The sequence below is a fragment of the Triticum aestivum genome, chromosome 2A, assembly GCF_018294505.1.
Source record: "Triticum aestivum cultivar Chinese Spring chromosome 2A, IWGSC CS RefSeq v2.1, whole genome shotgun sequence".
Taxonomy (NCBI): Eukaryota; Viridiplantae; Streptophyta; class Magnoliopsida; order Poales; family Poaceae; genus Triticum; species Triticum aestivum.
In genome coordinates this window covers 640,588,655-640,660,547 of record NC_057797.1, presented here as the reverse complement: position 1 = coordinate 640,660,547, position 71,893 = coordinate 640,588,655, and the positions used below count along the sequence as shown (strand labels likewise).

Below are 71,893 nucleotides of genomic sequence, written 5' to 3'. Positions count from 1 at the left end.
GCCTGGGCGAGCTGCGGGCGACCTTCGAGAGCGGCAGGACCCGGCCCCTGTCGTGGCGGCAGTCCCAGCTGCGTGGCCTCCTCCGGCTCCTCGCCGACAAGGAGGAGGAGGCGTTCCGCGCGCTCCACGACGACCTCGGCAAGCACCGCGCCGAGGCCTACAGAGACGAGGTTCTTCCCCCTTCGTCTCATCTCATCTGCACCGTCGCACGTCGTCGTCGTCGTACGCCGCGCTCGCAGCCGTCCATACATACAATCTGAACTATGCCGGTGGTTTTGGGGGTGTTTAGGTAGGCGTGCTCACCAAGTCGGCCAACGCCGCGCTGCGGGAGATCGGGAAATGGGCGGCGCCGGAGAAGGCAAGCTCGACTCACTATTGGTCACTCTACAATGCATACTGTTCGTTTGCAGTCGCACACCAGCTGCTTTGGAACCTAACTCCGCTGTGTCATGGATGGGGGCGCAGGTCTGGGTGCCGCTGGTGGCGTTCCCGGCGAGCGCGCAGGTGGTGCCGGAGCCGCTCGGGGTCGTCCTCATCTTCTCCTGCTGGAACTTCCCCCTGGGTAAGCACTACTCCTATATTTGATTGACAACCAATCTCTCATTTTAACTAGTACCAGTACGTTGTACTTTTTGCCAATTTAGCTACTGTACTCCTTCGTTTCTCTTCTCACGAGTTGTAGCACGATTAATCTTGCACTCAAGAACTAGGGTGGTACAGTACGATACAGTGACTTCCCACTCGTGAGACCGCGAGAAAAATGGCTCAACTCCTATCGGCAGTAAAAAGAAATGGTCCATTCAATCATAGTATTACTGAATTTCACATTTCCACTGAGTGATATCCCTGAATTTCACATTTCCGCTCATGCCTCATGGGTCCGCTGAAGTTTGACAGTTTCGCTCACTGGTCCACTTAATTTCCCTCCATATAGCAGACACATGCGTTGCGTACCAGCTAGGCTATGGAACTATACGTCCATCGGTGCATGAATTAGCACGTCGCTGTTGTGATAGCTGCACATACAGAAGTGAACCACCTCATCAGTCTCTCTGCCCTAGGGAGTCCAGTACTCCAATACCACTTCAATAGGGACAGTTCATCAAAATGGGTCGATTTCTTTTCGCGAATACGCAAAGCTTGCGTATCATTTCATCGATAGATAGGAGAAAACAAGAGTAACATAGATAAGAGAGGCGGAAGTGGGAGAGGATACAACACAGCATACACTCGCCTAGCTCGAACTCCTTACCTGATTTGCCATGTAGCACACGTTAGCTGAATTATAAAGCAGATTTACGGCCACTACTTGCCTTCTCGGCGGTCCGATAATCATCCGATGGCTGAAAGAATATGAATTCATTTTATCACAATAAAAAGATGAGGAATCGTCCGTCGGCTGTGTTTACTACGTCGGCAATCCCTTCAAGATTACGTAAGCCATGTCCCCTAAAAAAAGAGTACGCAAGCCATGTCAATATTGATATTCTCTCTTGTTTGATGGCGACTTTTTTATTGAGGGTTCAATGGCGATTTCATTTTCTCTCTCTCTCTCTCTTTGCGGGTGAATGGTGATTTCTTCAAACACCCAGGCTAAAGATGACGCAGTTCGCAGAAAATATTGTAGTAAATCTAGCATTGTACTAAAAATAGTGGTTATTTTCGAGTGACATGGTAATATGTCGCCGATGTTCATCAGTCTAAACAAAACACTTGTGTCCTGTCGTGAGTGCCATGTAGTACGACAGAGGGGTAACCATCTCACCAGCCGAGAGTGAAGGGACCAACGGAGGAGGCAAAGGACTTTTCTTGGATCGCATATGGACCAGGGAGAACCACCTTATTCTATTTCTCCCCCAATCCGCGGCCTCCGTCCAAGCGCCTTCAATTTCTTCCATGTGCCTTCCCTCGTCCGTTTGCGCGTCGGTGAAGCCCCGGCCCTGATTGAGCCATGCCCTTTTAATGAAGAGTCATACGCTACGCTAGAGTCGCTAGTTCAGCGCACATGCCGTGCGACAGCGCTTGCAGTTCGAGAGGTTTCACTACGTACGTACTGTTATCGCATGGATCTACCTCCGTCAGCGACGTACATAAGCTTGTGTGGTGTCGTGGTATGCCCTAGATCCCGGGAGGTAATAAGCTGCTGGTCCACTGCCTATGGAACGGACGCAACGCACCACGCTGTCGTAACTTTATCCTGTAGCACATCTCAAATTACACCCTGTCCGGTTACGCCAAAGATCGCATTGACGACCTGGCAGGCATGGACACTGGTACCACCTCCGCTGCTGGGGCAAAAAACTTAAAACTTCACCTCGCTGGTCTCACCAGTAATGGTTAAAACCGGCCGTCCTAGAGTTACCATGCTTGCTCAAAGTTGGTCAATGGAAATGGATCGATAGGGTACCTGCTAACGTACAGTACGTACTGAACGAGGAAACCAGTCTAATTCTCTGTGTCACTACATCGTCAATGCATGCATGATGCATGGTCAGTGTGTATGTACGTGCGCAGGTCTGTCTCTGGAGCCGCTGATCGGGGCCATAGCGGCCGGGAACGCCGTGGCGCTGAAGCCGTCGGAGCTGGCGCCGGCCACGGCCAGGTTCCTGGAGGAGAACATAGGCGAGTACCTGGACGCCACGGCGGTGAAGGTCATCCAGGGCGGCCCCGCGGTGGGGGAGCAGCTCATGGAGCACAGATGGGACAAGGTCCTCTTCACCGGTACAGTAAACCAACTGAATGACAAGCGCTGCTAATTCCACTGATGGTGCAAATCAGGTGCAACCCTTGGCATTGGCAGGGTGCCCGCGCGTGGCGCGCGTGGTGATGGCGGCGGCGGCGAAGCACCTGACGCCCGTGGCGCTGGAGCTGGGCGGGAAGTGCCCCTGCATCTTCGACGCCGTCGCCGGCAGGAGGAACCTCCAGACCTCGGTGAACCGCGTGATCTTCGCCAAGTGGTCGTCCTGCGCCGGCCAGGCCTGCATCGCCATCGACTACGTGCTCGTCGAGGAGCGATTCGCGCCCACCCTGGTACCCACGCACGCACGGTTTTGTCTGATGGCTATGTAATTCTCGATCAGATCATCCTAACCACACGTCGCGTGCTCGTTTCTCTTGGCTGATGATGAAGATCAAGGTGCTCAAGTCGACGCTGAAGAGGTTCATCGCCGACTCGGACCAGATGGCGCGGATCGTCAACGGGCGGCATTTCCAGCGGCTGAGTAACCTCCTCAAGGACCCGGCGGTGGCGGCATCCGTCCTGCACGGCGGCGGCTTGGACGCCAAGAACCTGTAAGTGCACCCTGAACCCATCTGCATATTAATTAGTTTTCCTCGTCTCCGTCCTCATCAAAGAAGACTTCATCAGGTCCATCGAGCCGACAATACTGCTGAACCCGCCGCTGGACTCCGCGATCATGACCGAGGAGATCTTCGGCCCTCTGCTCCCCATCATCACGGTACCAATTACTACTGCTAACCCAACACCAAAACCAAGGGCGAAGAAGATGAATGAAAATGGTGTCTCCCTGTGGTACAGGTGAAGAAGATCGAGGACAGCATCGCGTTCGTGAGGGCGCGGCCGAAGCCGCTGGCCGTGTACGCCTTCACCGACAGCGCGCCGCTGAAGCGCCGGATCGTGGAGGAGACGTCGTCGGGGAGCGTCACCTTCAACGACGCCGTCGTACAGGTACGCCGCGCCGCCCGTACCAACTAGAGCTACATTTTCTTCTGACCGGTAGTACGTGGTTTAACCATGGCGCCTCGATGGATTTGCATGCGTGCAGTTCGGGGTGGACACGCTGCCGTTCGGCGGCGTGGGGCAGAGCGGGTTCGGGCAGTACCACGGCAAGTACTCCTTCGAGATGTTCAGCCACAAGAAGGCGGTGCTGCGGCGGGGATTCCTGGTGGAGGCCATGCTGAGGTACCCGCCGTGGGACGAGCAGAAGATCGCCATGATGCGCCACCTCTTCCGCTACGACTACGTCCGCTTCATCTTCACCTTCCTCGGCCTGCGGAGATGAATACGGCCATGCCCAGGAAATTAATTAATTATTATTTGATGAGCGAGTGGATGAACAAGTACATGAATAATAAACATACCACGTTAGTTTGTACTACTAGGATTGCGTAGCAGGTTTGCACTTGGTACTTGCTAGTGTGCCAATAATAGAAGAAGAATGTTCTTTTTGCATCCAGTCTGCCCCCCAAGGTCCCTTTTTTGTGTATTTGTTTTAGACGTCCAGAGTGCTTCACGTATACAGTGTTTTGCGGCGAGTTTGTGAGCGAGATAAGGTATTGCTGCGTTCCGGGTGCAGACATTCAAAATAGTATTACATCGCAAATTACCACACTTGATACAATGAAGCACCCAAAGTTTTTTATCATAAATAAATAAATGATGGACCCAAAGTTCTTTTTTTAGGAGAAGGACCCAAAGTTCTAGCTTACGTTATTGCCTAAACAAAAAAAATTAATTAAACATAAGACCTTTTAGAGATTATAATGCGGACTACATACGGGGTAAACGAATGAATCTACACTCTAAAATATGTCTATATACGTCCGCATGTAGCTCATATTGAAATCTTTAAAAGGGCTTATATTTAGAAATGGAGGGACTATGAAACAAAATACGTCGGTTCTCTATCTCAGATAGTATTTTCTGAAATTTTTCAAAAGAAGTTATGTTTGGAGGGTAGGAAACGGCGAGTCAATTGATATATGGAGAGACCCGTGGATACCTACCAGTCCGGAGAGAAGGGTTTTGTCAACGAGAGGTAATACTGTCGGATATGGGGTTCCGGCAAACCCTTAAGGTTCGAACACTGGGGCGCGCGCGAAGTCTTTTCCTCCCACCGATCTATGCTCTAGCTCGCTAAGATCTCGCGGACGAACTCGCAACACAGAAAGACACAAGATTTATACTGGTTCGGGCCACCATTGTGGTGTAATACCCTACTCCAGTGTGGTGGTGGTGGATTGCCTCTTGGGCTGATGATGAACAATACAATGGAAAGAACAGCCTCCTGAGGGTGAGGTGTTCTCGTGCTTGGCTAACTTGTGTGTGTGGGGATGATCTTGCTGACCCGTCCCTGCCTATGGTGGTGGCTAGTCCTATTTATAGAGGCCCTGGTCCTCTTTCCAAATATTGAGCGGGAAGGGAGCCAACAACGGCGGGCAAATTTGAAGGGGGGCAGCTAGTACAAGCTATCCTGACAAAGGTGGTCTCCGCCTGCGAAAGGCTCTGGTGGTGACGCCGTCTTGGGCTCCACAATGACCTCCGTCTTGCCGTCCTTCTGGTCTTGGTCTTGTTGCACAGATATGGCAACCTTTGCCTGATGCCTCGGTACTCCTCGCCTGCGCTGGCCTCCTTAGCATCAAAGAGGAAACAAGGACGCTGCGCGCGCTGGCGCCCGCCTGGTGTCGATCGTCATGGCTCACGTCACGAGAGCCTCATGAGGTTTGCCTCGCCTTGTTATCTCCGCCCCTCGTGAGCCTGCCCGACCAGGCCACTCCAGAGGAGGTCTTGTGTCGTCCGCCTCGCGAGGCTTGGCCCCTCGCGAGGGTCTTGGATGCCTTGTAGATGAAGATGGGCCATACGGCCTGCTGGCTTAGTCACGCCGCAGGCCGCAGGCAGGCAAGTCTGGGGACCCCCATTCCCAGAACACCGACAGTAGCCCCCGGGCCCAAGGTACGCTCGGGCTTGGCTTCACGGCGAAGCCAAGGGTCAAGTACGGAGCACCGCGGGCCCCCAAAAGCCTGCGTCCTCGGTTGTCGCGTGGCGGTTGATTGGACGTGGGCGTCTCCGTTTCCCCACACTGCCTCGGCAACTGCACGACTTGACAAGTCTCTGAGACATGCAAGGAGAACCATCATTACCTGCGATCGTGGGAGGCGCCGGTTGGCCTTCTCTTGCTATAAATGGGGAGGGGGCGGAGTCCCCGTCGCCCATCTCTTCCTCGCTTGCTTGTTTCTTCTTCACTCCATTGCTTGCAGTGTCACCAATGGCGCCACGAAAGAAGTTCTCCGCCGCCGAGAAGGAAAAGGCCCCTCGCGAGGGACCCGGCTCCCCGGGGCCCAAGCGCGGGCGCGGCCGTTCGCGCAAGCGCACCGCGTCCCCTGCCGCGGCCCACCGTCGGAGCAGCGCCGCGACACGCGGAGGGGTCATCCCAGCCATGGCGATCCAGTTGACGAGGGGAGGCGTGCTCTGGTGGCCCCCCCCCCCCCGGTCCGTGCTTCCACACGATGGAAGTGTCGCCGGAGTTTGTCATCTGGTCGGAGAACCCGACCGGCAACTGGCTCCCACTTCCGCGCTTCTTCGCCGACGAGCTGCCGGCCTCCGGTCCAGGCAGACTCTGGCTGCAGGCGAGTGGTTGCTGTAGCAAGGCTTCTTGGGTTGCAGTCGCGACTTCCGTCGCAGGCAACATAGCTCTGGCCCGCGGCTGGCAGACGTTCGCCCGCGCGCGTGGCTTGGGCAGGCAGTGCGCCCTCCACTTTAAGTACGATGGTGGATCGACCCTCTACGTGAGGGTGTTTGGGGAAGATGGTCGCCGCGCCGGGTGCTGCCCCGAGGAGAACGATGGTGAGGAGGTGCTCGGTCTCGGGGACGGCCGCGATGAGGATGAGGGCGAGCCTGCCCTCGGGGGCGGCCATGTCTTGTCCAGCTACGGCGGCTCTTCCTCTGGTGACAGTTCCAGTAGCAGTGGCTACAACCAGCCGCCGCGCCCGCTTTGAAGGTGGCAGTGGGTCATCTCGTCGTCACGCCTCCGTGAAGCGCGAAGAAGGATCCGGCTAGGCTCGGGGTGCCGCTAGGGGTCTGCCTCCGCGGATTGCTGCAATGCCACTTTTCTTTTACTCTTTTTCCCGCATCAAGAATGAAACCAGTATGGGCCCAGGGGGGCGTGTATCAAACTATAGTTCCTCGGTTGTTGCACTATGCGTGTTGTTCCCGTGTTGTGTCGTTATTTCGTGCGAAGATAACTTAACCTGGTATATTCAGGACGCCCTCTTCCTCACGAGGCGCTCATTTCCTCGTGTACATCTTGCCTTGGCGGCCTGCATTCGCTCGGGAACTGCAAAAACTCGTTAGGAAGTGCGCTAAAAGATTTGTCGATCACCCTGGCCCTGACCTGGCGCTTTGTGTTGCGGTACCCGAGGGGCACGGACTAGGAGAATCACACCAGCTTTTGGGCTCGAACGAGGGTGGCTCGCGAGAAGGCAGAGAAGGGAAAAGAAAATGCTCGTGAGGGCACCTGCCTAGCCCCCTCGCGAGGCATGCGAGAGAGAGAGAACGCGAGCGAACCCAAGCCGGAAAAATCCAGTGAGAGGTGAGGGGGTCAGATCAGCAAGGAATGCCAAAAGCAAACTTCGATTAAGGAAAAGCAAGCCAACTATGGAAAGCAAATGAAAAGACGCGTCCGGCACCTAATCTAGTCTTCAAGTCTTCTCATCAGCACGGAGCTAAGTGCTGCCACTAGGCGTGGGCGGGAGCCCCAGGACCTGAGGCCAGCGCTCCTGAGACTCTGGGGTATGTACAGCCCCAACTCATTATTACGTGAGAGTGTCACAGGCGGCGATTCTTCACATGCACTGGGCCTTCTTCACAGGCTCCGGGCCTTGCTTCACGGGTAGAACTTCCGGAGGTGCTAGATGTTCCAGGCGTTTTGGATTGGTACCCCGTCTTGTGTTTCCAGGCGCACGGCGCCAGGCCTGGAGATGTGGACGACCTTGAACGGGCCCTCCCATATTGGTGAAAGCTTATGCAGCCCTTCCCTGGAGAGGACCCGCCTCAGGACTAGGTCGCCCGTCTCGAGTGTCCTAGAGCAGATGTTGCGGCAGTGGTATCGCCGCAATGCTTGCTGGTACTTCGCCGCCCGTAGCGCAGCTTCGCGGTGACGTTCCTTCCCCAGCACGAGGTCCATCCCCCGCGTGGCGTCCTTCTGTATTTCGTCGAACGCCAGGACCCATGCGGAGCGATGCTTGACCTTGTGAGGAAGGACCGCTTCAGCTCCGTAGATGAGGAAGAATGGAGTCTCTCCCGTTGGCTTGGTGGCGGTGGTTTGGATGGACCATAGTACGGACTGGAGCTCGTCGTGCCAGCCCCTGCCGCAGGCCTCCAGCTTCTTCTTGAAGGTCCTGGTTTTGAGGCCCCTCAGGACCTCCGCGTTAGCATGTTCGGCATGTCCATTACTCCTGGGGTGGGCCACCAAAGCGTAGCAGATTTGCGTTCCAAGGTTAGCATAGTAGGTTTTGAAGAGGTAGTAAACTGTGAACCGTTATCTGCGATGATGCGGTTGGGGACCCCGAAGTGGATTACGAGGCCCTTGATCAACTTGACAGCAGAGCCAGCTGGGATGGTACGGACGGCTTCCACTTCCGCCCACTTGGTGAACTTGTCAATGACGACGTAGAGGTAGCGGTAGCCCCCTGGCGCCCAAGGGAACGGGCCTAGGATATCCAGCCCCCAAACCGCAAATGGCCATGTGAGTGGGATGGTTTGAAGACCCTAAGATGGCTGATGGATTTGCTTGGCGTGGAACTGGCAAGCTTTGCAGGATTTCACCAGCTCGGCTGCATCGTTGAGTGATGTAGGCCAGTAGAATCCACTGCGGAACACCTTGCCGATGAGGGTCCGTGATGATGAGTGGTGCCCGCAGTCCCTGCCGTGTATGTCAATCAGCAACTCCCTTCCTTGATCGTTGGATATGCAGCGCAGCGTGACATCGTTCGGTCGTTTCCTGTATAACTCGCCGTCTTGGATACAGTATGCTGTGGCTTGCCGGGCCACGCGCTCCACCTCCTCTTCCTTCTCCGGCAACGTCCCGTGCGTTAAGTACTCCTTGAATTCCTTGGTCCGGCATTCCTCCTGGGGCTCGAGTGCCAAGAGCAGCCGAGCTCCTGAGGTCGGGCCACAGGCTGGGGCTCCTGTGGCCTGAGGCTGGGGGAGCTCCTCCCGAGGTTGAGTCGTGCTTGAAAGAGGTGGCGCAGCTGATGGCTTGAAGAGCCGCTCCTCAAAGACGCCTGGCTCCTGTGGTTGCCGCTTGGATGCTCTCCTGGCGATGTCGTCGGCCTCCTTGTTGGTGCCTCGGGGTACGTGCTGCAGCTCTAGGCCCGAGAACTGTTTATCCATCTTGCGCACCTCCGCGAGGTAGGCCTCCATATGCTCGTCCTTCGGCTCGTACACCTTGTTGGAGAAGTTGACGAGGAGTTGTGAGTCGCCTCTGACGGTGAGGCGCTTCACCCCTAGAGTCGCCGCAGCCTTCAGGCCAGCTATGAGGCCTTCGTATTCTGCGATATTGTTGGAGACCTTCTCGCCGTGCTGAAAGCAGAGTTGCACGGCGTAGTAGAGCTTGTCCTGGATGGGCGAGACGAGCATTGCTCCAGCCCCCGCGCCCTGGTGCGCGAAGGCGCCATCGAAGTACATGACCCAGCCGTCCGGAGCATCACTTCCTGAGGAGGTGGACCGGGCTTCTCCTTCCTCAAGTGTCGGGCATCCGTCCATTCTGCCACAAAGTCAGCGAGTGCGGCCCCCTTGATGACCCTAGTAGTGCTGAACTCCAACTGGAATGCTTGCAACTCGATGTTCCACTCAGCGACCCTTCCGACCGAGTTAGGGCTCCTAAGCACCCTCTCCAATGGGTAGGCTGAGATGACCTTGATGGGGTGGCCCTGGAAGTAGTGTCGCAGTTTGCGTGAGGCCACCAGGAGTGCGAGCAGGAGTTTCTAGGGCATGGGATAGCGTGCCCTTGCATCCCATAGTACGGTGCTGACAAAGTACACTGGGTGTTTGATGAGGGGCGGCACACTGTCGAGGCTCGGTCCTGCGGAGATCGGGGCATATCCTGAGGTGGGAGGATCCCTGAGACCTGATTGTCCTCGGGGGCGTCTGCGATGCCGCCCTGCTGAGCTTGACCTTCCATCGCTGATGCCTTTGTTGTGCCTTCCTGGCCCCGCGCCACTTCAGCCCTGGCTTGGCGCGGTGCGCCCTTGGTTTGGCGCTCCTCCCGAACCGCCACCAACGCCGCGCTGGCGGAGTACGGGGTGGCATCAAGGTAGAGTACCAGAGGCTCGATGGGCCGTGGTGCCACCATCACCGGGGGGCTAGTAAGGTATTTCTTGAGGTCTTGGAAGGCCCGTTCGGCCTCCGGGTTCCACTCGAAGTGGCCCTTCTTCTTCATGAGCTTGAAGAAAGGTAAGGCGCGCTCTCCTAATTTGGAGATGAAACGCCCTAAAGGCGGTCACCCGCCCTGCTAGCTTCTGCATCTCTTTGAGGGTCTGTGGTGGGCTCATGTCCTCGATGGCCTTGATCTTCTCTGGGTTAGCCTCGATCCCTCTGTGGGATACGAGGAATCCCAGCAGCTTGCCGGAGGGGACGCCGAACACGCACTTCTCCGGGTTGAGCCTCAAGTTCACTTGGCGCAGGCTCTCGAAGGTCTCCTCCAAGTCTTGAATCAATGTCCTTGCCTCGCGAGACTTGACCACTATGTCATCGACGTAGGCCTCTGCGTTTCTCCTGAGCTGCCGCCCCAGAGCAATGTGCATCAACCGTTGAAAGGTCACGCCCGCGTTGCGCAACCCGAAGGGCATGCAGGTGTAGCAGTACACCCCACATGATGTTAGGAAGGCCGTCTTCTCCACATCTTCCACCGCCATCTTGACTTGATGATACCCTGAGAACGCATCTAGGAAGCACAGCAGGTCACACTCGACGGTGGAGTCGACAATCTGGTCGATGCGCGGGAGTGGGAACGGATCTTGGGGGCAGGCTTTGTTAAGATTGGTGAAGTCGATGCACATCCGTTCCTTCCCGCCTTTTTTCGGCACTACGACAGGGTTCGCCAGCCATTCGGGGTATTGGACCTCCCGGATGGCACCTGCCGCTTCCAGCTTACGTGTCTCTTGTACGATGAAGGCCTGCTTCTCAGTGGACTGCCATCTTGCTCGCTGCTTCACGGGGCGGATGTTGGGGCACACCCTTAGATGATGCTGGATCACCTCCCTCGGGACCCCTACTAGCTGATTGGGCTCCCACGTGAATATCTTCTTGTTCGCGCGCAAGAACCTCACCAGGGCTTCTTCTTTTTCCGGGTCAAGGCCGGCTCCTATGGTGAAGGTGGCTCCTGAAGACCCGTCCTCGCTAACCGGTACCTGCTTGGTTTCCGCCTTGTCTTGGGTGAATAGTTGCTTCTTCTTGGTGGGCGCGGCCTCCCTGGCCGCGGGGGCACTAGCGTCGGTGGCTTGTGCTGCTGCCGCGGTCTTGAAGGCGAGCCTGAGCGTCGTCACGGCCTCCTTAGTGTCTCCCTTGATGGTGAGGACGCCCTTGCTCCCTGGCATCTTCATGAGGTTGTAAATCGGGTGAGTCGCCACCATGAACTGAGCGAGAGCCGGGTACCCGAGGATGGCGTTATATGGGAGACCGACGCGAGCGATGTCAAAGTCCACCAGCTCAGTGCGATAGTTGTCGCATGTGCCGAAGGTGACAGGGAGGCGGATCCGCCCCGGGGAGTGGGCAGCTCCACCACCCACTCCTAAGAAGGGCTTGCTGAGGCCGAGCCGCTCGAGTGGCACGTGGAGAAGGCTGAAGGCTTCTACGGAGAGCAAGTTCAGGCCAGCACCGCCGTCGATGAGGGTCTTGGTGACAGCCACGTTGCAGATGGTGGGCGTGCAGAGCATCGGGAGCATTCCGGAGCCGACAGTGGAGTCGGAGTGGTCTTCTGAGCCGAAGGTGAGGTCGGCCTCTGGCGCAGCCCAACCCGGCGGAGCCCCCGGGTGCCTGGAGGTGGCCCCGATATGACGGAGGAACGACTTGGCGTGGCGGTCTGACGGTGGTGCTTGAGAGCCGCCCAGCAGGGCCGCGACTGCATGGTGCATCGGCACCGCATAGCGAGCAGTGAAGAGGTCGCGGAGCTCCTCCCAAGGTGCCACCGTGGATTCGGGAAGGTTGAGCAGCCAGGCACGCGGCTCGCCGGCGAGGGCCATGGGAAGCCAGTTGGCCATGACCTTGTCGTCACCCCCGGCTTCGAGGACGGCCTCCTCGTACATCAGCAGGAAAGCTGGCGGGTCCACCGCGCCATCATAGCGCGGCGGCATCTCCGACCTGAATTTGGGCGGCCACTGCACCCGCCGCAGGGCGGGGGCCAGGGCTCGGAGCCCCTGGCCCCGTCATCAACACTGACCGTCGGAGTCGGCGACAGGGCGCCTGCCATGTGGGCGAAGCGCGGTGGCGACGGAGCGCAGATCGACGGAGGGGAAGCTATGGCGCACCCCTACCTGGTACGCCAAATGTCAGATGTGGGGTTCCGGCAAACCCTTAAGGTTCGAACACTGGGGCACGCGCAAAGTCTTTTCCTCCCACCGATCTACGCCCTAGCTCGCTAAGATCTCGCGGACGAACTCGACGAATTCACAACACAGAAAGACATAAGATTTATACTGGTTTGGGCCACCATTGTGGTGTAATACCCTACTCCAGTGTGGTGGTTGTGGATTGCCTCTTGGGCTGATGATGAACAATACAATGGGAAGAACAGCTTCCTGAGGGTGAGGTGTTCTCGTGCTTGGCTAACTTGTGTGTGTGGGGATGATCTTGCTGATCCATCCCTGCCTATGGTGGTGGCTAGTCCTATTTATAGAGGCTCTGGTCCTCTTCCCAAATATTGAGCGGGAAGGGAGCCAACAACGGCAGCAAATTTGAAGGGGGACAGCTAGTACAAGCTATCCTGATAAAGGTGGTCTCCGTCTGCGAAAGGCTCTGGTGGTGACGCCGTCTTGGGCTCCACAATGACCTCCGTCTTGACGTCCTTCTGGTCTTGGTCTTGTTGCACCGATATGGCAACATTTGCATGATGCCTCGATACTCCTCGCCTGCGCTGGCCTCCTTAGCACCAAAGAGGAAACAAAGACGTTGCGCGTGCTGGCGCCCGCCTGGTGTCGATCGTCATGGCTCACGTCACGAGAGCCTCGTGAGGTTTGCCTTTCCTTGTTATCTCCGCCCCTCGTGAGCCTGCTCGACCAGGCCACTCCAGAGGAGGTCTTGTGTCATCCGCCTCGCGAGGCTTGGCCCCTCGCGAGGGTCTTGGATGCCTTGTTGATGAAGATGGGTCATACGGCCTGCTGGCTTAGCCACACCGCGGGCCACAGACAGGCAAGTTTGGGGACCCCTGTTCCCAGAACGCCGACAAATACCGTGATTACCAAAGTGGCTGAGCTGATTGACCCTTATTTAGGACAATGGGATGAAGACCTTGTGTGGTCTGTTTTCTCACATGTGGATGCAACCAGAATCCTAAAGTTTCATTTTAGTCTGAATAGCTTTGATAATTTTGTTGCATGGCATTATAACCGAAACGGGATGTTCTCGATGAAATCGGCGTATCACGTGGAATGGAGACACCAGTTCGGGAATTCATACCAAACTATGGCGTCATCATCTAGAGGATCGAACCCAATCTGGAAGAAGGTCTAGGCACTTTCAGTTTCCGGTAAGGTCAAAACTTTTGTGTGAAAAGTGTTACATGGAATCATTCCCGTTAAATCAACTCTGACGAATCGTCATACTGAGACGGACGACCAGTGTCGAATTTGTCATGATCATCCGGAAGACCTGAAACACTTGCTATTTGAATGCGCACCAGCAAAAATGATGTGGTACACACTAAAACTAGAACAAGCGGTATCAGATGCATGTATTGTAGACAGGTCAGACTCGACTGTCTTGGAGGAGTTGTTGGATTCATCAACTGAGTCGTTACCCTCATCTATCTCAGGTAGGGATTGCGGAGGTTGTGGCGATCGCAACATGGTACATCTGGTGGATCAGATGGACAGACACACACAAGGAGAGGACACCCCCAGCAACGAATTGGAAGTTATCTATTCTGTCCCCATGCACAAAGTTCACCAAAACAGCTCAGAGTAATAACACAAGAGAAGTAGTTAAATGGATGAAACCAGATTCATGTCAAGTTAAATTAAATGTAGATGCCTCGTTTCATTTTGAAGAGGGAGAAGGGGCGACGGACGCGGTTATCCGTGACAAGATAGGCAATTTCCTTGCAGGTGCATGTTTTTATGTTCCACGCCCGTTATCGGCCACGATGATGGAAGCACTGGCAATGAAAAAAGGCCTTGAACTGGTGGCATCTTTGGGATATCACCAAGTTCGTTGCTGAATCTGATTGTTTGGAGGTGATTGAAGCTTCCATAGGAGGACAAACATGGTGGAATAAAGAAGCTGCAGTTTATGCGGATTGTATTGATCTGGTGACGGAAATAAGAACAGTCCAGTACTCTCACTGTCTCCGAGAGGCCAATGGTGTTGCACATGAGATAGCAGAACATAGTTATGAAAATCATTTATCTTGTACTCCCTCTGTAAACTTTTATAAGAGCATTTAGATCACTAAAGTAGTGATCTAAACGCTCTTATATTTGTTTACAGAGGGAGTAATTGGGTAGATGATCACCCTTATTTTCTTACTGAATATCTCATGAACGACGTAACTGTGCTTATTTGATTAATAAAGTAAGCCATGATGGCATTCCCTAAAAAAAAGGCCCTCCTTAGCACCAGACACATCCTTCAGGCGCCCACTGCATGTAACAACAATAATAATTGCATAAAGGCACGATAAGCCTTGTAGGAGCTTCGTTAACTGGCTCGCGCGCACTGCAAAAATGGCACCAGTCTACTTGTTTGTTGATGATACAAGAAATTTTACAACAATCATGATATTTTGCTTTGCTTCCACTTGAGCTAACTTTATGTACATGTAAGAAAGCTATGTATCAGCAACTGCTATATGTACAACACTACAGCGGCCTGAAGCCTCCCTGCATTTTGTTTCAGGAATGTTTGCCACGAACCCACCGCTAGTGAGAAGCACAAAAAGTTCCTTAGCGTGCAAACCACGAGCAACCTGCGTATTTGTTTTAAGAAAATAAGCATGAAAAATAAATCCCAGGGCAGCCACTAAAAGCAGCAAAAATGAAAAACATATTTCTAGGGCAATCTGTACAATGCACATACAAACAGTAAATAAGCCTGCAATTCAGATAATTTAAACTGAAACAGGAAATTCATGCAGATTGCAATCACTAAAACAGCATATAAAACATTAATACTTGGTTACTGGTGAAGATGCAATATAATTTTAGTTCCAACAGGGAATGTAGTTAAGATATTACCATGTTATTGGATGACGCGCAGCCAACGAGCCTAAGCCTTCTGACATTACACCTCTGCGTATACTACATTGAGCATCAAAAAGCAGAAGCGGGCTCCGGTGTATGTATAACATTCTGCGGCAGCTCCTCAGCGGGGTCACAAAGATGGAAGATTGGCTTAGAAATGTCCTCACTCCTATCCTTTTATAGTAGACATACTTGCCTTTTCCTTTTCCATTTTCTTCTTCTCAGCTTCCACAGTTCGAGCATTTTCATCACGTGATTTCTTGAACATATTCACGAAAATAACCAAAATCGACGTAACTGAGAACAGAAAAGCAAGAAAGCATCAAGGAAAGATCAAAAAGTAAATACTTTTGTGCTAAAACAACTAAGTTCATATCAATACAAAAACAGAAGCATGTTGACTCAATTCATAATGGAACTAAAAGAACAGAGAATGCCACTTGATAGACCATTCCCTAGAAACAGCAATTCGATTCGAAGAAATGCACTGTCTGGACAACAAAATGTTTGGACCTATGAGAGGAACTTCCTCAAGGGATTAGGGGCAATACTTTGAAGTTATTTTTCCTTCTGCTAGTGCGATCAGCGAATTGTCATAGTGAAATTGATAAATATATTACTCAAAGATGTAACTTCACTGACCACCTTCGGCGTATGATGAGCTACATATGTGGACATAATTAAGAGAACAATGCCTAATAAAGCTGTAAAATATTATAAAGGCCACACAAAACCTTGCTCAAAAGGGCAGCGAGCTGGATCTTCACCAAAATACTGAGCTAGGGAATCAGCATTCCTTCCCTGCAAAACAAATGTCATCAAGGTCTTACACAAACATAAGGCGTTTACAAGAATAACTTTTATGGCAGGGGCTCACCACTTCTGAATACAAGGAAATGAGGGACCTAACTACAGCTTCTGCCGAGTCGAGAAAGGATTTCAATGCCTGCAAAAGCAACTGATCTCAGTTCACTCATAAAAGAATCATTACTGATATAGCACAACTAATCTCATCAGATCTGCTTGCTTTAGAGTTGAGGAGTCCCCGAAGGTCACAACTCCTACCCAGTCCAGAGTTCGGACTGTGCGCGGTGTTATTGCTGAGCTTGATGCATAAAAGTGAATGTCGATGATTCCCTGAATTGCGTATCACTTCTGTTCAGTAGCTAGCAGAACATTTTGTAAGCCAGCACATTCTTTGACTTTATGTTCTGAGCAATTTGTTCAAGACATGGAGCCTTGCAGCACTTCTTTTCAACTTGAGAGGTGGTGCATATTTATTCCATTATAGAAGCGGTTAGTGAATGGATGATGCAGAAAAATATGCACTCTGTGGTCCTACTATACATAAAGTTCAGAGAAACACTGAAACATGTACACATTGAATGTCTGGGGATAGCTAATTCAATAATTTTATAATAATAACATGGTTTAAGTTGTGTCATTTCTTGTCCTGAGCAAGTAAAATATAAGCTCCTTAAACCAGTGGGCTAAATGTAAACAGAACAAATATGCTCAACATCCAACAACTCTGAAAAATAGACAAAAGGGAATTATTTCTTACCTTGCGGAAGCCAACAGATATTGCTCCATCGTTCACTGAAGCAGCTAATTCCTGCTCGACCTTCTCAAGACCTTTGTTTATTGCTTGCATTTCTTCAGCAAGCAACTTCAATTGGATCTGGGGTGATTAACAAATGCAATTGTGGAGCAACATATTTGATGAGTAGCTCGATGGTCATCCAAAATTGCTATTAACAGATAACTACAGTACCTTCGAAGCTGCTTCCAGATGAATCAAGTCTTTGTCAAAATCAAGAAGCTCAGGCAACTTTTCAGCAAGAAGCTAGCATGTAATAGAGAAAGATAAGGTAAACTGCACAAGCTTGCAAAAGCAACTGGCAAAAGGACAGACCCAGTGCTAGAAGCTCCCACACCAGGTGGGGCCTGGGAAAGGATTTTATACAAGGCAAGCCATACCCCTGCATAGTACAATGCAGAGAGGCCGCGTTGAACCCAGGAGCAACTGCCAGACTATTAAAAATATGCATAGGTACATGCAATTAGAAACTGAGTCAAAATAGCTAATCTTCCATTAAGCTGCAGAATACTAGATAAACAATTGCCCACGTGCACAGCACCATAATTTGGGATACCGGAACGAGGCTGATTCCTGGACAGTGACCAGTAACAGCCTGCCGTTTGGAGTTTACATGAAAACCATGACTATGCAGAGAACTGGCAGAAATTTACAATCCAACTAGCAACTCCTGTGGAAGCCATCGATAACATTTACACCAATGACCCCTCACTTCCCAAGGGATTGTGATTTATATAGGTTATATCATCAAAAGGCAGCTCAAGATTAAGATCCAGGATAGGTATTGAGGTGCCTGCAGCTGGCCAGTTCCAGTTCTACGCTCAGACCAAGCATCAGATGAGACCGCTCTTGAGAAAAACTAATCCAATCAGATACGATCCCAATTAAGATCAGATTGTTCATGCTCCTAGAACTTACAATCGACCAGTAAATTTACCGACACTGAATCCAGCCATCAGGGTGAAACACAACAACCTGGTGACAGGCTAATAATGGGTGTTCGGAGCACCCTATTATTGTTTGTTTGATCTGTATTAGTAATTGATACACCCAGAGCTGATCCGTGAAAGAAAATCTTGAGCAGACTGAGCTAATATGCAACAAACAGACATCTCCCACAGAGTCATGACTGCAATTGCCGTGAAAACATCATGTATTTCAATAGTTGAGGCTGATATTCAAACGGTTTTAGAGTTCAGGGTTGAAAAATGAACCTCTGCTTGAGTTTAGGTTGGAAAGTGGACTTTATTCCTATATAAAATATTCAAACTACGACAAGATGCATGATTCCCAACTTTAAAGGCTCAGGTAAATTACTGTTACTAAGCTACTAGCACAACAAGATTGCATAGGAGTATAGAAAAAAACATGTATCGTAAGTCCATAAGAAGTGGCATAGTTTTCTGCAGTAAGATATTAAACCCTAACCAGCATTGTATTATTGTGTGGTATGGCCAGTGGTGAAGATGGACTGAGAGGAATCTTAGCATGCAAACCAGTGTGCATAGCATAACACTTTATGCCGAGTGCATACCTTGCATAAATAGTGCATTAGTGTCATCTTATTGTTCCTAGCTCGAGTATCCGATAGTTTAAGAAGACTATCTAATCTGAAGCCAACAGCAGAACCTGTTCAGCACATCACCGTATCAGACGATGCTATTAAACAAAAGGCATTCCATGCAAATTTTCTACACTGATTTGGTACCTCGAGCTGTTCCTTGATTCAATGCATTCCCTAATGTGAGAATGGTCTGCATTATCTGCCGTAACTTCAGAGACTCTTTCACCTGCACAAAATAAACATTAAGCCAGTCTACGTGTAAGTTAAAATTTTACTCAAGAAAGAGATGATACAACATTGTACCTCTTTTGTTGCATCATTTATGGTGGTTAAGTTAGTTCTTAACTCATCAGCCTGACAAAGAGCAAGACATCACATTACAACTGCAAGTTATGGAGAAAGTGAGATAATCCAAGTAAATTAACTGATGGACGAAGACAACGGACCTGTGTTGAGAATGCAATTCTGAAAGCAAAAACTCTTAGTTTGGACTCGACGCGAGGAACTTTCATTAGCTCCAGGAAAAACTACAGCAAAGTTGAAAGCTTCAATCAATATATTCAAAGTGGCACACTATATGCAACCAAAATATTAAACCAACCTGTTCACATTTTCCAAGCATTTCTTTGTTGCCGTTATAGTTCTGAGCTCATAGAGGAAAAGGATAGTGAATTAAGACAAAACAGCATCAGATACTAAATGATAAGGAATATGTTACAGATCATGAAATGCAAAAAACAAAAGATAGTAGTAAGCAGAAGCACCTTCAACATCTCGATTTCTTCGTTTGTAGGGCAAAACTTAATGAGATTCTCCACTTGGTCATTATCAAGAACAGACGTATCCAAAGCCAAGATCGCGCTCTGCAAGATACAACCATTTCAGAGAAAATTACATAGGAACACTAAAAAGTATCAGGCTAATAGACATTTGTTAACAGCACCATTTGAGCAGATTAATAATGTCAGTGTGATAAATTAATTAGAAGATAAAAAACGTGGATCGAGAAAGCAACACAACTCAGCAGTAACTTGCATGTATGATAACCATATACAGTGGTTTTACATTACCAAAAGAGAGTCTGAAAGGCATTTAAGTTTCCCAGTGCCATGTAGGCTTACGCAGCCTAATGTTAGACCACTGTATGAGTGTAAATTAAACAAGAAAAACCTAGGACTTATAGTAATAATTTTGTGATGGCAGAAACTTTCATGCATAGTGTATGGAAGATGTTAGCAAGATTCATGTACATCGCCGAATCTATTAATGTATGATAGCATACAAGTTTACACTTAAGCAAATACCAAAAAAAATGCAGATGAAGGTTGTCAACAAAGGTATTAGCTCCATCAAAAGTTGTAAAAGAATAGAAACAGGAAAAGGAAAAGTAATATGAATACAAGCTTCAGATATTCAGGATAGTACTCCCACAGCTCAACAATGTAGTGCATATAGAATTTTTTTCAAAAGTCAAACTTAAAAAACTTTGACCAAGTTTATAGAGAAAATTATCTATATCTATAATACCAAACATATACAAGATGACAATATATCTCATGATGAATATAATAATATGCATTGCATATTCTAAATGTACATAATTTTCTCTACAAACTTGGTCAAACCGTCAAAGTTTGTAAATTTTGGCTTCCGAAAAAATCCATATGCACTCTACATTATGGAACGGGGGGAGTATAAATAATTACATCATCAACACAGCACAAAATTCTCTGAGATGTCACTATTCCACGGGAGAAATCATGTGCATCTTTTTTTGGTCAAAGAGTAGAGAGGGTAAGTAATAACCCACAAAGGATACTCACAATCATATCAGGAAGAGGCATTTTGATTTTGGTAAGCATGATCTCACAATTATTTGCTCTTCTCATATCAACCTGTAATGAAACTAGCAGAACAATTAGTCCATGGCCTAATGGAATCAACAAAATTTCTCTAACTCCTCATGCTAGAACATAATGCTGTTGATTGCAAATAACTTAAGATGTCAAGAAAACAGAAGTTTGGTGTGGAATGATAAATGGAACAAGAATGCGAGAGAGAAAACTATTCAAAAGTCCCTTCAAAAGGACACCTATTGCAGAAGGAAGTACCATACATATGAAAACCATAATTTCATACTTTAAATGGAAAATACATCAAAATAAGTTAGTGTCAATCAGTTGAGCACTTGCAAGGAAATAAAATATAGATTCACTTAAGAAAGAGCAGTAATCATGCATATCGTATTACCACGAAACAGTTTTAATCAAGAATGGTTTGAAAAACCTGAGATTCAGGGCTTGATAATTCAACATACCACGAAAAAAAATCAAATAACAAGTTTAAGGTAACAAGTATGAAAGGATTAATGTGCTTAAGGTAGAAGCACAAGAATGAAAGTTCAAAAAATTCAAGTTCCCTAAAGAAAATAAGTGCATTAAGAGTGTAAGTTTCCATACCAGGTGAACAATTTCTGGCTTGCTAATAGCTGAGCCACGCTTCGTTCCTCCTTTTTCACTTGCATTGGTTGCAACAGCAGTGGAGAACAAGGTCTCTAATTCGGACATATCAATATCAGGAGCCCTGCAAAATAGTGCTCGACAGCATGAATAAATACAGTCTCAATACAGAGATTTCCCACATGTTAAACAAGGACATAGAATGCCAGACCCATGTATTTTCTTTAGGGAAGCTACCAGCCTCATGTGGGCCTACTACTCAACCTCTTCCCAAAAAGGGGGGAAGCTACCAGCTTCCTATTTATTTGGATTGTTTTTGCGACTGTAGCATGATATATACTCCCTCCATTCACAAATATAAGATGTTCTAACTTTTTTCTGAATCAGATGTAGACACATACTAGTAAATGTGTGCGTGCAATGCACGTTGATATTAGGTAATATATTAATTACACATAAATATTAGGTAGGATATTATTTGCGTATTAATTATGTGATTAGCATTGGCATTAATATTTGGTATGATATTAACTGCACACTAAACATGTTGAGCGCTCACCATTGGAGCAGCCTGAGTCGTTGGATTGACCTGATTTGACGGACGGGATCTGTTGGATCTGCCCCTTTGGGTCTTTTTATATTGGTATAGATATAGATATAGATGAAATATCCAAAACATCTATTTGTGAATGGAGGGAGTAGTTCATAAACAACGGATGTTGAATTTTATGCCTAGTGGTTTCAATGATGTAAAATCATCAACGGCTGAATTAAATGCAAAAATATTGGCAGCATAACAGTTACCTAGCCTGATTCCCTTGATTTTGGGCATCCGCCCAGAGACTTCCTTGCATTGCCCGTGTAACTTTCACCCAGTGCAAAGGCTTTAATGAAGCTTTCTTTGGGGGGTTACTTTGAAGCGCCAATCCCATGCCACGACCTTTTGCTGATCCGGTTGCTGCTCTTCCCCTTCCCAATACTGGAGGTGGTGCTGGTGCATTTGAGATTTTTGAGCTTGGTGGTGGAGGGGGTACAGTTCCAGGTGGTTTTGGAGCTTGAGGTGGTGGGGGTGGGGGTGCAGGAGCTTTCTTTCCTGACATTCCGGGTGGAGGTGGGGGTGGGGGTGCAGGAGCTTTCTTTCCTGACATTACGGGTGGAGGTGGGGGTGGCGGTGCAGGAGCTTTCTTTCCTGACATTAAGGGTGGAGGTGGTGGTGTTGGAGGAGCTCCTTTAATAGCGCCTGCTGGCAATGGTGGAGGTGGGGGTGGGCATGGTGCACCAGGTGGAGGTGGAGGTGGTGGAGGAGGTGGCCCTTTCACCAGAGTGGCAGTAGTTGTAGATGTTCTGTCAGAAGTGGCAGGGGGGCGGGGTGGAGGTGGAGGCGGCGGAGGGCATTTCTTAGCTATTCCTTGAGCTTGGGGGAGAGGTGGTGGAGGTGGTGGGACTGAATGACGTTGAACATTTTGCCGAGGCTGCAGGGTCGGTGCAGATAGAGGAGCTCCTGTCCGAGAATTTGGCAGGGGTGGCGGAGGTGGAGGCTGTGGAGAAGATACATTACTAATCCGAGGTGGTGGTGGTGGTGGTGGCGGCGGCGGTGAGAAAACAGGTTTGCTGCCACTTGGCGGCGGCGGCGGCGGTGGTGGTGGTGGCGGTGGTGAGAAAACAGGTTTGCTGCCACTTGGTGGTGGTGGTGGTGGTGGTGGCGGCGGCGGCGCCGAGATAATAGGTTTGCTTCCATTTGCTGCTGCTGGTGGTGACACCTGTGCCGAGATAGCATGTTTGTCTCCATTTTCTGCTGATAGTGGTGGCGGCTGCCAGCTAGGTAACTCGTGCTGTAATTCTCCTGACAGCAGACTTTGTTCAGTTGAAAGGCCACAAGATCTACCATGTGGAGGAGGGGGAGATGAAGTGTTCGCTGAGGAAGTAGCTGCACAAATTGTGATAGTTATGAATCAGAGTTTAATTAAGATGATGGGAAAAAGGGAGAGAATGTAGAGCATGAAAACACCAGGTCCAGCAACAGAAGTTTTCTTCGAAGGGCGTATTCCCTAAATAATTGAACATGGCAATAAAGTTCAACAAGAAAAATGACTTGTGTAAATAGATGTACCAATAGATTCAGAATCTTCAGTGGTAAGAGCACGATCAATGTTCTCTGAGTCAGATGAGTTCCCACCATGTTGAACCTTCTCATAATCTACTGAATAACCGGAATCAGAAGCCGCAGAATATTTTTCTTCATCAGAATCCAGTGGAGACATTGGTGGCATCTGGAGGCCAACTTTAGCTTGGAACTTCGAAAGCTCTTTCATGTCGCTGAGTATTAGCTTTTGAAATTTATCTTGCAGAGAGTTTGCTGAGAATTCTTTGAGCAACCAAAAAGCAGCATTGTCACCGCTTTCCATCCATTCAACATCATTGAAGAGTTCTTGAACAGCTGAAAAGGCTTCAATTGGTAAACCACCTTTCATATCACCATTCAATGTTACTGTTGGAGCCCTTGGAGGAGAAATGCCCCCAATTTCACAAAACAGTACCTGCACTTCCAAATCTGCATCAGTAATTGATTTCTTGCCTGAAAAATTCAAATGAGTACGTGCATTGCTCTTACCTCTGCTCTAAAATTCTTCGGGTACCGATCTTTTGAACCCCAGAGTATATCAACATCATCACTATTCAGCATCAGTACATTTGAACGGATAAAAGCAGTATTGAACATTATCCGGAACATCATAACTTCCTTTCCTGGATCAAGATCAAGATGTACGCACTCCAGAACAACATCTCCCTGGACTGGACACTGGATATCAATTTTTATCACATCACAGTCCTCCTGCATGAAAACAATGCAGATTGATGCAAAATAAAAATAAATTAAGAAAGCAAACAAGAACTTCATGTGATTCTAATTATCACCTACCTGTCGATAGTGGCGCAAGGACTTCTTCTTAGGCATTGAAAAAATCATGTCAGTCATGCTAGCATTCTTGCCAAGAAGATTTCGACCGAAAATTCGGATCAATGGCCTACATCCATTATCAGAATCAAAATTTGGAATAGCTCGAAGGATCAGACAATCCAAAGAGAGCGCCCGCTCCATAGGAGGCCACTCTGGAGAGATATTTCTTCTGGCTACATACTGCATATATCGAAGCTGAGACGGCATTGGGTTGAGTGCAGAAAATAGCTGTAGGAACCCTTTAGGGGCCTCACGGTGAACAATGTCCAGAGTTCTATGTTCTGCACTGTGCAACTTCTTGAAAATAAGAAAACAAGATAGCAGAAATGCCAATGATGGCCAGCCCCCTCTCTCACAATGGAGTAGTACGATATTTTGGCTGTTCCCAGTAGATAGCCAGTGTTCACAGACACGAAGAAAATGCTGTATAAGAGATAGAGGAAGCACTGGACAGCCTTCAAAATGACGTGGGTAGTCAATTACTGGAATATCATATTCATGTAGGATATCAGCAAGCTGGCTTCTCTTATCCCCATCTCTGAAGTTAATCGCCAGAAATTGAGATTCTGCATGCTCTTCATGCAACTCTGTAAGAATTCCATTCAAATAGACTGGGTACATTCCATGCGGCAAAACTTCAGTGCAGAAGCATGAATCAAAAACTGCAATATGGCATAAGATACCAAATTAATTGGAATACAAAATAATGAATCAATAAAACAAATGAGGTGATCAATATAAAAAAAAAGAGTAACAACACTTCAGAAGCTTACCATAGATCCTGTCAATGAACTCCAGTAGTCCATCGGGAGGCCTCTTGTAGAAGAATCTACTAAGCAGTGACATTTCATGTGAATGAGGAGTTGTTGTCAAATGTGCTCAAGATTCTGAGAATTGCTCACTTCAGCTTCAAAAAACAATAGATCTCACAATGGCAAAGGGTAATCTGCAAACTTCAACACCTCTGTAAATAATAGAACAAAACGAATTAGACTTAGCACTTCAAACGCCTATGTTTGCTAAGCATGACACTTTAACAGATGATCCATCTCATGGGTCCAGGTCTCATTACCAGACATTAGAGCAACACCTACAAGCAAACTACACTTAAGCAACAATTCAGCCTGCTCGAGTCGGATAGAACTTCTCTACGATGACAGAATAAAAGACTATATGTATGAGCCAAACCATGAATTGGACACTTCAAATGCAAATTATAACAGTCCCAGAATCGCCCCCCCCCCCCGATGCACCCCGCGCCGGTCACACTATTATAATCAGAGAAAGTACACACGATAGTCTCAGCGGTCCTCGTACTGAGGTATTGGAGCTAACAATCCCGCCAGCGACAGTAAGACTGTGAGAGACATAGATGCATCGTTCGGACGTGCGATATTTGGGCAAAAGCGCAAGATGTGGACGTGTTATACTAACCAATAAAACTGGAAACCTAATGAGAACTCAAAACAAGAAGGAATAGAAACATGTTGCTAAATTAAAACTGCGAAATGAACGAGACCGAGGACCTTAGCAGCCGCTGCGTCTACCACATCCAAGGGCGGATCTAGATGGTGTGCACGGGGACACCCAAAATTTGTGGAGGTCAGTAGACGTTGAACTCATCCCTGGATGGCAAAAGACGCATATGTCAAAAACAAGTAGCCAACACCGGGGACGGGGTGGAACCAGCAGGGATGCGGTATCCCAATAAGGTAGAATGCAAACAGCGCCGGCGTTGAGCGTGAGCGGCAGAGAGGATGAGTGAGGGGTGAGGGACTGAGGCGCCCGCGGTGATGGTAAGCTACTTACGGCGGCAGCTATAAGGCACAGCAGCGGTAGACTGTAACTAGTGGCAGATCTAGGATTTTAAAATAGGATGGTCCACCTTAAAAGAATTGGCACATCCTAGTCCAACATAGCTCTTCTTTGCAACGTGTTTCCAGAAAAGAAAAACAATGTTTACTGTCCTCTTTCATTCTTCAACAATTATACAAGAAATAATACGTCTTATCAGTCCAAATATTCTAACAATCATAATTGGACAACAGCAAATGAATCAATCAATATAAGGTTTGAATCATAAATAAATTGCGAAATTGGGAAGATTGGAGAATGGGGCAACAGCCGTACCTGTGTACTGTGTTGAATCGTGGGAGGGCTGGCTGCTGCAGGGTGCAGGCTGTGCCGCTGGAGGGAAGCTTTGTTGCACGCCGCCAGCCGCCAGCCGCCGGGCAGGACTGCTGCGGTCTGCGGACTGGGGGGCTGGGAGCAGTGGACTGCGGGGGCTCAGCAGCAGGGTGCGTGGGAGGGCGCGACGAGGCACGAAACCACGGAGGCAGGCGGGAGGCCGAGGCGGCGACGACGAGTGGCCGGCGAGGCACAGAGGTAGGCGGGGGGCGGCTGCCGGCGAGTTCAGATCGGGAATTGGGGGCTGAGTGCTTGCGGACCGGCACGACTGGCAGCTTGCTGGGCTTTGGTTAGGTCATGGACTCGGGAGCGGTGGAGAGGAAACGTTTGGAGGAGATGGATTTGAGTTTTTACTTGATCGAGAAAAAGATATCTGATCCAGAAAGAAACAGACTAGTAATGGGGTCCTTTCAAAATCCTGATTTTGTGACTATTTGTATCTCGATTGGAAAAAAATTAGAGACCCTTAAAAAACTTCTTATTTTATCATGTGACTGTGTTGTCTATTTTTATTATCATTGTCAAGAACAATGGCGAGCGAATGTATAGTGCCTCGCTCTCTAGCTGACCACTAGTGTGTTGCTCGATGTGTGCTATGTGTCACGCGGGAAAATGAGACAATGCTGGAAGTGATTTGAGTTGGCAGGTTGAGACCGATCACGGTCTACCCCTTTTAAATGTTCAATCTGACAATGTCAAATGAGAAGTATCGAGCGGGCCCTCACTATCTGATCTATTTGTTATCACAGTGTACCACGTCATCACAAATCCATCCATCCGTTCGATTGACCACGTGTCACCAGATTTGCGGCTCATGAGTTCAACCTCCTAAACTCCATCCCCGTGTTGGCTCCACCTTCCTCGGCTCCTGACCTTCCAAAAACGCTAGAACCAACGCGGCTGCCAGATCATGTGCCTTCCCTTTCCCCTTCCACTTCTGCTTCGTCTTGGTTCGTCTAAAAATTGTCATGGCTGCAAGATGCCTCCTCCCCCGCTCGCCAGTCCACGTCAAATCAGATGTCGCTAGTACATGTATATGCGCTTAGCCGCTGAGTGGTTGTTTATCCCTTCGGCATCTCGATTCCTTCCTCGTACCGCCGCTCGGCCGATTCGGGAGGGAGAGACGGGAAGGATATGGCATGTGGTGGCTGCGAGGGAGAGAGAACGCAGGGGAGCATGGTGGAATGCGGTGATGTTGTAGACATGACAGTCTTGAGATTACATATGGCGGCGGCTAAACTTTACGTACGTTGTCGTGGTGGCTGTGTAACTAGGAGAATTTGTTGTGCCCATGAGGGATGTTGGTCTCCATGCTCTCAACTCTACCAAGACACATCCCAACACCCCTGGCTTCTCCTCACTCCTAACCACATGTCTTTTTTTACTCCATGCTCTCAACATGAGGCCAGCGCGGCTTTGGAAGAAATCAAAACACTTCTGGCTACCAATACCGTCCTAGCCGCCCCTCACCCTAGTGAGCCGATGCTGCTATACATCTCGGCAACCAACCAGATTGTTCGCGTCATTCTAGTCGTTGAGGGCAACATGGAGGGACACAAGTTCAACGTGCAAAGGCATGTGTATTATGTTTCCAAGGTACTAAGCATATGTGAAACGAGGTATCCACACTACCAAAACATAGCCTATGTCGTGTTTATGGCTTCTCGGAGCTCTGGCATTACTTTCAGGAATGCTCAATAATCGTGGCTTCCGAGGTGTTGCTTAAAGACATCATAAACAATCGAGATGCCACCGGTCGCATCTTGAAGTGGGCAATTGAGCTCCTCCCTTCGAAATCCTATATCAATCATGTCGTGCTATTTAAGTCCCAGGTGTTGGCTGATTTTGTCGAAGAATAGACGAAGGTCGAACTCCCTAAAGAGCATACGTCGTACTCCAACTTGATAATGTACTTCAATGACTCCAAAATGCTTGTCGGGATCGGAGCTAAAGTGGTTCTCATCTCACCCACTGGTGACACCATGAAGTACGTACTCTAGATCATGTACACTGGTTCCAACAACATGGCGGAATACGAGGCTCTGCTCCACGGACTTCAGATGGCGGTATCCATGGGTATCTATCGTCTGAAGGTCTGAGGCAACTCAAAGCTCGTAATATCGCAGATCAATGGTGATTTCGACGCCAAGGACCCCAAAATGACATCCTACAAGGATGCGGTGATAACCATGTCAGCTCGTTTCAAGGGCTTAGAGTTCCATTATGTCCAGCGAGACAACAATCAAGCTGCAGACACGTTAGCATGAATGGGTGCACGACGAGAAATTGTGCCTCAGAACACCTTCCTTGAATGGATGTTCAAACCATCCATCAAATGGAAAGGTATTCCCGAGTTGGATAAACCAACTGATGGGGCAAACATCGAAGAAGTCACCCCACCGGCCTTAGAGCAAGATGACAAACACAGTTGGGGGCTCGAAGTTGGAAGTTACTACTTCGGCTCGAGATCATGGTTGTCATTGCGCCTTGGACTGACCCTTGCATACTTGATGCGCAAAGAATTGCCTGATGGCCAGAGGGAAACATGGTCCATCACCCAATGATCCACCGCTTACAAGGTTCATGAAGGAGAACTATATAAGCGCAGCATCACCTGTGTCCTCCAATGTTGCATTTCCAAAGAAGAGGGGAAGCAGCTCTTGTCGGAGATACATTCTGGCACATGTGGGCACCATGCAGCTCCTCGGACCTTGGTAAGCAAGCATTCCGAGCAGGGGTTTATTGGCCTATAGCATCGGCCGACGCATGAGAGCTGGTGGACAAGTGTGTCGGATGCCAGCTCTTCACTAAAAAGAGCAATTTACCGCTCATAGCCTTAAAAACAATCCTCATCATCTAGCCATTCGCAGTCTAGGGGTTGGACATGGTCTGACCACTCCAAAAAGGAACAACCGGCAAGAAATACTTATTGGTTATGGTCGACAAGTTCACCAAGTGGATCGAGGCACGACCAATGGCCTCAGTAAAATTAAGACTTATGATCAAGTTTATCTCAGATGTAACACATTGCTATGGATTGCCTCACAACACCATCATGGACAATGGGTCAAACTTCATGGCCGGCAAGGTGAAAACACGGTGTACTCAACACAACATTAAGCTCGACTACGCCTTGATCTACAACACACAAACCAACGGGCAGGTGGAAAGGGCCAACAGATTGATCTTAAAGTGGTATAAAACTGCAGCTGGTTTGATCTCTCAAAGAAGCCACAACAAATGGGTCGAATAACTTGGCTCTGTGTTGTGGAGTTTACACACAACCCCCAATAGGTCCACGGGTTATACGCCATTCTTTATGGTGTACATCATTGAAGCCATCTTACCAAGTGACCTCATACATGATGCACCTTAGGTATGCTTGTACAAGGAACAAGAGGCCGAGCAAAGTTTTTAGGGTGACCTTGTTGCCTTAGATGAAGAGCAGGATGTGGCTAAAGCACGATCCGCCTTCTATCAGCATCAGCTGTGAAGGTACCATCATTGCGAGGTCCGAACAAAGGCCTTTAACATTGGTGATTTGGTTTTACACCTACATGCCAACAAAAACGATAAGCACAAGATGTCAACAATTCATTATTGACAAGGTGTTCGCTGGAGGGGCTTACAGGGTCCAAGATGCCAAGGACAGACGACTAGATCCAAACCCATGGAATGCGGTCCTCCTGCGGCATTTTTACGACTAGCTTGTACTCGGTGTTATTTTCTTTACTTTTTATGATTAGATCTAAGTTAGGCTTTATATATAAAAAATTTGTCTTATTATTGTTCTAGTTGTTAACCTTTGTTCTTTTTTGAATCCTTATTCCAAATTGCCAAGCCCCGATATAGTTCATGACCATTCAGTACTTGCCCTTCCTCACCAGGGGATATTAAAGCACCCCCGAAGTTCAAAATATGAGCAGTATCAAAGTAGTTTGTTTGATCGTTTCATGACGTGTGCGTGGTGTACGATAACCCTTCTACAATTTGTTCTAAGCCATTATATGCACCAATTTTGACTTGTGACTTTTTGCAAGATGGGTTGCCTGGCTCCTATGTGAACCTCTTATGTTTTTGCATGTTCGGCTAAGGGTGCAACGGGAGCACCTCTGCAATCGTTACTTCTATGGTTAACATGGTCAAGTACCTTAAGTGGGAGAAGCCAAAAGTGTTGGAAATATGCCCTAGAGGCAATAATATTGTATTATTATATTTTCGTATTCATAATTAAGTGTTTATATTCTATGCAATATCTGTTGTGATCATGGAATATGCGATTCAGTGGAAAACTCTTATGCACATGTGGAATAATAAATGGTAAAATAGAGGTTTCTAGTCTTCCCTCTGGGACTAGCTCAAGTGTTGTTGGTGATCATGTTTTCTAGATCTTAGGATATCGTTAAGTGTAACGGTAGTCCTAAAACAACATTGAGATTATGACGTTGGAAGAAAAATCATATTGAACTGACCCAAACTTGTTTGTTGTGAATTGGATTAATATCATATGTATTCAATTGTAATAACACAGAGTGTTAACGTGTGATATTGCTCCTTAGACCGTGAGAGTATCGTGGTCACTTCTTACCATATGGTGGGCTTTGGGTTGCTCAAATGACACCTGTAACACGATGATCATAACGACAACTTACAGGTTCATCGGAAAGTTTGACAAGTGGCCGGATAGCTCGAGAGTGGGATTTGCTCCTCCGACGATGGAGAGATATTCTTAGGGCCCTCTTGGTGTGAAGGCATCAATCATCATCTGTCCAGACATAGGCAACTTTGTCTCGAGGATGCCGAAACACAATAACGAGAAAGAAGTACAAAACCGGTAACAAGGATTTTGGTATAGTGAGCATGGTGATGACTCAGGAGGATACTGATGCATCCCAGGTTTTGTGAAGTATCGTGAAGCAAAGGTAACATCACATGATAACCAAAGGTTCACTCGAATATCATTCGTGTACTCACAGGGACCAATATGGACGTCCACGGTCCCGCTGTCGGTCATTGAACGAACGGTTTCGTCCATGTCAGTGAGTTAGCGAACCTACGAGGTCACAAGCTTAAGGCAATCACAATCTGATGAGTAGTAGGACAGGATTCATGAGAATATATTTGTGGAATTATTTTATGAATATTTGGAATAGTTCTGAGAGGATCGGGAAGCATTTTGGGGTCACGGGAAGGGTTTTGGTGATTATTGGGTAATACCGGTTATTACCGATAAATTATATATAGGTGGAAAAAGTTTTTGGATATGTTAAATATATATATATAATGGTCTAGAAGTGTTTACAACATTTTATATTTACTTTAAATATCAACGGGCCTAAAAAGGCCAAGAGGTGGAAGGTAACTTGGGCCAAAAAAGTGAAGGAAATATACCCTAGAGGCAATAATAAACTTGTTATTTTATCCCCTAAAATCCTTGTTATTTTATATTTCCTTATATCATGATAAATGTTTATTATTCATGCTAAAATTGTATTAACCGGAAACTTGATACATGTGTGAATACATAGACAAAACACCGTGTCCCTAGTAAGCCTCTACTAGACTAGCTCGTTAATCAAAGATGATTAAGTTTCCTAACCATAGACATGTGTTGTCATTTGATGAACGGGATCACATCATCAGGAGAATGATGTGATGGACAAGACCCATCAGTTAGCTTAGCATGTTGATTGTTCAGTTTTATTGCTATTGCTTTCTTCATGTCAAATACATATTCCTTCGACTATGTGATTATGCAACTCCCGGATACCGGAGGAATACCTTGTGTGCTATCAAACGTCACAATGTAACTGGGTAATTATAAAGATGCTCTACAGGTATCTCCGAAGGTGTTTGTTGGGTTGGCATAGATCAAGATTAAGATTTGTCACTCCAAGTATCGAAGAGGTATCTCTGGGCCCTCTCGGTAATGCACATCATAATAAGACTTGCAAGCAATGTGACTAATGAGTTAGTTACGGGATCGTGTATTATGGAACGAGTAAAGAGACTTGTCGGTAACGAGATTGAACTAGGTATGAAGATACCAACGATCGAATCTCGGGCAAGTAACATACCGATGACAAAGGGAATAACGTATGTTGTCATTACGGCACGACCGATAAAGATCTTCATAGAATATGTGGGAACCAATATGAGCATCCAGGCTCCGCTATTGGATATTGACCGGAGAGGTGTCTCGGTCATGTCTACATAGTTCTCGAACCCATAGGGTCCGCACACTTAACGTTCGATGACGATTTTGTATTATATGAGTTATGTGATTTGGTGACCAAATGTTGTTCGGAGTCCCGGATGAGATCACGGACAGGACGAGGAGTCTCGAAATGGTCGATAGGTAAAGATTCATATATAGGACGATAGTATTTGGACACCAGAAATATTCCAGGAGTACCAGGTACGTATCGGGTCACGGAAGGGGTTTCGGACAACCCCTGGCAAGCTATATGGGCCTAATGGGCCAAGAGAGGGACAAACCAGCCCCAAAAGGGGCTGGTGCGCCCCCTATAGGCCGAATAGGAGGAGAAGGAAAGGAAGGAAAGGGGAGGATTCGGCCTTCCCCTCTCTTTCCTTCCCCCTCCGATGGATATGAAAGGGGGAGGCCGACTTGGAGGAGGCGCCCAAGTAGGATTACTCCTACTTGGGGCGCCCCTTGCAGCCCCTCTCCCTCTCCCACCTATATATATATGTGTGAGGGGCACCGCTAGAACATACAACATTGATTCTTAGCCGTATGCGGCGCCCCCCTCCACAGTTTACGCCTCCGGTCATATTGTCATAGTGCTTAGGCAAAGCCCTGCGTAGATCACTTCACCATCACCGTCACCACACCGTCGTGCTGACGAAACTCTCCCTTGACACTTTCCTGGATCAAGAGTTCGAGGGACGTCATTGAGCTGAACGTGTGCAGAACTCGGAGGTGCCCGTACGTTCGATGCTTGATCGGTCGGAACGAGAAGAAGTTCGACTACATCAACCGCGTTGTCAAACGCTTCCGCTTTCGGTCTATGAGGGTACGTTGACACACTCTCCCCTCTCATTGCTATGCATCTCCTAGATAGATCTTGCGTGAGTGTAGGAATTTTTTGAAATTGCATGCTACGTTTCCCAACAGTGGTATCAGAGTCAGATCTATGCGTAGATGATATGCACGAGTAGAACACAAAGAGTTGTGGGCGGTGATCATCATACAGCTTACCACCAATGTCTTATTTTTGATTCGACGATATTGTTGGATGAAGTGGCCCGGACCAACCTTACATGACCACATTCATGAGACCGGTTCCACCGATAGACATGCAACTAGTTTTGCATAAAGGTGGCTGGCGGGTGTCTGTTTCTCCAACTTTAATTGAATCGAATTTGACTACGACCGGTCCTTGTTGAAGGTTAAAACAGAAAAATTTGATAAATCACCATTGTGGTTTTGATGTGTAGGTAAGAGCGATTCTTGCTAGAAGCCCATAGCAGCCACGTAAAACTTGCAACAACAAAGTAAATGGCGTCTAACTTGTTTTTGTAGGGCATGTTGTGATGTGATATGGTCAAGATATGATGTGATATATGTTATTGTATGAGATGATCATGTAAAAGTCACTCGCAACCGACAGGAGCCTTATGGTTGTCTCTTTATTGTATGAAATGCAAATGGCATGTAATTGCTTTACTATGTCACTACTAGGACCTGTGTGTTGCAACAGGAGGAAAAAATATCATGACTCTATCCCAATAAGCATGGCTCAAGACTCCTAATAGATCCACCTCCTCTAATTCGACACGACACCCGACCGTGTCATCAGTTATCCTTTTTCTGACCCTGCAAACGACCACCATGATGCCCACCTGATGACAATGCTTCAAATGTGGTCAATCCTAAGGCGATGGGTTCGCCACCACATGTCGCACCAATCATTATGCCCATGCAAGGAAATGTTCAAAACGTCAACAACTTATCTCGGCAAGCTACTTCTTGCACTTGGTCCGTACACCTCACCTCATACTTCTACTCTATTTTGTATGATCAAACAATTATTATTATGAATCAGTGTTGGCTCGGTCAAGGAGGTGGGTCGTGACACATCACTTGAGATGAAAGGCTCGTCAATTGTGAAATGAGAGGGAAGGATGTAGAGGCCGGACATCACACGGCGAGTTGTACAACAAGATGTGACGTGGGTGTTCCTACTTCCCTTTGTAGGATAGGATGTGTAGTGCCACATTGACATTGATATAGTGAGCGGCAACCATGATTTGTGTGTGTATAATTCATAACAGTGTATATACGTGCATCGTGTATGTATAATGTTGCTTCTATCGGCTAGTAACGTATATCAAGGGTAGCATCAAAACGCCGAAGCTTCGCTCAAGGCACTCCTAGTTGGGCCGGCCCACGTAGGTGTCGTTGTTTTTCTTTTTGTTTCTTTTACGTTTCTTTTTTTCTTTTTTTTTCAAATAGTTGTTCTAAAATTTAAAATATTGTTCGGAATGCCAAAGAATGTCCTCCTTTCAAAAGATGTTAATAATTTCCTAAATTGTTTGCATTTTATAAAATATTTCTATTTTTGAAAAAATTATTCATGTTTTTAAAATTTTCTTTACAATTCAAAATTTGTCCAGTATATATCACAAAATGTTCAATGTAAGTTTACATATTGTTCAACGTATATATGTTCAATGTGTATCTAAAAATTGTTCACTATATATTACGAAAATGTTCAACTTACATTTTAAATTTGTTCAATAAGTATTTAAATATTGTTCCACATATATCACAAAAATGTTCAATGTTTATTTAAAATTTGTTCAGAGTATATAAAAAATTCAATGTATATTTGAAATTGTTCATCGTATATAAAAATTTCAATAATTTTTTGTAATTTCAAAATTTATTCATATTTTCAATAATTGGTCATGTTTTCCAGAAAATGTTTAGGTTTTAAAAGTTACTCAAATTTCTAACATGATTCAAATATTTTAAGGAAAATCGTTCACATTTTTCCCCAAGAATTGTTGAAAAAATAAACAGATCTGTGGTTGTACATACTACTTTAAATTTTACGTTGGTATTTAGCCATACTCGGTTGCTAGATCTTCTCGCGCGCTTTTGTCTTTCGTTTGTTGCCAAGGTATGGACCAGGGTGAGGAGGCGTGTTAGATTATCCCCATGCCATTCTTATGTTGTTCGCACCCAAAGAACCAGTAAGCCCACACGCGTCGCTTGGCCCATAACTACATTGGGCCACATAATGCGCTTAGAATCGTACATGAGAGAAGAGGAGCGACGTACGAAGAGATAGCGAGTCCAAGTCAGCGTTCGCAGCAAGCCAGCGACGGACGAAAAAAGTTATTGTGGACAAAAAAGTGGAAAAACAATCCGTACTTTAATATTAGGGATATATGCGTTAGCGATAGTTGTAGAAGCAATAGTTGGTGAGACGACCACAACGCTACGATGGAGATTAAGGTGTTAAGGCGGTGACGATGACGATCATGACAGTGCCTTGGAGATGGAGATCAAAGGCACAAGATGATGATGGCCATATGATGCCACATATTTTGATTGCATGTGGTGTTTATCTTTTATGCATCTTATTTTTCTTAATACGGCGGTAGCATTATAAGATAACCCCTTACTAGATTTTCAAGGTATAAGTGTTCTTCATGAGTATCACTACAAAAAATATACTTCCGTGATGATACGTGTTTATCACAGTATATCACGTTTTCTGTCATGCATGTACATCCATGATAATTTTATAACAGAATCAAGATAGTCATACATGTGCTGTCATAGAAATGTTCCATGATATTATCAAAATTATCATCACGAAAGTGTCCACTTCCATGACGGTAAATCGCGCGTCATAGAAGTGATTTCGTCAAGGGTGACCGACACGTGGCATCCACCGTAACGGGTCGCCGTTAAGCTATTGGGTCCGGTTTTAGATCCGATAACCCGTTAACAGCCTGGACCAATGAGGATTTTCCACGTGTAAAATTGTCATTGGCCGGAGGAAACACGTGTTGGCTCACCGTTGGGATAGATGTCATCCATTCATTGGACAGAAGGCGCCTATGATACATCGACACATGGCATGGCCCAACAGAGGCCCATTCCGGTGAAAAGGTCGGCCTGTTTGACTTGGTCAAAGGGTAATGGGCCGGCCCATGGAAAACCTGTTAACGACTTGTTCGTATATAGCCCATTTACGACCCACTAACTCACGGCATGTTACAGCCTACCGGAATTAAGTCCAGTAGCTTCATCCGGGCCGTCCAATATGATTCCAGCCCGTTGTAACTTCTGGCCCATGTATGGCCCATGATGCCTTTCCGCCCATACGAGGCCATTTGTAACTCTTGGCCCATTAACGACCCGTGGTGAATCTAGCCCGCAATGAACAATGTACCGCTTTATACCCATTAACGGCCCATTATTCCATTGGGTTATTTCCAACACGCGGTATCTTTCGGCCTTCTAAGGGCCCATTTATTCTTGGGCTTATTTCCAGCATTCGGTTACTTACGACCCGTTACTAGCCTTTTCTGCTTGTGGGCCAAATTCAGCCCGTGGTTACAATCGGCTCGTTTGCGGCCCATTAACCCGTTAGACCATTTTTGTAGCATCATCAAATACGGCAGATTAACGACCGCCCATTATGGTCGGCCCATGAACGGACGATTCCAAATCTAGCCCGTTTACGGCCCATAATGCGGTCTGTTATTGGCCCATGTTTGGCCGATCGATCAAACGGTTCATAGAAGGCCCATTGATGCTACGACCCGTAGAAGGCCCATCGTTTATACGGTCCTTAGAAGGCCCATTGTTTCTACGGCCCGTAGGAGGCCCATGGTAACTATAGTGAATATGTAGCCCATGGTTATTGTGAACTAGTTTCAAAAAATAGGTTATTGCGGCCACTAGCAAACCGCGGAAAAAGAACTGCACCGACTACAAGCAAACAAATAAACAAGACAACAAGGAAATAAATAAGCAAGCAACTTATACTATGATATCAAAGCTATTACACATATTACATCCACTGGACATCAAAGTTCGTCACTAGTGCAAATATAGGGAACAAAGCCGCATATCATATAGACTGGTTGTCAAACTTGGCGACTAGTGCAAATAAACGCCGCAACAAAACAAGTCCAGAACTGAAACCACTTCTAAAGAGCTCAAGAAACAATATCATGGGTACCCATAATGCTGGCAAGATGCTTAGCAAGCTTATTAAGTTTCTCTTGTTTGGCACTTAAATCCTTCAGCACTTGTTGTTGCACAAGAGAGTATGCATCTGAATTCTGCAGGGACTTCCTCAATCCTTCGGCTTCTTGCCGCGGCACAGTTGACTGATGCCTTTCATCTTGTAGCTGAGACTGAAGAAGCCGAAGTGATTCAGGCAGCGATTTCGAAGAGCTTGTGCCAGCGGTATTGGCCAGTAACTCGAACACTACATCAACGCAAGACTGTGGGGTTTTCTCACTGTCTACAAGATCATTTTTATCACCTTTCTTGGAGACCAACAGGGCTGTCTCACTATCTTGAACCATATCGGCATTACTTTCTCTACCATTGCATAATGGGGTGCTCTTCTCCAATATTCTATTCGCATACTACAAGAGAAACAAGCAGACACATCACAGGTTTAGCATGTAGTATACGAAACTCATTTTGGTAAACCAGTTCAGTAGTAAGGTGGATAGGATAACAGCATGAAATAAACATATATCTATGTACTATGGTCACTGTATTGTCCATATCATTCTAGTTTATGTTGCCAAATCAAGATAGAGGCACCGTTCAACTCATATATTTTTAAGACACAACAGTATAGACAGAATATAAGTGTGTGAAACTACACAACATTGGCAATACTTGTAATGTGCATCACATGAGAACATAACTGTTTATACAACTGAAACTGAAATCAACATAGAGCAAGAAGTCAGGATAGGAATCCAGTTAAAGAAATAGGTTTAAAATATACCTATTGCGCCATTGGAGTTTCAATTAGATACTTCGAATTCGAAAGTAGTTGGTAGGAGTAAATGCAATGATGCAACAGCAAAAGAGTATGGACCATAGCTATGGAATCTGACATGAGAACAATTGCTCTTCTGCTTTAAATGTGGAGTTTGGGTTCGCTATGGTGGTCTTCATGCTTTGGGCACTACAGTTGCTTTACAAACTGCTCGTGTGGGGGTACTCTGTGGTGGACATGGTGCTTTGTCAACTAGAAGTGGGTTACTATCCGCTAGGGTTGGGGTTAGATGGGTTGTAGCTGGTTCTCTGCCCAACGATGTAAGTGTGCAATCTGGAAGAGTCTCGATTATGTGTGGTGGAACTAGTTTGTGGGCCAGTACAACCATGGTTCTATCTGCATCGACGGGTAGCACTGTCTTTTGTGAAAAACGGGTTTTTGCTCCCTTAGATACTGCCATCACCCCCTCCAATTCAAATGGCTGATAAACAAGAAAAGAAATTGAACATACAAACATTGAATGATAGACAGATGTGGTAATTCACATATATGTTATCTAACCAAACAAGACAGCATGGCACAATTTCACATATTGTTGGGGAACACGGTATTTCAAAAAAAATTCCTATGGTTACGCAAGATCTATCTAGGAGATGCATAGCAACGAGAGGGGAGAGTGTGTCTTCGTACCCTCGTAGACCGAAAGCGGAAGCGTTTAGTAACGCGGTTGATGTAGTCGAACGTCTTCGCGATCCAAGCGATCCAAGTACCGAACGCACAACACCTCCGCGATCTGCACACGTTTAGCTCGGTGACGTCCCTTGAACTCTTGATTCAGTTGAGGCTGAGGGAGAGTTTCGTCAGCACGACAACATGGTGACGGTGATGATGATGTTACCGGCGCAGGGCTTCGCCTAAGCACTACGACGCTATGACTGAGGTGTTAACTGTGGAGGGGGGCGCCGCACACGGCTAGGAACAATTGATGTGTGTTCTAGGGGTGCCCTCCCCACGTATATAAAGGAGGGAGAGGGAGGGAGGCAGCCTAGGGCGCGCCCAATTAGGAGGAATCCTACTTGGGCCCCTAGTTCAATTCGCCCCCCTACCATATTTGGACAAAGGGGGAAAGGAAGGAGGGGGAGGGGAAGGAAGTAGGAGTCCCACTTCATACTTTCCTTTTCTTCCTCTCCTTTTCCTTTCTCCCCACGTGGCTGGCCCTATAGAGGGCGCACCAGCCACTTGTGGGTTGTTGTGTTCCCTTACTTGGCCCGTTAAGCCCATATCTTTGCCGAGGGTTGCCCGGAACCCCTTCCGGTGACCCGGTATCACCCGGAACACTTTCGGTGTCCGAATATAGCCTTCCAATATATGAATCTTTACCTCTCGACCATTTCGAGACTCCTCGTCATGTTCGTGATCTCGTCCGAGACTCCAAACAAACTTTGGTACATCAAATCACATAACTCATAATACAAATCGTCATCGAACATTAAGCGTGCGGACCCTACGGGTTCGAGAACTATGTAGACATGACCGAGACACATCTCTGGTCAATAACCAATAGAGGAACCTGGATGCTCATATTGGCTCCTACATATTCTACGAAGATCTTTATCGGTCAAACCGCATAACAACATACGTTGTTCCCTTTGTCATCGGTATGTTACTTGCCCGAGATTCAATCATTGGTATCATCATACCTAGTTCAATCTCGTTACCGGCAAGTCTCTTTACTCGTTCCATAATGCATCATCCCGTGACTAACTCATTAGTCACATTGCTTGCAAGGCTCATAGTGATGTGCATTACCGAGAGGGCCCAGAGATACCTCTTTGATACACGGAGTGACAAATCCTAATCTCGATCTATGCCAACTCAAGAAACACCATCGGAGACACCTGTAGAGCGTCTTTATAATCACCTAGTTACGTTGTGACATTTGATAGCACACAAGGTGTTCCTCCGGTATTCGGGAGTTGCATAATCTCATAGTCTGAGGAACATGTATAAGTCATGAAGAAAGCAATAGCAATAAACTAAACGATCATAGTGCTAAGCTAATGGATGGGTCTTGTCCATCACATCATTCTCTAATGATATGATCTCGTTCATCAAATGACAACACATGTCTATGGTTAGGAAACTTAACCATCTTTGATTAACGAGCTAGTCAAGTAGAGGCATACTAGGGACATTTTGTTTGTCTATGTATTCACACATGTACTAAGTTTCCGGTTAATACAATTCTAGCATGAATAATAAACATTTATCATGATATAAGAAAATATGGATAACAACTTTATTATTGCCTCTAGGGCATATTTCCTTCAGTCTCCCACTTGCACTAGAGTCAATAATCTAGTTCACATCGTCATGTGATTTCACACCAATAGTTCACATCTTTATGTGATTAGTTTACATCTTCATGTGACTAATACCCAAAGGGTTTACTAGAGTCAATAATCTAGTTCACATCGCTATGTGATTAACAACCAAATAGTGATCATGTTTTGCTTGTGAGAGAAGTTTAGTCTACGGGTCTGCAACATTCAGATCCGTATGTAGCTACTCTAGCTAATTGCTCCCACTTTCAATATGTATCTAGATCGAGACTTGGAGTCATCTAGATCGGTGTCAAAAGCTTGCATCGACGTAACAATTTACGACGAACTCTTTTATCACCTCCATAACCGAGAAATATTTCTTTAGTCCTCTAAGGATAATTTTGATCGCTGTCCAGTGATCTACTCCTAGGTCACTATTGTACTCACTTGCCAAAATCATGCTAAGGTATACAATAGGTCTGGTACACAGCATAGCATACTTTATAGAACCTATGACTGAGGCATAGGGAATGACTTTTCATTCTCTTTCTATTTTCTGCTGTGGTCGGGTTTTTAGTCTTTACTCAACTTCACACCTTGAAACACAGGCAAGAACTCCTTCTTCGACTGTTCCATTTTGAACTACTTCAAAAACTTGTCAAGGTATGTACTCATTGAAAAATTTATCAAGCGTCTTGATCTATCTCTATAGATCTTGATGCCCAATATGTAAGCAGCTTCACCGAGGTCTTTCATTGAAAAATTCTTATTCAAGTATCCTTTTATGCTATCCAGAAATTCAGTATCATTTCCGATCAACAATATGTCATCCACATATAATATCAGAAATGCCACAGAGCTCCCACTCACTTTCTTGTAAATACAGGCTTCTCCAAAAGTGTGTATAAAACTATATGCTTTGATCAACTCATCAAATTGTATATTCCAACTCCGAGATGCTTGCACCAGTCCATAGATGGATCGCTGGAGCTTGCACACTTTGTTAGCACTTTTAGGATTGACAAAACCTTCTAGTTGCATCATATACAACTCTTCTTTAATAAATCCATTAAGGAATGTAGTTTTGATATCCATTTGCCAGATTTCATAAAATGCGGCAACTTGAAAGTGAAACTATCCCTGGGTGGTTTTGCTAATTCCTAACAACATATAGCTCATTGGGCTAATGATATTTCAAGATAAATATTTTAGGAAAGCTCAATGATTGGCATGGCATGGATTAGAAAGTGGACCCCTCAAAATGCTAAGGACAAAAGATTGGCTCAAGCTCAAAGCATAAGACTCTACATTTTATTTTTAGTGATCCAAGATCACATTGAGTGCATAGGAAAAGCCAATACTATTAAAAGGGGGTGAGGTGTTGCTTAATGAGTTACTTGCTCAAAATGCTTAGTGATATGCTCCAAAAACCCTCAACTACTTTCTCATATCCACATATGTCCCAAACCAAAAGACAAACTCGGCCCCACCGAAATCTTCTATCCGGCGCCACCGAGTTCACTTGACATAGCCACTGTCTGAAACCCTAGTCAATTCGGTCTCACCAAGATGGGATTGCAAACTCTCTGTTTCCCTCTGTAACGTTTCGGTCTAACCGAGATCAGCGATCGGTCCCACCAAGATTGCAATGCAAACTCTCTGTTTCCCTTTCGTAACATTTTGGTCTAACCGAGATGAGTGAATCGGTCCCACCGAGTTTGCCTGACCAACTCTTTGTTTGCCTATTACCAAAATCGGTCCCACCGAGTTTGTGTAATCGGTTGCACCGAGATTACGTTATGCCCTAACCCTAATGGAATTGGTCCCACCGAGTTGACATGTCGGTCCCACCGAAATGCCTAATGGTCACATTATGAACCAAATAGGTCTGATCGAGTTCTATGATTCGGTCCCACCGAGTTTGTGATTTGTGTGTAACGGTTAGATTTTGTGTGGAGGCTATATATACCCCTCCACCCACTCTTCATTCGTGGAGAGAGCCATCAGAATATGCCTACACTTCCAACATACATTTTCTGAGAGAGAACCACCTACACTTGTGTTGAGGTCAAGATATTCCATTCCAACCACATAAATCTTGATCTCTAGCCTTCCCCAAGTTGCTTTCCACTCAAATAATCTTTCTACCAAATCCAATCCTATGAGATAGAGTTGAGTGTTGAGGAGACTATCGTTTGAAGCACAAGAGCAAGGAGTTCATCATCAACACACCATCTATTACCTTTTGGAGAGTGGTGTCTCCTAGATTGGTTAGGTGTCACTTGGGAGCCTCCGTCAAGATTGTGGAGTTGAACCAAGGAGTTTGTACGAGCAAGGAGATCGCCTACTTCGTGAAGATCTACCCTAGTGAGGCAAGTCCTTCGTGGGCGATGGCCATGGTGGGATAGACAATGTTGCTTCTTCATGGACCCTTCATGGGTGGAGCCCTCCGTGGACTCGCGCAACCGTTACCCTTCGTGGGTTGAAGTCTCCATCAACGTGGATGTACAATAGCACCACCTATCGGAACCACGCCAAAAATCTCCGTGTCTACATTGCGTTTGCTCCCTCCAAACTCCTCCCTTTACCTTCATATGCAATTGTTTTACATTCCGCTGCTATACTCTTAGAATTGCATGTGTAGGTTGATTAATTGAATTGTGCTATGTTGCTAAAATCTGCCAAGACTTAAAATTGGGAAAAGGCTAGATTTTTATTTGGTCAACTAGTCTAATCACCCCCTCTAGACATACTTTCAATCCTACAAGTGGTATCAGAGCTTTGGTCTCCATTTGCTTTGATTTCCATAGCTTTTGGTGATCATAGCCTTGGTTTCACAACCTAGGAGAGTATGGCGTCTAGTGAGGGAAATTACCACCGTAGAGGTCCTTACTTTCATGGTACTAATTTTGCTAGTTGGAACCATAAGATGAAAATGCATATTCTTGGACATAACCCCGCCGTTTGGGCTATTGTGTGTATTGGCTTGCAAGGTGAATTCTTTGATGGGAGAGAACCATAAAGCTACCGCGGAAGAGTTGAAGATGCTGCAATACAATGCTCAAGCTTGTGATATTCTCTTTAGCGGATTGTGCCCTGAAGAATTCAACAAAATCAGCCGTCTTGAGAATGCAAAGGAAATTTGGGATACTTTGATTGATATGCACGAAGGTACCGACTTCATCAAGGAATCCAAATTGGATGTACTTCAAAGTCAACTTGACAAGTTCAAAATGAAGGATGGTGAAGGTGTCGCTAAAATGTACTCTAGGCTTGCTCTCATCACAAATAAGATTGTCGGCTTAGGAAGTGAAGAGATGACCGATAGATTCATCATCAAGAAGATCCTAAGAGCCTTGGATGGAAAATATGATATCGTGTGCACATTGATCCAAATGATGCCCAATTACAAAGATCTCAAGCCAACAGAAGTCATTGGAAGAATTGTTGCTCATGAGATGTCACTCAAGGATAAGGAAGGGCTTCACAACAAGTCAAGTGGTGCTTACAAAGCCTCATGTGATGCTACCACATCATCAAGTGAGAAATAAACCTTCAATGAAGAATTGAGCCTAATGGTGAAGAACTTAAACAAGTTTTACAAGAGTAGAAGCAAGGAAAGAAGTTCCAAGTCAAGGTCCTACAATGACAAAAGATCTTCTAGTCGTGAGCGCAATTGCTACAATTGTGGAAGACCCGGACACTATTCCAATGAGTTTCCGTCTCCCTACAAAAGAAGAGAAGATTCTCCTAAAAGAAGAAGTAGAAGAGAAGAATCACCACCAAGAGAGAGAAGGAGTAGAGATGAACGTTATGAACGAAGAACGCCACGGGGAAGCAAGGATTCGGGAAGGAAGGACAAGTCATCAAAGAGCTACACAAAACGAAGACATCAAGCTCATGTTGGTGAATGGGTATCCGGCTCCGACTCCGACGATCACTTGGAGAGAAGTTATCACTCTGACTGCGAATATACTCAAGATGAAGGTGTTGCCGGTCTAGCACTTGTGTCAACCAACTCCTACGACATATTTGACTCACCAAATGAAGGGATTGGAAGATGCTTCATGGCTAAAGGCCCAAAGGTATCACACCCCGAGTATGTTGATTTCAATAGTGATGAAGATGATTTGCTAGGTGATGATGATTTACTTGTTCACAACTCTAGTTATGAAAACCATGATGAACTTGCTATTAATCATGCTAATCAAGATAAAACGAATGACAATGATAAGAAGGAGATTGAACGTCTAACTAAAGAACTAAACACTCTTAAGTTAGCTCATGAAACTACCTTGGAAGATCATCGAGAACTTTTAAAGACTCATGAGAAGCTACGTTTTGAAAAGCTCAACCTTGAGCAAGAGCACGAGTTCTTAAAAGCAATCAATGATGATCTTCGCAAGAAAAGTTCTTCTTACATTGCCAAGCGTTTACTCTTGTCTACTTACATGCCACAAGTTAAATCTAGCAACAAGAACAAGAAAGATTATTCTTCTAGTAGTAACAACAATCATGCTAAATCCAATGTTGTTGCCTCTTGTAGTTCTCTTGATTCCGCTAATGATTCTCTTAGCCAAGTTACACTTGAGCAAGAAAATAGCTTATTAAAGGGAATTATAGATAAAGGTGTTTACAAGAGTCTTGCCGAAAGTAAGCAATTTAAGGAAATTGTACGCAAGCAAGGAAGACACCAGAAAAGTTAAGGTATTGGTTTTGAATGAAAGTTCAATGCCAATGGAGTTGAGTGGGAAGAAGATCAATACCCCAAGACGAAGTTTGTTCCTCAACAAGAGAAGTATGATCCCACTTCTTTCCAAGGAACACAAGCTCAAAATGATCTTCCACCACAAGACCACAAGCTAAAAGGCAAGGACAAGCTTCAAGAGGAGATTGATGCATTTGAAGAAGCACCTAAGGCCTTGGTCAAGTGGGTTCCCAAGACTACATCAAGTTCCACTTCATCAAGTACGACTACAACTCCAAGGATTCCCATCAAGATGGTGTGGATCCCTAAGAAGAAGAACTAGAGAGTTCTTGAGGGTGACTCCGCCAACATACTTCACTCTTATCATCTTGGCAAGGACAAGTGCAAACAACTTCCATATCTTGCACTAGTTTAAGGAGTCACAAACCCTCTTGTTGGTAAGACAAGGGACAAGGTAACCTAATGCTTTCATGGACATCATCCAATGTGAACATCACTCTATGTCTATGGATATCCTTGTTTGTTCCTTGTGGGACTAACCCGTGTAGGTATTGGAAGTGCAACTCACTCCAAAGGATTGCTCCGAATGATCTACATCAACATTGAGCATCTACATCTTCAACACCTACATGAAGTCATCATTGACAAAACCCAAGGTTAGTCCATCCCTCTTAGGGGGGATATGTGGGGACCCTGACTCATAAGTCGAGATCACAGAATGCACGTGTACAGTGATCCTAGAGATCAATGCTCACTGAACACACAGAAGCTGAATAACAAGAGTCTTACATCCATACATACCGTTTTACACAAGTAGGACCATTATGGTCAAGTCTTACATAGATAAAGCCACAAGGGCTGAACACCAAATAAACTTAAGCAGCGGAAATCTTCGTCGATAAGTAGAACCCATGCATCTGCCTTAACCCTACAGGCATTCTGACTAGGAAGCGTCCTAGCTCGCACGATCGTCACCAAAGAACTCTTCAATATATCTTGTCTTTCATGCCTGGCCAATAAAATAACCAGTGGCAAGCCAATGAGTACTTTGAATGTACTCGCAAGCAACCCATGTTTTGGTTCAAGATACAACAATGCATGATATAGGTAAATTTTTGTGGAGAGCTAGTTTTGAGTGCAATGACATGTTCAACAACTTGTAAGACATGCATCAGGAGAATTCAAGTAACCATGAGGACAAGTTACATATATCAACATAAATAGAGTGGGCATCAACCCAACTCAATCATGTCAAGTCCTTTGACATGACCCAAGTAGTTCTTCCCACTTATCCAAACACATACACTGGTTTGTAAACAAGTGGACGTAGCCCAAGAGCGGTTACCCAACTGTCCTTGACCATGGACACGACTATACGAATAGTTATACACTCTGTAGAGGTTGCACACTTTACCCACAAGATCCGGGGAACTTCCGTGTCATCCACGACCTGCGGTACCTCAAGTACCCGGGGTAAGCACCCGATCACTATCTTTCCCTAGACGACACTAACATGGAGTCCACTCGATTGGTAGTAACCCCCGTGCCCAACCTTTCACAACTTAAAATTGTGGAGCCTCGCTCCCATATTCATCACATACTACTGGCACGGGGTACCAACGGTGTGTCCGGTGCCCCATAAAAATGTTCTTGGCCGCCCTACCTGGCATGACCCCGTCCCGAGAGAGCGCACCAACAACTCTCTCGTCACTAGTAATGCGGGCTCCAAGCTAGTATTGGCCTAGGTAATCAATAATGCCCTTTCCCATACAAGGGTAGAGTGGTTGCGCATGTAAGGTTGGAATAACGGTCGCAACTTAAACCAATCCGTTTTGAAAAACAACACACACACACTTGCCTCGGTACACCACTTCGTCATCAAGTGGTTACCCAACTCATCATCTCCCCGGGGCATAAGTGTCACCCGATGGGGTTTTCGAAAAGTCTTTTGAAAATACTATGTCTCCATCACCATGCATATTCCCGTCCCTTTTTGCGTAGCACTACTTTAGCATCCTATCTACTCCCACCGGCATAACCCTCATAAGGAGGTAGGGTCATGCACAATGCAAGTATCAACGAGGAAGTAACAGAGGCAAACCATCAAAGGGGTTCCACCTCATCATGATTCCGATGCAACAATAATAAAGTGCTATATGAAATGCATAAAAAGGGTTTCATAGACATGGTCAAAGGGCTGCTTGCCTTGGTCTTCAAAGTCTTCAAGTCCTTCTCCTTCTTCTTATCCAACTACTTCGTCAAATACGGGATCTATTCGCCGCAAGAAAATAACGAGAAAATAAGGCAATAGTAAAACAAAAAAACCAAAGTGCTCAGAAAAATGTCAACTCATTTTTGTTAAATAGTAGGGTGAAAACTAAGAAGGGGAAAATTCCTAGTTTTGGATTTGGAGTAGCAGAATAGGAGAAATGGATTTACAAAGGTATATTTAAATGCTTAAAATCACATTTAAATATTTACAGTGAAGAAAAGGTTGTTGGATTTGAATGAAAGTTGCACCATTAAATAGGCTGCAATACTTTAGGAATTTAGGAGTTGGAATTAATTTATTTGGACATATATTTTATCCTGTGAAATTTTTGGAAAAGTGACGGAAAAAGAAAAAGAAAAGTGGCACTGTGCCACTGGACCAGAAAGGCCATAGTGCAGCAGGCCTAGAGGAAATATCAGCCCGCGCAAGGCTGCCACGTCGAAGGCGTATTTGGGAAATACGCCTCCAGCCGACGTAGCAAACCGGTGCACGCGCGTGTTTAAACCTGACGGGTGGGGCCCACTCGTCAGAGTGTGAGGCTGACCGACGGGCCCCACGGCCGTCGTCTTCAACCTCGGCCCAGAGAGGGAGGCGAGCTCACCGGCGTCGCTATGGTCGACAGCGAGGCGATCCAAGGGCATCAGCGTGCTCAGGGCGGAGTCCCCATCCGGGTGGAGGTGGAGGCGGTCGCTGGAGTGTAGGGGTTCGCCGGCGACGAGGAAGACGGTGGAAGGGCTTCGGGAGGTGCTTGCCCCGGTCGATTTCGGCTGCAATAGAGAGGGGAGACAAAGGGGAAATGGTAAGAGAGGTGAGGCGGTTCCAGATCAAGAGAGGGGGGGGGGGCAAAGGAGGCCTGTACCACGAGATCGACGGCGACCCGAAGCGGCGGAGCTCGAGCTCGATCTCGAGCTCGGGCGGCTCTGGGAGTGAACGGGAGGCCCAGTGGGGCTATTTGGAGTGGAAGAGGACGAGTGGTGGCTAGAGGGGGGCTCGGGGATGCCATATATAGGCGAGCGGCGGTCCATCGTGGGCTCGTGCGCCGGGGAGCTTGTGCTCGTCGCTACGGGCCTCGGGAGGGTACTGCGCCGAGTCTAGGGCGTTCGTGGGGGTCAACTACACCCAGGGGGAGAAGAGAGGGAGCGGGGAGGGGTCAGAGACGCCGCGCGTGTGAGGCCGCTTATTGGAGCTCTCGGGCGGCCGGCGCGCGTGCGAGCAAGGGCAGCAGGAGGGAGAAGGAGGAGGGGGACAGAGGCGTAGCGTGCTGCGGACGTCGAGGAGCATCGGCTGGCATGAGGGGGAGATCCGAGGTGGCCGGAGGTGGTTGGCAGGGGGCGGCTATAGTGCGGGAGCGCACTGTGGCGCGCTCCAGAGCGTGCAAATGGCTGGCATGCCATTTTTTTGGCAAAGTGGGCACGACCAAGCATGTCTGGTAGCTCTAGGGAGGAGTAAATAATTTGGGGAAAGCCTTGGATGCCTTGGGTGGCCACTGGAGTGAGGAGGGAGGTGAGGAAGAGGGGTGCAAGGGCTGTCCAGAGGGGTAAAAGAGGTGGTTTCACCCCTCAATTGTTGATCTAATATGCAGCCATTGCTACTGGAGGTAGAAGAGGTCTAGGAGGGGCTGTGGTAAAAAGTGGAGGCCATGGAGAAGAGTGGAAGAGGTCAAAACAGGGGTTTTAGTAAAATGGCAGAAGGTGTTTGATGCTTGTTTGGTTAAGCAAATGAACTCCATTTGGCAGGAGACTCCACAGGGTGAAATTGCACATATAATTAGGGCCTTACACCCATTTTGAGCTTATTTGGGCAAAGTTCACAATGTAACTTTTGTAAACCCTAGAAATTAGCAGAAATGAACTTGTGTAGATCTAGTTGAGCAAATCACTTCTCCTTGATGCACCACTTGGTGTAGTGTCATAATTTGAGGATTTGAACATGTCCACAAAAATTCAGATCAAAAGGACACACTTGGCAATGTAGAGTTGTTCAAATTTGGTTTTGGACAGAAAGGGTTTTGAGGGGGTTTGATGATGTTTTCTTGATCTTCAAGGCATGAGGCTTTGTTAGATCATCAAATATGTCATATGTGACATTCTAGAATTTTCTTGGATTTTTATGGAAATATTTCCTGTAGAAATATTTCAAATCCTTGAAATGGGAAGAAATGGTTTTGGGAGGTTTTGTCCAATACTTTGAACATGACCATGTGTTGAAACTCTTATATATGGAAAATATATGTCCACTGAGTTTCCCTGATTTTTGTCAAATATTTTTGAAACAATAAAATAATTTTTTCCTATTAAAGACCATTTCTGGCCTTAAAAAAAACTTTTAAATAAAATAGGAAAATAACTTTTAAAATTATATTTTTATGGTTTCTGGGTATTCTATATCTAATAGGAGTCAAACATATTTTAGGAAAGATTTTTACTGCCCTTAATTAAGTACTTGCAGTGCAAACCTCAATTTAGGGGTTTTTGAAAAACTAATTTTTGAAAATACAATTTGGCCAAATTATTTTTGTAAGAAATTATTTTTATGTCCTATACACATGGCATGATCATTGGTTCAAGAGTTTGGAGCAAGGAGATGAAGTATAGGAGTTGGAGGATTTATTTGATTTTTAGAGCACTTGCAAACAACAGACAAAAATCAAATCAAGAAAAGTCCAAAACACTCAAAAGTTTTTGTTAAACCATAATTTATCATGATTATTAGCTTAAGTGTTGTGTCATGAAAATCAGGGTGTGACAGACCTACCCCCCTTACAAGAATCTCGTCCCCGAGATTCCCAAACTAGGCATGGAAAGGAATATGGAAACTTGGATATGGGGTAGTCTTCACATCCCCATACTGCTTCTGCTTCCGAATGGTGCTCTATTGAACCTTGAAGTACTTGATGGTGTGGCTTCGTGTATGACGTTCTATGTAATGCCCTCGATGCGGCTATATCTCCCACGTGTCGAAGCACGACTTAGAGGCATAACCGCATTGAAAGCAATGTCGCAAGTGAGGTAATCTTCGCAAACAACCCATGTAATACATAAGCAAAAGAGACACATAGTTGGCTTACAATCGCCACTTCACACAATTACATGAATAAAGCATTACAACATCCAAATACAATCAAGGTCCGACTACGGAACCAAAATAAAAGAAGAATCCCAAAAGCGACAAGGTCCCCCGATCGACCCCAACTGGGCTCCACTACTAATCAACTAGAACGAAACAACACAAAGGACAAGATCTTCATCGAGCTCCTCCTTGAGCTTGGTTGCGTCATCTGCACAGACTCATCGACACCTGCAAGCTGGTTTTGGAAGTATCTGTGAGTCACGGGGACTCAGCAATCTCGCACCCTCGCGATCAAGACTATTTAAGCTTATGGGTAAGGTAAAGGTATGAGGTGGAGTTGCAGCAAGCGGCTAGCATATATGGTGGCTAAACATACGCAAATGAGAGCGAGAAGAGAAGGCAAAGCACGATCGAGAAACTATGATCAAGAAGTGATCCTAGAACAACCTACGTCAAGCATAACTCCAACACCGTGTTCACTTCCCGGATCCGCCGGAAAGAGACCATCACGGTTACACACGCGGTTGAAGCATTTTAATTAAGGTCAACTTCAGGTTTTCTACAACGGAACATTAACAAATTCCCATCTGCCCATAACTGCGGGCACAACTTTCGAAAGTTCAATCCCTGCAGGGGTGTCCCAACTTAGCCCATCACAAGCTCTCACGGTCAACGAAGGATATTCCTTCTAGCGGGAAGACCCGATCAGACTCGGAATCCCGGTTACAAGACATTTCGACAATGGTAAAACAAGACCAGCAACACCGCCTGAATGTGCCGACAAATCCCGATAGGAGCTGCACATATCTCGTTCTCAGGGCACACTCAGATGAGCTCTCCATACAACTAAAACCAAACCTCGAGTTTCCCTGAGGGGGCGCAGCACAGGACTCTAGTTTGGACCAACACTCAGAGGAGCACTGGCCCAGGGGGGGGGGGGTAAAATAATGATGACCCTCGGGAGCGCGACTCCCAAGGGAAAAAAGAAAAGGCTAGGTGGCGAATGGTAAAACCAATGTTGGGCATTGCTGGAGGAGTTTTATTCAAGGCGAACTGTTAAGGGGTTCCCATTATGACCCAACCGCGTAAGGAACGCAAAATCCAGGAACATAACACCGATATGACGGAAACTAGGGCGGCAAGAGTGGAACAAAACACCAGGCATAAGGCCGAGCCTTCCACCCTTTACCAAGTATATAGATGCATTAATTAAATAAGAGATATTGTGATATCCCAACAAGTAAACATGTTCCAACAAGGAACAAAATCCCCATGTTCCAACAAGGAACAAACTTCAATCTTCACCTGCAACTAACAACGCTATAAGAGGGGCTGAGCAAAGCGGTAACATAGCCAAACAACGGTTTGCTAGGACAAGGTGGGTTAGAGGCTTGGCTCAACAATATGGGAGGCATGATAAGCAAGTGGTAGGTATCGCAGCATAGGCATAGCAAAAGATCGAGCAACTAAGCAAGCAGAGATAGAAGTGATTTCGAGGGTATGGTCATCTTGCCTGAGATCCCGCAAGGAAGAAGAATGAGTCCATGAAGAAGACAAACAGACGTAGTCGAACGGGTCCTCACAAACGCGACTTTATCGGAACCAATCCGAAGAAGCAACACCGGAAAGAAGCAAACAACATAGTAAACAACCATCACATAAACATGGCATGATGCACAACCAAGTATGATGCATGTCCGGTTTAAATATGCATGGCATGGCAAAGTGCACAAACAACACTACAAGTTAAGTGGAGCTCAATATGCAACGGGTTGCATATTGATGGAACACCACATCAATTATTTAGTTCTCTCTCGTTTATGTACCCCAACAATATTAAATGTTCTTAACATGGCAATGGTGAAGCAAAGTAAACTACCTATCTAGTCAAGTTTAAATGAGGCCGGAAGCAACGAACAACAATTCCGGAAACTCCTCATGAGCATATTATAGATTTGGTACCGTTCTGCCCTAAACATTATTTTAGAGTTGTTAAACATGCAAGATGAGTGCACCAAGTAAATCTAGGCATTTTTCTACCCCATTTACATATAAAGATTATTTAATTCGGAGCTACGGTTATTTAGTTATGAAATAAAGCATTTTAGCAAGTTATTTAAACAAATTTAAACAAACAACATTTTAAACATTTTAAACATGGATGAAAATGACACAAAAATTCAGATCAAAAGGACACACTTGGCAATGTAGAGTTGTTCATATTTGGTTTTGGACAGAAAGGGTTTTGAGGGGGTTTGATGATTTTTTCTTGATCTTCAAGGCATGAGGCTTTGTTAGATCATCAAATATGTCATATGTGACATTCTAGAATTTTCTTGGATTTTTATGGAAATATTTCCTATAGAAATATTTCAAATCCTTGAAATGGGCAGAAATGGTTTTGGGAGGTTTTGTCCAATACTTTGAACATGACCATGTGTTGAAACTCTTATATATGGAAAATATATGTCCACTGAGTTTCCCTGATTTTTGTCAAATATTTTTGAAACAATAAAATAATTTTTTCCTATTAAAGACCATTTCTTGCGTTAAGAAAAAGCTTTTAAATAAAATAGGAAAATAACTTTTAAAATTATATTTTTATGGTTTCTGGGTATCCTATATCTAATAGGAGTCAAACATATTTTAGGAAAGATTTTTACTGCCCTTAATTAAGTACTTGCAGTGCAAACCTCAATTCAGGTTTTTTTGAAAAACTAATGTTTGAAAATACTATTTGGCAAAATTATTTTTGTAAGAAATTATTTTTATGTCCTATACACATGGCATGATCATTGGTTCAAGAGTTTTGAGCAAGGAGATGAAGTATAGGAGTTGAAGGATTTATTTGATTTTTAGAGCACTTGCAAACAACAAACAAAAATCAAATCAAGAAAAGTCCAAAACACTCAAAAGTTTTTGTTAAACCATAATTTATCATGATTATTAGCTTAAGTGTTGTGTCATGAAAATCAGGGTGTGACAGACCTACCCCCTTGTAAGAATCTCGTCCCCGAGATTCCCAAACTAGGCGTGGAAAGGAATATGGAAACTTGGATATGGGGTAGTCTTCACATCCCCATACTGCTTCTGCTTCCGAATGGTGCTCTATTGAACCTTAAAGTACTTGATGGTGTGGCTTCGTGTATGACGTTCTGTGTAACGCCCTTGATGCGGCTATATCTCCCACGTGTCGAAGCACGACTTAGAGGCATAACCGCATTGAAAGCAATGTCGCAAATGAGCTAATCTTTGCAAACAACCCATGTAATACATAAGGGAAAGAAATACATAGTTGGCTTACAATCGCCACTTCACACAATTACATGAATAAAATATTACAACATCCAAATATAATCAAGGTCCAACTAAGGAACCAAAATAAAATAAGAATCCCAAAAGCGACAAGGTCCCCCGATCGACCCCAACCGGGCTCCACTACTGATCAACTAGAATGAAACAACACAAAGGACAAGATCTTCATCGATCTCCTCCTTGAGCTTGGTTGCGTCATCTGCACGGACTCATCGGCACCTGCAAGCTGGTTTTGGAAGTATCTGTGAGTCACGGGGACACCCTCGCGATCAAGACTATTTAAGCTTATGGGTAAGGTAAAGGTATGAGGTGGAGCTGCAGCAAGCGACTAGCATATATGGTGGCTAAACATACACAAATGAGAGCGAGAAGAGAAGGCAAAGCACGATCGAGAAACTATGATCAAGAAGTGATCCTAGAACAACCTACGTCAAGCATAACTCCAACACCGTGTTCACTTCCCGGACTCCGCCGGAAAGAGACCATCACGGTTACACACGCGGTTGAAGCATTTTAATTAAGGTCAACTTCAGGTTTTCTACAACCAGACGTTAACAAATTCCCATCTGCCCATAACCGCGGGCACGGCTTTCGAAAGTTCAATCCCTGCACGGGTGCCCCAACTTAGCCCATCACAAGCTCTCACGGTCAACGAAGGATATTCTTTCTAGCGGGAAGACCCGATCAGACTCGGTATCCCGGTTACAAGACATTTCGACAATGGTAAAACAAGACTAGCAACACCGCCCGAATGTGCCGACAAATCCCGATAGGAGCTGCACATATCTCGTTCTCAGGGCACACTCAGATGGGCTCTCCATACAACTAAAACCAAACCTCGAGTTTCCCCGAGGGGGCGCTGCATAGGACTCTAGTTTGGACCAACACTCAGAGGAGCACTGGCCCGGGGGGGGGGGTAAATAATGATGACCCTCAGGAGCGCGACTCCCAAGGGAAAAAAGAAAAGGCTAGGTGGCGAATGGTAAAACCAATGTTGGGCATTGTTGGAGGAGTTTTATTCAAGGCGAACTGTCAAGGGGTTCCCATTATGACCTAACCGCGTAAGGAACGCAAAATCCGGGAACATAACACCGATATGACGGAAACTAGGGCGGCAAGAGTGGAACAAAAGACCAGGCATAAGGCCGAGCCTTCCACCCTTTACCAAGTATATAGATGCATTAATTAAATAAGAGATATTGTGATATCCCAACAAGTAAACATGTTCCAACAAGGAACAAAATCCCCATGTTCCAACAAGGAACAAAATCCCCATGTTCCAACAAGGAACAAACTTCAATCTTCACCTACAACTAACAATGCTATAAGAGGGGCTGAGCAAAGCGGTAACATAGCCAAACAACGGTTTGCTAGGACAAGGTGGGTTAGAGGCTTGGCTCAACAATATGGGAGGCATGATAAGCAAGTGGTAGGTATCGCAACATAGGCATAGCAAAAGAGCGAGCAACTAAGCAAGCAAAGATAGAAGTGATTTCGAGGGTATGGTCATCTTGCCTGAGATCCCGCAAGGAAGAAGAACGAGTCCATGAAGAAGACAAACGGACGTAGTCGAACGAGTCGTCACAAACGCGACGTTATCGGAACCAATCCGAAGAAGCAACACCGGAAAGAAGCAAACACCATAGTAAACAACCATCACATAAACATGGCATGATGCACAACCAAGTATTATGCATGTCCGGTTTAAATATGCATGGCATGACAAAGTGCACAAACAACACTACAAGTTAAGTGGAGCTCAATATGCAACGGGTTGCATATTGACGGAACACCACATCAATTATTTAGTTCTCTCTCGTTTATGTACCCCAACAATATTAAATGTTCTTAACATGGAAAGGGTGAAGCAAAGTAAACTACCTATCTAGTCAAGTTTAAATGAGGTCGGAAGCAACGAACAACAATTCCGGAAACTCCTCATGAGCATATTATAGATTTGGTACTGTTCTGCCCTAAACATTATTTTAGAGTTGTTAAACATGCAAGATGAGTGCACCAAGTAAATCTAGGCATTTTTCTACCCCATTTACATATAAAGATTATTTAATTCAGAGCTATGGTTATTTAGTTATGAAATAAAGCATTTTAGCCAGTTATTTAAACAAATTTAAACAAACAACATTTTAAACATTTTAAATATGGATGAAAACGACATATAATTAACCTACACATAATTCTAAGCATTATTCATATATAATTCATTTTAATCCGATGCACGGTTGTGAAGTTATTAAATGGATGAAGTCTAGGGACTTTTCTGTAAAACACCAGTTTTCTGGATAATAGAAAAAATCGCAGCGCAGGGAAAAAAAATAGAAACGGGCCGAATCTGGGCAGCCCAACAGCAGGGAAAAAAAGAGGGGCGTCAGCGGGGTGGCCTCACCATGGGCTCGGCCCGGTCAGCGAGGGAGGTTGGCGGCGGCCTAGCAGGTAGGCCGGCTTAGGCGCGCTGGGCCGACGCGAGGCCCATCTAGCGCACACCAGCGAGTGGTACAGCGCTGCCCATCTCGTTCGACAGAGAAACAGAGCACGACAAGTTCAGAGAAGGGGCGAAGCAGGGGAGTCGGCGGGCGACGCAAGCGACCTCAGGCGAGGTACTTGGGTGGCGGGGAAGAGTCCTGCTGGCTCCGGCGAGCTGCTGGTTGCTGGCGACGGTCGCGGTCACGGACAAGGGGGCAGGCGCTGGATTTGGCGAGGAGGCGGAGTTCCTTCGACGGTGCGCGCTGGGACTTGGCGGCAGGGCGACGGGAACAGGAGCAGAGGTCTGGCGGCGCTGCTAGTGGAGCTCTCCGGCGGGAGGACGGTGAGCTTGGGACTGCGGGCGTGCCTCGTGGTCCTGCTGGAAGCAGACGAAGCAGAGGAACGACGACACTGGAGTGGCTCGAGGCAGGGGCTTCGTCTTCCTCTCCTCGACAGGTAGAAGACCAGCGGCGGCGTGGGAACTTGGCGGCCCCGACGATCGCAGGGAGGCGCGGAACAAAGTCAGCAAAGGTCAAAGAGGGGGATCTGGCGCGAATGGAGCTCCGGTGCGAAATCCATGGAGGCCGGCGTGTCTTGTTCTCCCTGTGAAAGAAAAACAGAGGGAGTTGGAGGGAGTTACGACATGGAAGGAGGAAGGAAGGAATGGAAGGGGAAGACGAAGGGGAGGACGACGTTGAGGCGAGCGAGCTCGAGGAAAGGTACAGGAGGGCTCAAGCACTGGTTCCAACCCGCCCTGGTTTGAAGCATGGGAGGAGGGAGGCGGCCAGGAGGGTTGCTTGGCGCGAGGATCTTTCTTCCTTGCTGGATCCTGGTGACGCGGTTGCCGGCAACGGCAGGGGAGCGAGGTCGCTCGGGGCCTGGCAGGGGTGTCCCCGGCGATGTTCTCTAGAGGAGGCAGGGTCGCGAGCTCGATCTCGCTTGATCTGGAAAATGAGGAGGTGGCGGCTTCGGTTGGTTGAACTGGCTGGACTTTGGACCGGGCATGAGAGGAAAAACGAGGAGGAATTGGATTTGTTTGGCTGGTGTGTGAAATCGAGGAGGGGATGGATCCCGAGAGGGATTTGGTGGAGTGTGGCGGCGGCTGAAGGGGGACAAAAGACCTAGATTTTAGGGTTGCTGCCTAGGGGATAGGTCTATATATATAGCACTGGATTTTTGGGTAGGGGCTAATCCGTCCCTCCGATCTTAATCGGACGGTCGGAAAAAATAGGCTAGGAAGCCCAAATAAGAAAACAGAGACGTTTTGTAGATGTTCGGGGATGATCCAAACACAACGGTAGCGACAGTCTGAGTCGGGTCCGGGACAGCTTTCGGGCGCGCGCGCGAGGAGGGTCGCGGGCTGACAAGAGAGGTTAGGTAGGGCCTGGCGGTGAGTAGTGGACTGTATAGACGGTCTCGAGCTGAGAGAAGAGAAGAGAGGGAGGCCCGGCGACTGTTTTCGGAGAGCGAAAACGTCCGATGTTAGACCGGCTATAATGCCGCTATAGTTATCCGTTGGGGCGTCAAACGAACTCCAAATGCGATGAAATTTGACAGGCGGTCTATCTACACTATAATAAGACCACATGTTAACTCTCATCCCATTCCGAGAACATTTTCCGACCACTTCTAAAATAATATTCGGACGTGCCGCGGGCGCGTGCAAGTGTGTCTGGGCTTCGAACGTATAACGGATGGAACTGGGGGAGCCCGGACGGATGCAAGTTTCGAAAACATGATGATGCAATGCGGATGATGACATGGTAAGATGCAACACGCAAACAAATGACAAGGCAACAAAAGCAAATAAATGGAAGACACCTGGCGCAATGGTCTTGGGGCTTTACAACACTCCACCACTACGAGAGGATCTCGTCCCGAGATCTAGAATGGCACCGGAGGGACAACGAAAGAGAAAGAGAAGAGGTAAAACTAAGTTGCTCCTTTGACAAACGAGTGAGACCAAAGAACCTTGAAAAGGTTAAGCCATTTCGAGAAAAGAATACAACGGAGATAAATGAAGTTGAAAGCACTCCATTGGCAAAGAGGAACAAGGAAGAACAACTTTGGGCAGCACTCCGATAGAGAAGGGATGCAAGGCTTGATAAGGCGAAAAGAACTTGAGCAAAAAGGACAGAACCTCCAGTTAAATGGATAAGCAAAAGAAAGAAGCATGATCTTGACAAAACAAAATGATGGGTTGAAAAGAGCAACATTGCAATGCCTCCGGAAGAGAGAAATAGAAGATAGATCATTGAGATAAAAGAATGTAGAAGAAATTGGCAACTTCTGCTACAAAAGAGCTTGAAAAGGTATCCTTAGGAGAAGAGTCGAACGGAGTTGTTGGAAAACCAACAACGAAAAGGATAAGCTTGATATGGTCTTATGGAATACATCTCAAATTATGAGGTGACAACCTGCCACTCACGAGAAAAAGAATTGGATTTGTAAGAACAAGGAGACGAGAAAGCTATATCACCGGGAGGATAAAAGAAGAACTTGGGTCATTTATAAGCACCATAATAGCAACAAACCTTAGAGAAGGCTTTAGGTGAAATATAACCCAAGATAACTCCAATGACGAGATTGATGGATTTAAAATATCTCATTCATGACAACATGTGAATCATGAAACATGAATTCAAATTATCAAGAATGACATAATACCACCTCCAATGATACGGAAGAAAGAATTGCACTCCGGATGCAAGATGAAGAATGCTTGAGCTCCTTAGAAAAGAATCTCGATGAACACTTCGAGAAGGAATATAAATCCTTGATGAACCATCATGTAGAACCTTCATGAGAACTCCGGAAATAAAAGAAATGATCAATCGAAATGGAGGATGAAAAGAATAAGGTTGAAGCCTTGCAATGATTTAAATGAATCTCCGTGGTGATGTAATTGCGAGAGCTAGGAACGCCGGGAAAAGAAAAGATGAAACAACTAAAATCAAGAATTTTGATGAACCCCCGGAATAAGGAATTAAATCACTTGGATGAAACAATAATAAGAATTACATTATGCTTATCCTTCACCAATTAAAATTGATGACAAGCAATGGATTTTGGCATACTACTTATTCTCGTAGAAAGGATTAAGATAGATATAGCACAAACTTGGGAAGATCTTCAACGAACCACCGTAAGAATTGAAACAACGAATAAATTGATATGATAAATGAAGGAAGAAGAATCTTGAGCGAACCACCGTAAGAATTAAAAATGAACAAAGAAAAGATAAGGAAGACACCGGGAAGAATTTAGTAATGGAACAAAGATGCTTGAGAGAATTTAGATACATGAGAACGAAGAGATCACAAGCTGATAAGAGAATACTTGAATGATGCACCGGTATGATTTGGAGAACGAGAGCTGAAAGCTGGAATGAATAATTATGAGATGATGGGCTCCGAAGAATCAAACTGAAAAGACTCCTGAATTGCTCCGAATGGGTGAAAAGAATTATCATGAACGAAAACAATTATGAGAGGACGGCATAAGGCTAGCACCATGAATCTTGAAGATAATGGAGCAAGATTAAAGATAAACTCTTCTTCGGTCTTCAAAATCCGAGAATGATGACGAGAAGCACCACCGTGAATTATTTAGACACTCTGGAATGAAGAAAAGAGGAGAGGTTGAGCCAAAGATGAAAAGAATTTGAAAGATCTTGGAGAAAGGCATTTGACTGATGATAACTCATTCTTACGTCAAACTTGGAAAAGAATTTGAGAGTAACGCCGGGAAAATAAGAAGAGTCAGGTAAGATCCTGGGAAAAGACATGTGGGTTATGGGCCCACTCAAAAGAAACACCATAGAACGATTGCTTGGAAGAGAGATTGCACCGATTGAATTAAATGGCTTGAATAAGATAGGACCTCGAAATAGCTTGAACGGATGCAAAGTGAAAACACAAATCTTCGAAATATCTTCAGCACTCCGGAACAAATGAATAGCGAGAGGTGGATGATTATGAGGTGCAACGGCATGAGAAAACATTTGAAACGAGGAAAAGGGATATGATCAACACCAAAATCTTGAATTGAATCCACCGGAGAAGAAAGAAAACCGAGAATGATGAGCTTGAAGCTCCATTAGAATCTTCATGAGAATCGCCGGCTAAGAACATTGACAGAAAAGGAATGAAGAGGCCTCGCATCAATAAGATGGATAGTCGATTAAGAAATCTGAATCCTTGGAGAAAAACAAAGGGAGGGAGGGTGGGAAAAACAAAGACAATTTGGAATGGATGCAACGAACACCGTTGAGAAACTTAGAATTGATCTTGCGGATGTTGAAACGATCGGATCCACTTGAAGAGAAGCACACCGGTTGAGAAAGGTTGTCAGGACAATCTCGATTATCCTGAAGGATTAGTATCCGCATCGGAGTATGATAACAACATTAGAGAAGGTATGTAATCAACATTTGACTTCGAAGCAACTCGAATACCACAAATTGAAACAAAACAAAGGATTGACTTGCGGAATAAGCCGGAACAAACATATGATAGAGAATTTCGTCCGAAGTTTTCGTGGCGGGGCCTACACGGGCTCGATCGTACGGCACCATCATGTACAAGGCAGTGCACATGACATACGAAGCGTCCCCGAGTCGGCATAGCCAAGGACTCTTTAAGACACAACAAGACCACTGTAAAACCAACCATGAATAGGTGGACCACTAGACGTCGAACCCCAATTTCATATCATACACCCGTCGGAAAGATATCCTAAGAGCTACTTGAATTCCCACTTATAAACTCCCGAAATTTTCCGATTATGCAATTAGGTGTTGGGGATACAGGGGAAGCATAATATCTCACCCAAACTAACAAATCCTACATCCAGCTGTATCCATCCTTCAACACATAACCAAGAAACCTTCGGAAATCATCTACCTCAACCTTCGAAAAGCATCCGTTATACAAGTTATGGCAATACTCCCGAACTCCCGCCCCAGTACTGGGTGGCGTCGAGGTTATCTCACCAACAACTGCATAAAAGAGATTTTCGATGTCGGCGAAACTAAACTCAGGTATTTCAGAACTGCAACGATAAAATTGTGACGACAACACCTCGGAGCTCAACTCCTCGGGACACTGCCACAACCCCTAAATGTCAGGAGGCACCAAGAACAATGTTCTCGTCACAAAACCATTGGAACGATTCCAAGATACCCGCGTGATCCTAAATTTTTTAGTGAAATTTGAGAAGAGAAGAGTTAAAACTCTACGTCAGGATGCCTTACCAGAGCGATGAAGGGACTGGGGAGTAAAAAGAATTCCTAAACTCTCCGATATATAATTCCTAAATGACTCAAAACATTTTTCTAGACTCAACAACGCCAGCTAATTCAATCAAGCAGGGGGGCTCCTAAGGTCGGGGAAGGCTCTGATTACCAACTTGTAACGCCCTCGATGCGGCTATATCTCCCACGTGTCGAAGCACGACTTAGAGGCATAACCGCATTGAAAGCAATGTCGCAAGTGAGGTAATCTTCGCAAACAACCCATGTAATACATAAGGGAAAGAGATACATAGTTGGCTTACAATCGCCATTCACACAATTACATGAATAAAGCATTACAACATCCAAATACAATCAAGGTCCAACTAAGGAACCAAAATAAAATAAGAATCCCAAAAGCGACAAGGTCCCCCGATCGACCCCAACTGGGCTCCACTACTGATCAACTAGAATGAAACAACACAAAGGACAAGATCTTCATCGAGCTCCTCCTTGAGCTTGGTTGCGTCATCTGCACAGACTCATCAGCACCTGCAAGCTGGTTTTGGAAGTATCTGTGAGTCACGGGGACTCAGCAATCTCGCACCCTCGCGATCAAGACTATTTAAGCTTATGGGTAAGGTAAAGGTATGAGGTGGAGCTGCAGCAAGCGGCTAGCATATATGGTGGCTAAACATACGCAAATGAGAGCGAGAAGAGAAGGCAAAGCACGATCGAGAAACTATGATCAAGAAGTGATCCTAGAACAACCTACGTCAAGCATAACTCCAACACCGTGTTCACTTCCCGGACCCCGCCGGAAAGAGACCATCACGGTTACACACGCGGTTGAAGCATTTTAATTAAGGTCAACTTCAGGTTTTCTACAACCGGACATTAACAAATTCCCATCTGCCCATAACCACGGGCACGGCTTTCAAAAGTTCAATCCCTGCAGGGGTGTCCCAACTTAGCCCATCAAAAGCTCTCACGGTCAACGAAGGATATTTCTTCTAGCGGGAAGACCCGATCAGACTCGGAATCCCGGTTACAAGACATTTCGACAATGGTAAAACAAGACCAGCAACACCGCCCGAATGTGCCGACAAATCCCGATAGGAGCTGCACATATCTCGTTCTCAGGGCACACTCAGATGAGCTCTCCATACAACTAAAACCAAACCTCAAGTTTCCCCGAGGGGGCGCTGCACAGGACTCTAGTTTGGACCAACACTCAGAGGAGCACTGGCCCGGGGGGGGGGGGTTAAAATAATGATGACCCTCAAGAGCGCGACTCCCAAGGGAAAAAAGAAAATGCTTGGTGGCGAATGGTAAAACCAATGTTGGGCATTGCTGGAGGAGTTTTATTCAAGGCGAACTGTCAAGGGGTTCCCATTATGACCCAACCGCGTAAGGAACGCAAAATCCGGGAACATAACACCGATATGACGGAAACTAGGGCGGCAAGAGTGGAACAAAACACCAGGCATAAGGCCGAGCCTTCCACCCTTTACCAAGTATATAGATGCATTAATTAAATAAGAGATATTGTGATATCCCAACAAGTAAACATGTTCCAACAAGGAACAAAATCCCCATGTTCCAACAAGGAACAAACTTCAATCTTCACCTGCAACTAACAACGCTATAAGAGGGGCTGAGCAAAGCGGTAACATAGCCAAACAACGGTTTGCTAGGACAAGGTGGGTTAGAGGCTTGGCTCAGCAATATGGGAGGCATGATAAGCAAGTGGTAGGTATCGCAGCATAGGCATAGCAAAAGAGCGAGCAACTAAGCAAGCAAAGATAGAAGTGATTTCGAGGGTATGGTCATCTTGCCTGAGATCCCGCAAGGAAGAAGAACGAGTCCATGAAGAAGACAAACGGACGTAGTCGAACGGGTCCTCACAAACGCGACGTTATCGAAACCAATCCGAAGAAGCAACACCGGAAAGAAGCAAACAACATAGTAAACAACCATCACATAAACATGGCATGATGCACAACCAAGTATGATGCATGTCCGGTTTAAATATGCATGGCATGGCAAAGTGCACAAACAACACTACAAGTTAAGTGGAGCTCAATATGCAACGGGTTGCATATTGACGGAACACCACATCAATTATTTAGTTCTCTCTCGTTTATGTACCCCAACAATATTAAATGTTCTTAACATGGCAAGGGTGAAGCAAAGTAAACTACCTATCTAGTCAAGTTTAAATGAGGCCGGAAGCAACGAACAACAATTCCGGAAACTCCTCATGGGCATATTATAGATTTGGTACTGTTCTGTCCTAAACATTATTTTAGAGTTGTTAAACATGCAAGATGAGTGCACCAAGTAAATCTAGGCATTTTTCTACCCCATTTACATATAAAGATTATTTAATTCGGAGCTACGGTTATTTAGTTATGAAATAAAGCATTTTAGCAAGTTATTTAAACAAACAGCATTTTAAACATTTTAAACATGGATGAAAACGACATATAATTAACCTACACATGATTCTAAGCATTATTCATATATAATTCATTTTAATCCGATGCACGATTGTGAAGTTATTAAATGCATGAAGTCTAGGGACTTTTCTGTAAAACAGCAGTTTTTTGGATAATAGAGAAAATCGCAGCGCAGGGAAAAAATAGAAACGGGCCAAATCTGGGCAGCCGAACAGCAGGGAAAAAAAAGAGGGGCGTCGGCGGGGTGGCCTCACCATGGGCTCGGCCCGGTCAGCGAGGGAGGTTGGCGGCGGCCTAGCGGGCAGGTCGGCTTAGGCGCGCTGGGCCGACGCGAGGCCCATCTAGCGCACGCCAGCGAGCGGTACAACACTGCCCATCTCGTTCGACAGAGAAACAGAGCGCGACAAGTTCAGAGAAGGGGCGAAGCAGGGGAGTCGGCGGGCGACGCAGGCGACCTCCGGCGAGGTACTTGGGTGGCGGGGAGGAGTCCTGCTGGCTCCGGCGAGCTGCTGGTTGCCGGCGACGGTCGCGGTCACGGACGAGGGGGTAGGCGCTGGATTTGGCGAGGAGGCGGAGTTCCTTCGGTGGTGCGCGCTGGGACTTGGCGGCAGGGCGATGGGAACGGGAGCAGAGGCCTGGCGGCGCTGCTAGTGGAGCTCTCCGGCGGGAGGACGGTGAGCTTGGGACTGCGGGCGCGCCTCGTGGTCCTGCTGGAAGCAGACGAAGCAGAGGAAGGGCGGCACTGGAGTGGCTCGAGGCAGGGGCTTCGTCTTCCTCTCCTCAACAGGTAGAAGACCAGCGGCGGCGTGGGAACTTGGCGGCCCCGACGATCGCAGGGAGGCGCGGAACGAAGTCAGTGAAGGTCGAAGAGGGGGATCCGGCGCGAATGGAGCTCCGGTGCAAAATCCATGGAGGCCGGCGTGTCTTGTTCTCCCTGTGAAAGAAAAACAGAGGGAGTTGGAGGGAGTTACGGCATGGAAGGAGGAAGGAAGAACAAAAGGGGAAGACGAAGGGGAGGACGACGTTGAGGCGAGCGAGCTCGAGGAGAGGTACAGGAGGGCTCAAGCACTGGTTCCAATCCGCCCTGGTTTGAAGCACGGGAGGAGGGAGGCGGCCAGGAGGGTTGCTTGGCGTGAGGATCTTTCTTCCTTGCTGGATCCCGATGACGCGGTTGCCGGCAACGGCAGGGGAGCGAGGTCGCTCGGGGCCTGGCAGGGGTGTCCCCGGCGACGTTCTCTAGAGGGGGCAGGGTCGCGAGCTCGATCTCGCTCGATCTGGAAAACGAGGAGGTGGCGGCTTCGGTTGGTTGAACTGGCTGGATTTTGGATCGGGCATGAGAGGAAAAACGAGGAGGAATTGGATTTGTTTGGCTGGTGTGTGAAATCGAGGAGGGGATGGATCCCGAGAGGGATTTGGTGGAGTGTGGCGGCGGCTGAGGCCTTGTTCGGTTGCGGGTGAATTCGAGTGGATTGAAGGGGTTTGAGGGGGATTTAAATCTCTTCTAAGTCAAAATATGAACCAATCCCTGCCAATCCCCTCCAATCCTCTTGGGGAGAGAATTAACCGAACAAAGACTGAAGGGGGACAAAAGACCTAGATTTTAGGGTTGCTGCCTAGGGGATAGGTCTATATATATAGCACTGGATTTTTGGGTGGGGCTAATCCGTCCCTCCGATCGTAATCGGACGGTCGGAAAAATAGGCTAGGAAGCCCAAATAAGAAAACAAAGATGTTTTGTAGATGTTCGGGATGATCCGGACACAACGGTAGCGACAGTCCGAGTCGGGTCCGGGACAGCTTTCGGGCGCGCGCGCGAGGAGGGTTGCAGGCTGACGAGAGAGGTTAGGTAGGGCCTGGCGGTGAGTAGTGGACTGTATAGATGGTCTCGAGCTGAGAGAAGAGAAGAGAGGGAGGCCCGGCGACTGTTTTCGGAGAGCGAAAACGTCCGACGTTAGACCGGCTATAATGCCGCTATAGTTATCCGTTGGGGCGTCAAACGAACTCCGAATGCGATGAAATTTGACAGGCGGTCTATCTACACTATAATAAGACCACATGTCAACTCTCATCCCATTCCAAGAACATTTTCTGACCACTTCTAAAGTAATATTCGGACGTGCCGCGGGCGCGTGCAAGTGTTTTTGGGCTCCGAACGGATAACGGATGGAACCGGGGGAGCCCGGACGGATGCAAGTTTCAAAAACATGATGATGCAATGCGGATGATGACATGGTAAGATGCAACACACAAACAAATGACAAGGCAACAAAAGCAAATAAATGGAAGACACCTGGCGCAACGGTCTCGGGGCGTTACATTCTGCTTGATCCAGATTGCAATTGGCGTCTCTCGTGTTGGTCATATTGGGCTGGAGGTCGATGGCTCGGTGATCGATGTCCTCGTAGAGATCGGGCTTATCAGGAAGTTGGGAACACTTCTACAGTTGTGATGTGTGGGAAAACGTTGTGCATAGTGGGTAACTCAGGTGGTAACTCCAGCTGGTAGCCGTCTTTTCTTCGTCTTGCAGTGATCTTGGGGAAGGTCGATAAATCTTGGTGTGAGTTTCTCTTGACATGGTTCTCTTTGAGAGAAGTGGCTCGCAGATACACCTGGTCTTCGACGAGAAAGTTCACTTCTGGACGATGGTGGTGGGTGTAGTTCTTCCTCCTTGGCATGTCGGTCTTCAAATGTTCCTTGACTAGCTAAACGGCTCTTCTTCTGTCTTTGGGTGGACAAGTAGGTCACCAAATGATGATGACAACTATCTTGTCTAAGTACTCCATGGAGACTTGTTCACGGGGTACATAAAGTAGGCTGGGGAGTGGTGGTGATCACAGTTGAGTGTTGGTCAGGGTCTACTTGACCTAGAGCCAAAGCTCATGGTCATAATCCGACCATGTTGTGGCTTGGTAGGGCTTAAGGGTTTCAAGGATCTAGTGTGCGAGTGAACGTTTATCATCTTATCCTTGGGCACAGTTTCTGAGATGCCAATTGTCCTATATCCTCAAACTGGTCTTCCCTATGGCATCGTCAGTTCTGGTGCTATATTAGGATGATAATGTGCTCGTTCACTATGTCCACTAGTTCCATAATGAACCCAGTGCTATGCAAGGTTACGGAGGCTTAACAGGTTCTCTTGCAATTCTGTGGGTTAAGCACATGGTTAAGGATTCGAGCTGGGGTATCTTATGAAGTCTCGAAGGGTCTAGGAATGGGTTTCTAGTCTGGAGGGTTAAATATAACTCTACGGGGTTGCACTTGGTCGTGGAGATTGTAGCAGAAGTCTTCATTGCTAGTTGGTTGCTGAAGCAGAATCCTTGGTGTTGCCGGTCTTCAGTTGAGGAGAGAGATGAGAGGGAAAGGTAGCATAGAGGAGGTGAATGCCTAAAGGGGGTTCTATAGTGCAGGTGCAAACAAACGGGCGCCAAAAAGGGCCAAACAAGGAAAACAAGGAAGGTGATATAGTCACGTACTTGTTGCCCAGGGAAAAAGTGCGACTTCTATCAAAACACAAACAAATAAAAACAAGCAACACACAATCATGGTTCTATTCGAACCATCATACGGACTCGACTACGCATAGGGGGGGTACACGAGTCATCCTACCCTAGGGGTTCTCAGACTCAGTAGTCGTGCCTTGTGCCTCGTGCAGTCTTCTGAGTTTTCCTCAGGTGTTGCTATGTCTCTTGTAGTTGTTCGATCAAACGATCTGGGTTGATCCTGAAGAGTCTTCAACAACTTCTCGCCTTTTGAAGTGATGGGGTGAAGGTGGCTCCTCGTAGCAGGCATTGACTCGGTCTTCTGTTGTCTTCTTAATCACGACAACTCCTTTTGCCTTCTAAGGCGTCGACGGTACCAGGTAGGTAATCCCTTATGCAATGATATTAACAAGGCATAGTAGAGGTCCAACATGTCGGTTACGTTGATGAAAACATCGACACCAAGAGCGGGGGATGAAGAGAACCGTTTTCCTGCTCACTCTAGTGAGGCGGACCTAATGGCGAGGTTCTCATCCACCGGTGGTTGCCGATACAACAACGGTAAGGACATGGTTGCTCTATTAGCGATGTATATCATGATCTTGCATATCTTACACCCTGATCGTCGTAGGCTAAGGTTGCATCATCTTGGGGCAGTGTCAAGGGTGTCACCATCTCCTGAGTCTTCATGTCCTCATTCCTCGAGGATGTATCTTCTGTTGGTGTCGTCTTGTTGTGGTGTCGCCAATCTTGTGTTTAGGAGATGTGGGTGAAGGTCTGGCAATACATCTTCCTCCTAGATTATCCACGAGGATTACAAGGAATCCAGTGGTCAGGGGCATAAGGGTTCTAGCAACCATTTGCAATAGTTTTGAAGGGGAAGAGATCGATAAGGAAAATATATCTTAGTTTTTTGAAAAACTGAGAAGGGAAGAGAAGTATAGATAGTTTTGAAAACTAGTAATAGTTTTAGAAATAATTTTACCCTATCTAACGACCATGCTAACTAAGGCTTCCTACAGTTAGGATGGCTCTGGTACCAGCTCTGTGGGGACCCCGACTCATAAGTCGAGATCACCGAATGCACGTGTACAGTGATCCCATAGATCAATGCTCACTGAACACACAAAAGCTGAATAACAAGAGTCTTACATCCATACATACCATTTTACACAAGTAGGACCATTATGGTCAAGTCTTACATAGATAAAGCCACAAGGGCTGAACACCAAATAAACTTAAGCAGCGGAAATCTTCGTCGATAAGTAGAACCCATGCATCTGCCTTAACCCTATAGGCATTCTGACTGGGAAGCGTCCTAGCTCGCACGATCGTCACCAAAGAACTCTTCAATATATCTTGTCTTTCATGCCTGGCCAATAAAATAACCAGTGGCAAGCCAATGAGTACTTTGAATGTACTCGCAAGCAACCCATGTTTTGGTTCAAGATACAACATTGCATGATATAGGTAAATTTTTGCGAAGAGCTAGTTTTGAGTGCAATGACATGTTCAACAACTTGTAAGACATGCGTCAGGAGAATTCAAGTAACCATGAGGACATGTTACATATATCAACATAAATAGAGTGGGCATCAACCCAACTCAATCATGTCAAGTCCTTTGACGTGACCCAAGTAGTTCTTCCCACTTATCCAAACACATACATTGGTTTGTAAACAAGTGGACGTAGCCCAAGAGCGGTTACCCAACTGTCCTTGACCGTGGACATGGCTATTCGAATAGTTTTACACTATGCAGAGGTTGCACACTTTACCCACAAGATCCGGGGAACTTCCGTGTCATCCACGACCCGCGGTACCTCAAGTACCTAGGGTAAGCACCCGATCACTATCTTTCCTAGACGACACTAACATGGAGTCCACTCGATTGGTAGTAACCCCTGTGCCCAACCTTTCACAACTTAAAATTGTGGAGCCTCGCTCCCATATTCATCACATACTACTGGCACGGGGTACCAACGGTGTGTCCGGTGCCCCATAAAAATGTTCTTGGCCGCCCTACCTGGCACGACCCCGTCCCGAGAGAGCGCACCAACAAATCTCCCGTCACTAGTAATGCGGGCTCCAAGCTAGTATCGGCCTAGGTAATCAAAAATGCCCCTTCCCATACAAGGGTAGAGTGGTTGCGCATGTAAGGTTGGAATAACGGTCACAACTTAAACCAATCCGTTTTGAAAAACAACACACACACTTGCCTCGGTACACCACTTCGTCATCAAGTGGTTACCCAACTCATCATCTCCCCCGGGCATAAGTGTCACCCGATGGGGTTTTCGAAAAGTCTTTTGAAAATACTATGTCTCCATCACCATGCATATTCCCGTCCCTTTTTGCATAGCACTACTTTAGCATCGTATCTACTCCCACCGACATAACCCTCATAAGGAGGTAGGGTCATGCACAATGCAAGTATCAACGAGGAAGTAACGGAGGCAAACCATCAAAGGGGTTCCACCTCATCATGATTCCGATGCAACAATAATAAAGTGCTATATGAAATGCATAAAAAGGGTTTCATAGACATGGTCAAAGGGCTGCTTACCTTGGTCTTCAAAGTCTTCAAGTCCTTCTCCTTCTTCTTATCCAACTACTTCGTCAAATACGGGATCTATTCGCCGCAAGAAAATAACGAGAAAATAAGGCAATAGTAAAACAGAAAAACCAAAGTGCTCAGAAAAATGTCAACTCATTTTTGTTAAATAGTAGGGTGAAAACTAAGAAGGGGAAAATTCCTAGTTTTGGATTTGGAGTAGTAGAATAGGAGAAATGGATTTACAAAGGTATATTTAAATGCTTAAAATCACATTTAAATATTTACTGTGAAGAAAATGTTGTTGGATTTGAATGAAAGTTGCACCATTAAATAGGCTGCAATACTTTAGGAATTTAGGAGTTGGAATTAATTTATTTGGACATATATTTTATCCTGTGGAATTTTTGGAAAAGTGACAGAAAAAGAAAAAGAAAAGTGGCACTGTGCCACTGGACCAGAAAGGCCACAGTGCAGCAGGCCCAGAGGAAATATCAGCCCGCGCAAGGCTGCCACGTCAAAGGCGTATTTGGGAAATATGCCTCCAGCCGACGCAGCAAACCGGTGCGCGCGCGTGCGTGTTTAAACCTGACGGGTGGGGCCCACCAGTCAGAGTGTGAGGCTGACCGACGGCCCCACGGCGTCGTCTTCAACCTCGGCCCAGAGAGGGAGGCGAGCTCACCGACATCGCTATGGTCGACGGTGAGGCGATCCAAGGGCATCAGCATGCTCAGGGCGGAGTCGCCGTTCGGGTGGAGGTGGAGGCGGTCGCCGGAGTGTAGGGGTTTGCCGGCGACGAGGAAGCCGGCGGAAGGGCTTCGGGAGGTGCTTGCCCCGGTCGATTCTGGCTGCAATAGAGAGGGGAGACAGAGGGGAAATGGTAAGAGAGGTGAGGCGGTTCCAGATCAATAGAGAGGGGGGGGGGCAAAGGAGGCCTGTACCACGAGATCGACGGCGACCCGAAGCGGCGGAGCTCGAGCTCGATCTCGAGCTCGGGCGGATCTAGGAGTGAATGGGAGGCCCAATGGGGCTATTTGGAGTGGAAGAGGACGGGTGGTGGCTAGAGGGGGGCTCGGGGATGCCTTATATAGGCGAGCGGCGGTCCACCGTGGGCTCGTGCGCTGGGGAGCTCGTGCTCGTCGCTATGGGCCTCGGGAGGGTGCTGCGCCGAGTCTAGGGCGTTCGTGGGGGTCAACTACGCCCAGGGGGAGAAGAGAGGGAGCGGGGAGGGGTCAGAGACACCGCACGTGTGAGGCCGCTTATTGGAGCTCTCGGGTGGCCGGCGCGCGTGCCAGCAAGGGCAGCAGGAGGGAGAAGGAGGAGGGGGACAGAGGCGTAGCGTGCTGCGGATGTCGAGGAGCATCGGCTGGCGTGAGTGGGAGAGCCGAGGTGGCCGGAGGTGGTTGGCAGGGGGCGGCTACAGTGCGGGAGCGCACTATAGCGCGCTCCAGAGCGTGCAAATGGCCGGCATGCCATTTTTTTGGCAAAGTGGGCACAACCAAGCATGTCTGGTAGCTCTAGGGAGGAGTAAATAATGTGGGGAAAGCCTTGGATGCCTTGGGTGGCCACTGGAGTGAGGAGGGAGGTGAGGAAGAGGGGTGCAAGGGTTGTCCAGAGGGGTAAAAGAGGTGGTTTCACCCCTCAATTATTGATCTGAGATGCAGCTGAGGGAGTCCTGGATTAGGGGGTGTCCGGATGGCCGGACTATACCTTCAGCCGGACTCCTGGACTATGAAGATACAAGATTGAAGACTTCGTCCCGTGTCCGGAAGGGACTTTCCTTGGCGTGGAAGGCAAGCTTGGCGATACGGATATGCAGATCTCCTACCATTGTAACCGACTCTATGTAACCCTAACCCTACCCAGTGTCTATATAAACCAGAGGGTTTTAGTCCGTAGGACAACATCCACATCAACAATCATACCATAGGCTAGCTTCTAGGGTTTAGCCTCCTCGATCTCGTGGTAGATCTACTCTTGTACTACCCATATCATCAATATTAATCAAGCAGGACGTAGGGTTTTACC

The 71,893-nt window shown here is 46.5% G+C and overlaps 2 protein-coding genes across 4 annotated transcripts in view; one reads left to right on the top strand and one right to left on the bottom strand.

The window, feature by feature from the left end:
- Positions 1-4,192, top strand: part of LOC123189943 (aldehyde dehydrogenase family 3 member F1) — a 4,365-nt gene extending 173 nt beyond the window's left edge. Inside the window, exons 1-9 of the mRNA XM_044602466.1 lie at positions 1-170; positions 290-358; positions 466-562; positions 2,515-2,721; positions 2,801-3,030; positions 3,131-3,291; positions 3,368-3,458; positions 3,539-3,688; positions 3,786-4,192. The exon at positions 1-170 is cut by the window's left edge and continues 173 nt beyond it. Coding sequence (XP_044458401.1) covers positions 1-170; positions 290-358; positions 466-562; positions 2,515-2,721; positions 2,801-3,030; positions 3,131-3,291; positions 3,368-3,458; positions 3,539-3,688; positions 3,786-4,022 — 1,412 coding nt within the window. The 3' untranslated portion in view covers positions 4,023-4,192. The remainder of the gene's footprint in view (positions 171-289; positions 359-465; positions 563-2,514; positions 2,722-2,800; positions 3,031-3,130; positions 3,292-3,367; positions 3,459-3,538; positions 3,689-3,785) is intronic.
- A 10,405-nt stretch (positions 4,193-14,597) lies between these two features.
- LOC123189941 (formin-like protein 3) lies at positions 14,598-26,298 on the bottom strand. Of its 3 annotated transcripts, XM_044602464.1 has the most exons (21): positions 25,905-26,298; positions 25,301-25,399; positions 24,548-24,738; positions 23,736-24,436; positions 23,427-23,648; positions 22,926-23,352; positions 21,620-22,742; positions 20,816-20,939; positions 20,180-20,251; positions 19,121-19,219; positions 18,958-18,999; positions 18,803-18,883; positions 18,660-18,710; positions 18,501-18,582; positions 18,327-18,421; positions 16,967-17,038; positions 16,757-16,873; positions 16,070-16,138; positions 15,927-15,993; positions 15,187-15,489; positions 14,598-14,918 (listed from the first exon to the last, which is right to left on the bottom strand). In XM_044602464.1, the coding sequence occupies exons 3-20, from the start codon at positions 24,618-24,620 to the stop codon at positions 15,362-15,364; spliced, it is 3,645 nt and encodes a 1,214-aa protein (XP_044458399.1). In that variant the 5' UTR covers positions 24,621-24,738; positions 25,301-25,399; positions 25,905-26,298; the 3' UTR covers positions 14,598-14,918; positions 15,187-15,361. The 3 variants fall into 3 exon arrangements, with proteins under 3 accessions (XP_044458399.1, XP_044458398.1, XP_044458400.1); XM_044602463.1 differs by lacking the exon at positions 25,301-25,399; XM_044602465.1 differs by lacking the exons at positions 14,598-14,918; positions 15,187-15,489; positions 15,927-15,993; ... (2 more) ...; positions 16,967-17,038; positions 25,301-25,399 and adding an exon at positions 17,264-17,921.
- Between the last annotated feature and the right edge of the window lie 45,595 nt (positions 26,299-71,893).

What these genes read in the sequence shown, in the direction of transcription:
- LOC123189941 (XM_044602464.1), bottom strand. Translation starts at nt 24,620, where the DNA reads ATGTCACTGCTTAGTAGATTCTTCTACAAGAGGCCTCCCGATGGACTA. An exon ending in ATCTGGAAGCAGCTTCGAAG is followed by an intron (nt 16,874 to 16,966) that starts GTACTGTAGTTA and finishes TAATCACCCCAG; the next exon opens with ATCCAATTGAAGTTGCTTGC. An exon ending in TTTCCTTGTATTCAGAAGTG is followed by an intron (nt 15,994 to 16,069) that starts GTGAGCCCCTGC and finishes TTTGTTTTGCAG; the next exon opens with GGAAGGAATGCTGATTCCCT.